Source organism: Telmatherina bonti (assembly GCF_933228915.1).
Source record: "Telmatherina bonti genome assembly, chromosome: 3".
Taxonomy (NCBI): Eukaryota; Metazoa; Chordata; class Actinopteri; order Atheriniformes; family Telmatherinidae; genus Telmatherina; species Telmatherina bonti.
In genome coordinates this window covers 45,566,799-45,638,887 of record NC_136621.1, presented here as the reverse complement: position 1 = coordinate 45,638,887, position 72,089 = coordinate 45,566,799, and the positions used below count along the sequence as shown (strand labels likewise).

Genomic DNA, 72,089 nt, shown 5'->3' with positions numbered 1-72,089 from the left:
TCTAGCAATGGAAAAAGAACATGAAAACAGACAAAATACTCACCCAAAACAACAAAACTCACCTTATACTGGCCAAAATACTAAATATTGCACTCCTTTAAAACAACAAAAGAAAGGTCCGACACAATCATAATATGCTCCTTGTTGAACCACACAGAGAAATGGAGCCCAGAGTGACAAGCGACGGCCCGTGCATTGCCTTTGGCTCCCTACTCAAACTGTTTCGGTTAATAAACTGACTCAGGGGGAGTCATCGAGAAATACTCCAATCCCTAACCAGCCTGAGCCTTTCGGACTACCAAGTTCCTTTTACTCTAAGGTGGTTCAATATTCCAAACTGATAGAACACCTCCTCCAACCCCTTGTTTCTTCAGAATCGAGGGGATGGTAGAATACAGGGTATGCCTAATCCGGCACGGTGATGGTTGATAGATGTAACCACATCTCCCACCACTGATCCCTGTCTCTGCTTGAACAACCTCGACTTCAACTCTTCTCTCACTTTTTCCCCTCTACACCTCCTCCAACCCCTTGTTTCTTCACAGAGTCGAGGGGATGGCAGGATGCAGGGTATGCCTAATCCGGCACGGTGATGGTTGATAGATGTAACCACATCTCCCACCACTGATCCCTGTCTCTGCTTGAACAACCTCGACTTCAACTCTTCTCTCACTTTTTCCCCTCTACACCTCCTCCAACCCCTTGTTTCTTCACAGAGTCGAGGGGATGGCAGGATGCAGGGTATGCCTAATCCGGCACGGTGATGGTTGATAGATGTAACCACATCTCCCACCACTGATCCCTGTCTCTGCTTGAACAACCTCGACTTCAACTCTTCTCTCACTTTTTCCCCTCTACACCTCCTCCAACCCCTTGTTTCTTCACAGAGTCGAGGGGATGGCAGGATGCAGGGTATGCCTAATCCGGCACGGTGATGGTTGATAGATGTAACCACATCTCCCACCACTGATCCCTGTCTCTGCTTGAACACCTCGACCTCAACACTTCTCACACTTTCTCCTCTCTGCTCCCCATTCCAGATTAACAATCCCAAAAACATCATCTGTGAAGAAAGGCAGAACCAATATCTTCAGCCCTGCTTGGGCAGATCGGAGTAACCTTACGGTGTCAACAACCGATCTGTTTACTGAAGGGTTCCGAGCAGGGAGTAAGTATGCGGCCCCCCTGGGTTCCGACTCCAGGAACAGCACGCAGGGTGTGGTGGTCCAGGGCATCAGGACCTGAAACGTAGCCCAGTCTTCTATGAGGTTTAGCCTCACCCATACACAGCCCATTTACACCACACACGACACCCATTTGACCCTTTCCCTAAACCCCTAAGGGCACGGGGGGCCGTAACGACCTGAGGGCACACGGAAGGCAACAGCTTGCTGGGGCTGGTCCAAACTGCTTTTCGGGGGGGCCCCTCAATCCCCAAAAGGGCAAAAACTAATTGGACTCCTTCAAATTGTCAAACTCCCCCTAAAATGGCCATCCCCTAGCTCGTCACCCTAAAATTTACTATCCTGCCCAATAAGGTTTTCCTAACCCTAACCAATTCCACCCTCATAACTCACCTTTTAGAACTTACCCAATAATGTTTTCCTAACCCTAACCCTAGCTCACCTTTTTAGAACTTACTACCTTGCCGATAATGTTTTCCTAACCCTAACCAATTCAACCCTCATAGCTCAACCTTTTAGAACTAACTACCTTGCCCAATAATTCTTTCCTAACCCTAACCAACTCCACCCTCATAACTCACCTTTTTTGAACTAACTACCTGGCCCGATAAACCTTTCCTAACCCTAACCAACTCCACCCTAATAAACTTTTCTAGAACTTACAACCTTACCCTGCAATACTTTCCTAAACCTAACCAACTTTCATCAATTAGTTACCTTAGTAACGTTTGCATAACCCTAAGTACTCATCCTTGTGCAAACTAAGAAAAAGACACATAGAATGTGTATTTGAAAGCAACACAAGAAGATGTGTAACTTTAAAACAACTCTAACCCCAATTGGCGATTGGACACACTCCGGGGCTTGATCAACCTCGGCAGGGCCTTCCTTGGGGGAGGGTGTCTAGTGATAATGGCCGAAACACCCTGTGATCCCGAGGTCCACTACTGATGATGTGTCCTAAAACTAAGGTAGTAGAAATCCAATTTTAATAACTAGAAACTAAACCAAGAGACAAAAAATACTTACCAATGTCTAGCAATGGAAAAAGAACATGAAAACAGACAAAATACTCACCCAAAACAACAAAACTCACCTTATACTGGCCAAAATACTAAATATTGCACTCCTTTAAAACAACAAAAGAAAGGTCCGACACAATCATAATATGCTCCTTGTTGAACCACACAGAGAAATGGAGCCCAGAGTGACAAGCGACGGCCCGTGCATTGCCTTTGGCTCCCTACTCAAACTGTTTCGGTTAATAAACTGACTCAGGGGGAGTCATCGAGAAATACTCCAATCCCTAACCAGCCTGAGCCTTTCGGACTACCAAGTTCCTTTTACTCTAAGGTGGTTCAATATTCCAAACTGATAGAACACCTCCTCCAACCCCTTGTTTCTTCAGAATCGAGGGGATGGTAGAATACAGGGTATGCCTAATCCGGCACGGTGATGGTTGATAGATGTAACCACATCTCCCACCACTGATCCCTGTCTCTGCTTGAACAACCTCGACTTCAACTCTTCTCTCACTTTTTCCCCTCTACACCTCCTCCAACCCCTTGTTTCTTCACAGAGTCGAGGGGATGGCAGGATGCAGGGTATGCCTAATCCGGCACGGTGATGGTTGATAGATGTAACCACATCTCCCACCACTGATCCCTGTCTCTGCTTGAACAACCTCGACTTCAACTCTTCTCTCACTTTTTCCCCTCTACACCTCCTCCAACCCCTTGTTTCTTCACAGAGTCGAGGGGATGGCAGGATGCAGGGTATGCCTAATCCGGCACGGTGATGGTTGATAGATGTAACCACATCTCCCACCACTGATCCCTGTCTCTGCTTGAACAACCTCGACTTCAACTCTTCTCTCACTTTTTCCCCTCTACACCTCCTCCAACCCCTTGTTTCTTCACAGAGTCGAGGGGATGGCAGGATGCAGGGTATGCCTAATCCGGCACGGTGATGGTTGATAGATGTAACCACATCTCCCACCACTGTTCCCTGTCTCTGCTTGAACAACCTCGACTTCAACTCTTCTCTCACTTTTTCCCCTCTACACCTCCTCCAACCCCTTGTTTCTTCACAGAGTCGAGGGGATGGCAGGATGCAGGGTATGCCTAATCCGGCACGGTGATGGTTGATAGATGTAACCACATCTCCCACCACTGATCCCTGTCTCTGCTTGAACACCTCGACCTCAACACTTCTCACACTTTCTCCTCTCTGCTCCCCATTCCAGATTAACGATCCCAAAAACATCATCTGTGAAGAAAGGCAGAACCAATATCTTCAGCCCTGCTTGGGCAGATCGGAGTAACCTTACGGTGTCAACAACCGATCTGTTTACTGAAGGGTTCCGAGCAGGGAGTAAGTATGCGGCCCCCCTGGGTTCCGACTCCAGGAACAGCACGCAGGGTGTGGTGGTCCAGGGCATCAGGACCTGAAACGTAGCCCAGTCTTCTATGAGGTTTAGCCTCACCCATACACAGCCCATTTACACCACACACGACACCCATTTGACCCTTTCCCTAAACCCCTATGGGCACGGGGGGCCGTAACGACCTGAGGGCACACGGAAGGCAACAGCTTGCTGGGGCTGGTCCAAACTGCTTTTCGGGGGGGCCCCTCAATCCCCAAAAGGGCAAAAACTAATTGGACTCCTTCAAATTGTCAAACTCCCCCTAAAATGGCCATCCCCTAGCTCGTCACCCTAAAATTTACTATCTTGCCCAATAAGGTTTTCCTAACCCTAACCAATTCCACCCTCATAACTCACCTTTTAGAACTTACCCAATAATGTTTTCCTAACCCTAACCCTAGCTCACCTTTTTAGAACTTACTACCTTGCCGATAATGTTTTCCTAACCCTAACCAATTCAACCCTCATAGCCCAACCTTTTAGAACTAACTACCTTGCCCAATAATTCTTTCCTAACCCTAACCAACTCCACCCTCATAACTCACCTCTTTAGAACTAACTACCTGGCCCGATAAACCTTTCCTAACCCTAACCAACTCCACCCTAATAAACTTTTCTAGAACTTACAACCTTACCCTGCAATACTTTCCTAAACCTAACAAACTTTCATCAGTTAGTTACCTTAGTAATGTTTGCTTAACCCTAAGTACTCATCCTTGTGCAAACTAAGAAAAAGACACATAGAATGTGTATTTGAAAGACTTTAAAGCAACACAAGAAGATGTGTAACTTTAAAACAACTCTAACCCCAATTGGCGATTGGACACACTCCGGGGCTTGATCAACCTCGGCAGGGCCTTCCTTGGGGGAGGGTGTCTAGTGATAATGGCCGAAACACCCTGTGATCCCGAGGTCCACTACTGATGATGTGTCCTAAAACTAAGGTAAAAGAAAACCAATTTTAATAGCTAGAAACTGAACCAAGAGACCAAAAAATACTTAACCAATGTTGAGCAATGGAAAAAGAACCTGAAAAAAGAAAAGATACTCACCCAAAACAACAAAACTTACCTTATACTGACCAAAATAATAAACAATATGCTCCTTGTTGAACCACACAGAGTGATAATGGCCGAAACACCCTGTGATCTCGAGGTCCACTACTGAGGATGTGTCCTAAAACTAAGGTAAAAGAAAACCAATTTTAATAACTAGAAACTGAACCAAGAGACCAAAAAATACTTACCAATGTTGAGCAATGGAAAAAGAACCTGAAAAAAGAGAAAATTCTCACCCAAAACAACAAAACTCACCTTATACTGACCAAAATAATAAATATTGCACTTCCTAAAAACAAAAAAAAGCAAATCCATCACAATCATAATATGCTCCTTGTTGAACCACACAGAGAAATGGAGCCCAGAGTGACAAGCGACGGCCCGTGCATTGCCTTTGGCTCCCTACTCAAACTGTTTCGGTTAATAAACTGACTCAGGGGGAGTCATCGAGAAATACTCCAACCCCTAACCCTAACCCTAACCCTAACCCTAACCCCTAACCCTAACCCTAACCCTAACCCTAACCCCTAACCCTAACCCTAACCCTAACCCTAACCCTAACCAACATAATCATAAAACCGGCAGATAAAGGTTCTAAAATTGTTATTTTAGATAGACAACAATACCTTTTCGAAGCCAATAGACAACTCACGGATTCAAAATACTATAAACCCATCACAGAAACCGTACAATTACACGCCCAGTCACAAATCAGAAGCATCATTCATTCCCTCTATCAGCGCAAACTCATCACAGCCAAACAGAGGGATTATCTATTTGGACCGGATCAACCACGCCCCCGACAGTTTTACCTTCTACCAAAAATCCATAAAGACCCCTCCACTTGGACCATTCCCTCTGAGGTTCCTCCCGGCCGTCCCATTGTCTCGGACTGTGGTAGCTCCACTTACAACATCTCTCAGTACATAGACCACTTTTTAGGCCCCCTCTCCACAAAACATCCCAGTTATATAAAGGACACCTATCATTTTCTCAACATAATCAGACCCATGGCGGTCCCAAATAAGGCCTTCTTGTTTACCCTGGATATTGATAGCCTTTACACAAACATAAATACTCAACACGGCCTACAAACCATTCATTCTATTTTCCACAGATACCCAGACCACAATAGACCAGACAGACATATTTTGGACCTCCTCAAAATTTGTCTTACCAACAACGACTTCACGTTCAATAATAAACTATACTTACAGATTCATGGGACCGCCATGGGCCAAAGATTTGCACCTTCATATGCAAACATCTACATGAGTGAGTGGGAGCGAGGAGCCCTCGCCAAGTGTCCCCATAAACCTCTGCTCTTTCTTAGATTTCTAGATGATATCATAGGTATATGGCATCATGACATTTCTCTCTTCCAACAGTTTTTGGACATCCTCAATAACCATCATCCATCCATCAAACTCAAATCCACCATTGATCCCCACCAAGTTAATTTTCTTGACACTACAGTATATTTCGAACCCTCCAATAATTCATACAATCGCCTATTTACAAAAGTTTTCTTCAAGGCTACGGACACACATGCACTTCTCCATAAATCCAGTTATCATCCCAAACACACCTTCCGGGGTATCATCAAATCTCAGATCATCCGTTTTCACCGCATCTGTTCCAAACCCTCGGATTTCTCACACGCCACTCAAACTCTCTTCAAAGCCCTCAGACACAGAGGCTATTCCAAACGCTTTCTGCGAAAAATAAAAAACGCCACTTTGGCAGCACTCGCTCCCACTCACTCTCCCAACTCTTCACAACACTCATACCCCCCCAGGGGGAGGCAACCACTACCCAACGATTCCACACCCTTTTCCACTAACCCCAACCATTTCCCATCCCTTTTCTCCGTCCCTAACCCTAAGCCCCTCCCTCTCTTTTCCACTCCCACACACTCTGCTGACCCATCGTCCCTCTTCCCCAACCCCAACCCCAACCTCCCGCCTTCCTTCCCTTTCTCTTCCACCCCCACACACTCTCTTGACCTACCGCCCCCCTTCTCTAACCCTAACCCTAACCCACCCCTTCCATCCATCCCCAACCCCAACCTCCCGCCTTCCTTCCCTTTCTCTTCCACCCCCACACACTCTCTTGACCTACCGCCCCCCTTCTCTAACCCTAACCCTAACCCACCCCTTCCATCCATCCCTAACCCCAACCTCCCACCTTCCTTCCCTTTCTCCTCCACCCCCACACACTCTCTTGACCTACCACCCCCCTTCTCTAACCCTAACCATTCCCCACCCCTTCAATCCATCCCTGACCCCAACCCCCTCCCTTTCCTCCCTCTCTTTTCCATCCCCACACACTCCCCTGACCTACCTTCCCCCTTTTCTAACCCTAACCACTCCCCACCCCCTTCTGGCTCCCCTAACCCCCTCCCGTCCCTACCTCTCCTTTCCATGCCCCAACACTCCCCTGACCTGCCTCCCTCTTCAAACCTTAACCATCCCCCACCCCCTTCTTCCTCCCCTAACCCTAACCCTTCCCTACCTTTTCTTTCCATCCCCCAACACTCCCCTGACCTGCCCCCCTCTTCTAACCCTAACCACCCCCCACCCCTTTCTTCCTCTCCTAACCCCGTGCCTTCCTTACCTCTCCTTTCCATCCCCCAACACTCCCCTGATCAGGCCCCCTCTTCTAGTCCTAACCATTCCTCGCTCCCTCTTTCCTCCCCCAACCCCAATTATTCCCCTCCTTTACCTTCTCTATCTGTGCACCTTACCACTGACCCCTTCCTTGCAGAACCTGACCTGGACCCATCCCACTCCCCAACACAACCTACCCCTATTGCCCTCACCCTTACTAGCTGCTCCCCAGCACAAGGGATCGGCCCCATTCCTCAGCACTCCACCTCCCCGCTCAAACTTCTTCCGTTTGTCAGCACCTTCTCTCACAGATTCACAACCCTTCACAAAACTATTAAGTCCCACTTCCAGGACCTGAGACTCCAATATCCACCAGTCCATAATTATAGATTCATCACAGCCTATAGGAAAAACTCAAATCTCCAAAACATTCTGGTTCACTCAGCTTTCACTGAAAATAGAAAAACGGCCCCCACACAATATGAGCACTTATACATTTCTCGTAAATTTATTTCCAACCCCCATAGTGGCAAAAGTCTACCCGTATCTCTCACCCATTCCTTGCAATCTAGAAATACAGTCTATGCCATCATCTGCACAGTCTGCAATAAACTTTACATAGGGGAAACCCGACATTCCATCCTCACCCGTCTCAAACAGCACCTGTACAACATTGGGGAAGGTAGACTATCCACCCCCTTAGTCAATCATTTTCAGCTACACCCAGTTCACAATCTCAGAATCTCCGGCTTGGAATCTAATGACAGATGGTCTACATACCAACGGAAAAGAGCAGAAAAACACTGGATCCACACACTAGCAACACTCACCCCACATGGACTGAACCTAGCATCATAACATCCTCTGATATCTCCATTACTTCAACAGTGCCTTCCTTTGGTCATTCCTTTCTCCTCTCAGCATTTCTTTCTCCTCCACTTTGCCCCTCCCCTCAGGGGTGGACATCTCCCGCTGCGCCGGGGGACCAAAACATCCCCTCTGGTGCACCTGGGAGAGGTCCACCCCACATTCTCCCCCCCTTTTTTTTTTTTTTTTTTTTTTTTTTTTTTTTTTATTTCAGTACAGCTCTCTGGGGCAGGTGTCCTCCACTGTGCCAGGGGATTGAACCAGGTCCCTCTGGCTCACCTGGTGGGCACCTGCCCCATTTGGCCAACAACATTGCTCCCTTACCACAATCACTCACATTATAATTCCTCTCCCCTTCTTTACAGATAAAACATTGTTTATTTCTTTTTGATGCAGTGCCCCCCCCTTTTCTTTCGGTGCGGCTCTCTGGGGCGGGCTTCCGCCACGGTGCCGGGGGATCGAACCAGGTCCCTCTGGCTCTCTTGGCGGGCGCCCGCCCCATTCTGCCACCAACATGGTCAACAGCTCCACCTATTAAATATCAACCACTACACAACTACTACAACCCTTGCAATAATTTCCAAGTCAGTAGGCCAGTGCCATAAACCATAAACATGGTAACCCTGAACCCCAACCCCAACCCTAACCCTAACCCTAACCCTTAACCCTAACCCTTAACCCTAACCCTTAACCCTAAACCCTAAACCCTAAACCCTAAACCCTAACCCAATGATAGATGGACTACCAGACAGCGTAAAAGAGCAGAAAGACACTGGATTCACACATTACTAACACTCACTCCATATGGCCTCAACATAGCCCCATAATTTTTTTTTTTTTTTTTTTCTCCCAGAAAGTCCCCCCCCTTCTTTTCTAAGTAGCAATTTTCCCCTTCATGGACAGTTAAAAGCATTCCTTGTCCCAACATCCCTCACGAGCATTCCCTGGGGTTGGCATCGCTCGCCGCGCTGAGGAATCGAACTGTTCCCTGTTGCGTGGCGGGCAGATGTCAACCCCATTTTGCCAATCACACTGTTGACCTCCACACACCTAATTTGGTATTCATTGTTCCCCTCGCCTTTTATCTATTTTTTTTTTTTTTTCTTTTTTTTTCAAAAATATTCATCCTCTCCAACTCTCTGGGGCTGGCATTGCCCGCCGCACTGGGGAGTCGAACCGCTCCTGCCGGTGCGGCGGGCAGATGTCGGCCCTACTTTGCCATTAACATTGTTGATTCACATACACCCAAACTGGTATTCATTGTTTCCCTCCTATCCTCCTTTTTTTTTTTTTTTTTTTTTTTTTTTTTCCAATAAACAATTCACCCTACTTTTACTCAATTTTCCCTCCCAGAACTCAATTTTTGTTCCATAAGATGATTTCTTATTCACTGCCATCACATACCTTACAATATCTCCCAAGTCAGTAGGCCAGTGCATTGAACCATAGTTATGGTAACCCCAAACCCCAACCCTAACCCCAACCCTAACCCTGCCCGTGCCACTGACTGGGACCTGGTTTTCTTCATTATTTATCAATCTGTTCTCTAAATAAATGGAAAATGAATTCCTTCCCTCAGGGAGAGTTCTGGGTCCTTTTAATTTCCCCCCCCTTTTTTTATTTTTTTGATGCCCTTGGCAGATGGTTTTTGTTTGTCCTTGGAGACTTGTTTGGTCACCCTGGGACAGCCATATTTTGCCATACCCAGGGAATTGAACCACCCCTGCCTACTTGGCAGGTAAATGTCCAACCTGTGGTGCCACCAACACAGATGACAAGCTGACACATACGCAGTTTTTTTCCTTTTTCTTTCCCCCCCCCCTTTTTTTTTTTTTTTTTTTTTTTTTTCTTTTTTCCTCCCAACCAATCCCTACTCTCTCTCAAATTTGAAATCTAGCAATTATCCTATAGCCTTCCAACTCTGATCTTAGCCCCACCCTGGAATTCCTCCTCCTCCAGTCATTCCAGTTTGGGGATGGTGACATCACCACTACCCATCCCCTGACTATATATATCAGTTGCTGAGGCCAGCGCCCCCCTTTATACCTCTGATGAAGCAGCATCCCTGCGAAACGTCAGGTTTTACACTGCTCTACTGGACCCTCACCCTTGGTATTTTTTTAAAAAAGTTTTTAGTGTGCCTAGTCACACACTTGTTTTAAATGTTTTTATAGCCCTTGTTGGTTTTATTCGGTTTTTATTGTTTTTGACTAATAAAGCTAGTTTTTAATCGTTGGTGGGGCCTGGCCTCTGGGCCCTCTCAGCCTCCCATAAATTTTTTTTTTTTTTTTTTCCCCCCCATAAACAAATTTCCCCTTTATAGTCAGTTAACAGCATTCCATGTCTCAATATCTCTCACAAACACTCCCTGGGGTTGGCATTGCTTGCCACACTGGGGAATAGAACTGTTCCTTGTTGTGTGGCAGGCAGATGTCAACCCCATTTTGCCAATCACACGGTTGACTTACACACACCTAACCTGGTAATTATTGTTCCCCCCGCTTTTTTTATTTTTTATTTTTATTTTTATTTTTTTTCTTAAAAACATTCATCGTCCAACTTTCTGGGGCTGGCGTTTCCTGCCACACTGGGGAGTTGAACCACTCCCATCTATGTGGCTGGCGGATGCCTGCCCCACTTTGCCATCAACATCGTTGACTTCTTTATACCCAAATTGGTATACATTGTTTCCTTCTTTTCCCCTTTTTTTTTTTTTTTTTTTTTTTTTCATATAAACAATCCACCTTACTTTTACTCAATTTTCCCTCCCAGAACTCAACTTCCGTTCCACAAGCCAACCTTTTATTCACTGTCATCACATACTTCAGGATATCTCCCAAGTCAGTAGGCCAGTGCCTTGAGCCATATTCATGGTAACCCCAAACCCCAACCCTAACCCTAAACCTAACCCTTAGAGCAGTAATCAGTACCCTCATACTCATAATCCAACTTTTGGATTTAATTATTCACATTGAGTGGATGTGATAATTTTGAAACTGCCTTCAAGTTCCTGTTTATATCTAGAAAAGAATAAATTGGCAACATTGTTTATGATTTATTCTAATTTCCCTTTGGAGATTAATAAAGTATTTTTCTGTTAATTTAACTTCATTTCAGGATGATTATGACAGTTTCACAGATCAGTTGATTATTTGTTTGCTTCATTGATTAAATTCCAACATGTTCTAATCTTTATAAGTGCAATAAAATGAAACCATTAACTGAAAAAGTGGTCTGTTATCACATCCTGTTATTTACACTGATCCAAAGTCCACAGAACAAACTCATATCACTGGCCAGAGGTCAAAGGTTACTGTTGCAGAAGAACTGATTCTGCTGAGATTGCAGAACATGCAGAAATATCTCCAGAGCAGAAATGTGAAAAAGGAGGAAGGAAGATTTCACAATGAGCTGCAGAGACGACTCGCCCAGAATTTACTGAGAACACTCAAATAACTCAACATGGAGATAAGCTGACAGTTTTATCAAAAAAAAACAAAAAAACAAAAACATCTGGAGAGAGCAAATACCTGGAGAAGTAAACATCTGGAGACAGCAAATACCTGGAGAAGTAAACTTCTGGAGAGAATAAATACCTGGAGAAATAAACATCTGGAGAGAGCAAATACCTGGAGAAGTAAACTTCTGGAGAGAGCAAATACCTGGAGAAATAAACATCTGGAGAGAGTAAATACCTGGAGAAGTAAACTTCTGGAGAGAGTAAATACCTGGAGAGACATATAAAAGGATATTTATTTTTCACAGAAACATAATAGATTCTAAGCATTTCAAAGAAAACATCTGTAGAGCCAAACATTTGTTGTAAATACACATGCTGATGAAGTAACCATGAGCAGAATCAAATGTTTGGAATAAATAAATATCTGGACTCAAGGAAATCTGGAGACTGAAATATTTGGAACAAATGAACATCTGGAGAAAACCCACATCACAAAAGTGAAGGTAAAACCTGAAACTGTTTTCTGTTTCTATAGCGTCTTTTTTTTTTCTTCACTTCTAGAATAAATAATTTCTCTAGACCCCTAAGTGAACCGTAGCATACTGAAAAAAGGTTTTTACATTTTGACATTAGATAGTGTTTCCAGCTGTGTTAAAAACTGAAGCTATCAGGTTTAAGTTTCAGATGATCCTTGAATGTCTGACAGAGGATTATGCTGCTTCATGATCTTCATGCCATTTTCACATCATACATGTGCTTAAAGGAGGTTCCCATCCTTACAGGGTCCTCTTGACCATTGTGGAATTGTGTTTTACACTGTGATGTCACAGCTTTTCTGCATTTAATGAATTCAATAATACCAAAAGACTTACATTCATTACAATAAAAAAAAAGGCATTTCAAGACCAAAGTCCAGTTCTTAGTTTAATATTAATGTTTTAAATAACAAACAGTAGATAAGAGATTATAGATTGTTTAAAAATATTTTTGAGTCTCTGTTAATATTTAGTCTTTCTTGTTCTCATATTTCTTGCTTTTATTTAAATGGTACCCATGATTTTAACAAAAGCGGACTTAAATGCATATATTTCATTTCCTGGTTGAGCTGTTCAGAAACTCTGAACTCTTCTTATCTCAGAAACTGAAGTTTTCAACTGTCTTTCTGGACTCCTCCTTTAGTCAACGGCACATTCTGATCATCACACCAACACCTCTTCACTACTTCTCAGCTGAAAATGGCCACCGGCTCACCAAAAGACAAGTAAGAAAAATTCAACTGATCATTAATTAAATGCTTAGATCAATTGATCAATACATTAAAGTTTGGTTAATGATTATTGGAACTCTTTTTTTAAGGTTAAAGATTTTATACACACTTAAGTACACAAGCTGAAACTGCTGACATTTTTCTATCTTTTGATTGATATATTGATTAATTGCTTGATTAAATCAATATTTGAACACATTTTTTGGTCATGTGGACTAAATGTTTCAGCTGAAAGTTTTGTTTCTGCAGTATGAAGATAAATGGTTGACTGCAACTCACAGATAAACTGATAACACACACACACACACACACACCCGTCGAACACTTTAATGAAAAACAACCAGAATAAGGTTATCTGCTGCACCAGATAGCACAGTATGTTTGGCTCAAATGTGGCCTTGACTTACAGTGTTGACTAAACATGAATGTAGCTGGATAACTTGGTCACATGACCACCACATGTGGTACAAAGGAAACTTCCACAAGGAAGGCCTCCTCTATTTAGACCACAAAACTTGACTCAGTGACATAACTGTCTCCAAAAAGAGCCTGGATTCAGTCCAAACATGTCTGTTACTGGTTGTTGAGCTCCTCCTGATCACCACATGAACTCATTTTGATCTTCTTACAAACTAATTGTATTATAATATTATTGTATTATTATATTAATATTATTGTATTATTGTTGTATTATAATATTAATATATTATATTGAATTTCCCATTGTGGATTAATAAAGTATTTTTCATTCTTTCATTTCATTCATTCAAACTACTTATCAACTCCTTGTGATCTCCTCCAACCAGGTACTTTGGTGTTTGGTTGATATTCTTCATGCTTGGTCTGGGAACGCTGCTGCCATGGAACTTCTTTATGACAGCTACCACGGTCTGACATCACTTCCTGTTAAGGATTTTAAAAATAAATATTTGAAATTGTTTACATATTAAATGTTTATTTCATACATGGAAAAAAAAAGAACAAAATAAAGCAAACAAGCAGTAGACAGGCATGCAAAAAATCGAATTCACCCCATATGTTATAGCCCCTCCCACAGTGACTCATGTTTTTTATGTTGAATTTTTTATTTTAACATTACTTGCACAGATGTAAATGTAAATAAACCCATTAACCTTTTATGGGGCACTTACTGAAATAACTTGAAATTAGAAATTTTAACCTAAAATTGTCCTTCTGGTATGTAACATGACCTCTGTTCTGTTGTTTCCTTTTTTTAAAAATTTGTTTTATGCTTGAAATGAAAGAAAACTAAGTGATCAAAAATAGTCACTTACCAGATAAAGGGTTCATTTTAGCTGGAGTAATAAACTGCTATGAAGCAGATATGTATATTTTTCTTGTGAAAAATAATCCCTCAAATCCAAATGTTCTTGATAATTACTAAGTAAATTAACACAAAGTTGTTCTTGTTCAGTTACATGAGTTCTTGATTGAAAACCATATTTTAGAGAAATAGTCTGGTTTTAGGAAAACCCAAAGTACTGAAACATCCTTTAAAAATATACAGTAGATACAGTAGACCATCAGATTTTATTTAATAGACTCAGAAGTCAGGTGGGTCTCCCAGGTATTGTTTTGAAATGGGTTTTACTCCGTTTATGGCCGAGTTTTTAGTGAGTATGGATACATGCTGCACAAGGTCCCATGAAATTCAATTCAATTCATCTTTATTTAAATAGAGCTACTTCACAAAAATGTCATCTCAGGACTTTACATACACATCATTTCAAGGCAATCCGTAATAGAAACCTACTGATTGCATCAAATCATGACATCGATCCAATCCCCCATCCTGAGCTGCACGAGGCGACAGTGGGAAGGAAAAATCTCCCCTTTAACAGGAAGAAAACCTCCGGCAGAACCCGGCTCAGGGAGGACAGCCATCTGCCTCGACTGGTTGGGGTGGAGAGGACAGGAAAGACAGATCAACATGTACAACTGCACTTATTCAGGAAGACCTGCGGAAAAAAGGAGAAATAAGTTAGAGACGGCCATATTGGCATATATTTATACATTAATATATTAGAGAAATAGAGCGAGGTACTTCTCAGTGCATCAGGTAACATCCCCATTGCTACATAAGTAATGGATGGCTAGACTACCCATAACTATAAGAGCAATGAGCAGAACCTGGACAGTTGGGTCCCGTACATGCAGACTCCAACTCAGGAGATGCTCATATCCTAACTATAAGAATCATGGAAAAGGAAGGTTTTCAGCTCCATCTTAAAGGTGTGGAGGGAGTCTGCCTCCTGAACCCACGGTGGGAGCTGGTTCCATAAGAGAGGAGCCTGATAGCTAAAGGCCCTTCCTCCCATAGGACTCTTTGAGACTCTGGGAACCACCAGTAAACCTGCAGTCTGAGAGCAAAGTGCTCTATTTGGAATATATGGAACTATAAGATCTTTTATGTACAATGGAGCTTGGTCATGGAGAGCTTTATATGTGAGGAGAAGAATTTTAAACTTTATCCTGGATTTAACAGGGAGCCAGTGTAGAGAGGCTAAAACTGGTGAAATATGATCTCTCCTGCTAGTCCTCATCAGAACCCTCGCTGCAGCATTTTGGATCAGATGGAGACTTTTCAGGGCATATTTGGGACAACCCATAAATAAGGAATTGCAGTAATCCAGTCTGGAAGTAATAAAGGCATGGACTAATTTTTCAGCATCTGTCTGAGACAAGTTTCCCCTAATTTCTGCAATATTACGCAGGTGGAAGAAGGCGTTCTAGAAGCCTGTTTTACATGTGAGCTAAAAGACAAGTCCTGATCAATAATGACTCCAAGATTTCTCACAGTGGTACTGGAGGCCAGATTAATGCCATCCAGATTAATTACATAACTGGATGATTTTGTTCTAAGTTTTTCAGACCTGAAGATAACAACCTCTGTCTTGTCTGAGTTTAAAAGGAGAAAATTCAGAGTCATCCAGGTCTTGATGTCTGTAAGACATCTTTGTAATCTAAGAAACTGATTGGTTTCATCTGGCTTCATGGAAAGGTAGATCTGAGTGTCATCCGCATGGCAATGAACATTTATACCATGCTGCCTGGTGATATTTCCTAAGGGAAGCATGTATAATGTGAAAAGTATTGGTCCAAGTACAGAACCCTGAGGAACTCCATGACTTACCCTGGTGTGTGAGGAAGACTCATCATTTACATTTACAAACTGAAATCTATCAGATAAATATGACTGGAACCAGTCTAATGCGGTCCCTTTAATCCCAATAACATGTTCCAGCCTCTGTAGCAGAATATTGTGATCAATAGTGTCGAATGCAGCACTGAGATCTAAAAGAATGAGTCCAGACAGAAGTCCTTTATCTGAGGCCATGAGAAGATCATTAGACTTTCACCAGTGCTGTCTCTGTGCTATGATGAGCTCTAAATCCTGACTGGAACTCTTCAGATTGTTTCTGCTCAGATAGGAACATAGTTGGGTTGAAACTGAGAATTTTAGACCAGAAGGGGAGATTAGATATTGGTCTATAATTAGCTAAAACTCCTGGATCCAGAGTTGGTTTTGACGCAAGCTTTCTTAAAATAGTGAGGTATATATCCTATTAATAAAGATTAATTCATCAGGCTCAATATAAATGAATTGATTAAGAAACATATTTCCTTGAATAATCTGGTTGGGATGGGGTCTAAAACACAGGTTGAAGGTTTAGATGAAGCTATTATGTTGGTTAACTCGGAGAGCTGTACAGGCAAGAAACGGTCCAAATGACAATCAGCTTCTAAAGACGTCTGTAAGGCTGCTGCAGATGAAATAGCATTAGTAGTGTTCAGGTTATTACTGATTTCCTTCCTGATAGAAACTATTTTGTTTACAAAGAAACTCATAAAGTCGTCACAGCTGAGGTTGAAAGGAATAGATGGCTCAACGGCACTATGGCTCTTAGTCAGTCTGGTTCCAGTGCTGAAGAGAAACCTGGGGTTGTTCTTCTTCTCCTCTATCAATGATGAATAATAAGCTGTTCTAGCCACACGCAAGGCTTTTTATACACTATTAAACTTTCTTTCCAGACTATGTGACACTCTTCTAAGCCAGATGAACGCCATTTTCTTTCCAAACGTCTTGATGTCTGTTTTAAAGCTTGAAGCTGGGAATTAAACCGCCGGGCCCGCTTCTTCTGACTGGTTCTCTTCTTCTTTAGAGGAGCAACATTATCTAGTATTATACGCATTAAAGCTGTCATTCTAGCAACACATTCATGGACCTGTGTTGGAGTAAAGCTCGGATGGGTGTTTCCTGTCAGGTTAACACATGGTGTTGGAGGAAATACTGCTGAAATAGACTTCTTATATTTGTTAACAACACTATCTGACAAACATCGACTGTAATGAATTTTCTTCTCAGCCCTTGTGTAGTCAAGTATAGTAAACTCTAAAGTTATTAAAAAATGATCAGACAGAACAGGGTTATGAGGAAAAACTGTCAGTTGATCACTTCTGATGCCACATGTCAGAAGAAGATCCAGAGTGTGACGATGAGAATGAGTCGGTCTGTGGACATTTTGGGAAAATCCAATTGAACTTAATATAGAGTTAAAGGCAATGTTTAAACTGTCATGTTCATCATCAAGATGAATGTTAAAATCCCCCAGAACAATAACTTTATCAGTATTCAGCACTAAGTCTGATAAGAGGTCTGAGAAGTCAGTTAGGAACTGTGAGGAAGATCCAGGTGGACGGTAGACTACTACTAGGAGAAGTGGCTTCTCTGATTTCCATCTTGGGTGGGAGAGACTAAGAGTCAGGTGTTCAACGCTATTGGAACTATTTTTATGTTTAGGACTAATCAATAGTTCTGATTTAAAGATAGCTGCCAGACCTCCTCCTCGTCCTGTAGTTCTGGGAACATGAACATTTAGACAATCTGGTGGAGTCGATTCATTAATACTAACATGATCCTCCTGCTGCAGCAGGTTTCCGTAAGACAGAATAGATCAATATGATGATCAGTAATCAGGTCATTGATTAACAGAGACTTCGACACAAGAGATCTGATATTCAATAAACCGCATTTAATGGTTTTATTATTATGTCTGATTGGATTCATTGTTTTGATATTAATGAGGTTTTTATGATTTACTCCCCCTGTGCTGTTTTATTCTTTCTGGGTGGTGGGGGGGCAGATACCATCATTATGGGTTTTGGGGAGGGTGGTGACAGCGGTGAGATTACAGAAAAGCATGTGAAACTACAACTCTGCTTCCTAGTCTCAGTCCTGAACAGTCATGGGTTTAACTGACTAATAAAATGATCCATGTTCCTAGAAACGAGAGCTGCTCCATCCACTGTGGGATGAATCCCGTCTCTCCTAATAAGACCAGGTTTTCCCCAGAAGCTTTTCCAGTTATCTATAAAGCCCACATTTTGTTCTGGGCACCACATAGACAGCCAGCGGTTAAAGGATGACAAACAGCTAAACATGTCATCGCTGGTCAGGTCTGGCAGGGGTCCGGAGAAAACTACGGAGTCTGACATGGTTTTAGCAAAGTCACACACTGAGGCAACATTTACTTTGGTGATCTCTGATTGGTGTAACCGGGTGTCATTTACCCCAACATGAATAATAATCTTGCTGTATTTACATTTATCTTTAGCCAGCAGTTTTAAGTAAGATTCAATGTGGCCTGCTGTGGAACCTGGAATGTATTGACTACGATCCCTGGAGTATCTATCGCCACGATTCTAACTATGGAACGAAATCTTACATTTCTCACAACTGAGTCTCCACTTATCAAAGTCGTTGGAGAGGAGTGTGACAGAGGCTTTACCTGAGGTGGTGATGTAGCGGGACGGGCAGCACTGCGGATGGAGGTTCGTTTTGTAGCCAGGGTAAAGGACGGCTTGGACCTGCAAGCCTTACTGCAGCGCTCGGGCACAGGGAGAGGAAAGCACCATGGTGCCCGTGAGCTGCTGGTCGTCGCTTAAGGGGGGGGGAATCCGCCAGACTGAGGACGTCAAACCTTTTGTAACAGGGGATGTCGATTGGTGGAAGTGTGCTGCCGTGAAGCAACATGGAACCAGGGCTCTTGTTGGCTCGTTGTGGAGCTGACCGGGATCTTTGGTTTAACTCCAAGATGCAACCAGGTCTCTGGATCGGTGAACTGTGGAAGGGTCTTAACAGGGGGATGGCCATCAATATTAGGCTAGTTGGGGAACGCTGCTCCAACATCCACAGCTGCACGGCAGGGAGCGGTGGCATCAGGATCTTGGGAATCCATTTTTGGATCACGGATGATAATGGTGTCCATCATGATCTCAACTTCTCGAAAATGATGCAGATTTGATGTCCATGACTTCAGTTCGGCTATTTTTTTCAGCCAGGTGTAAACAACCGATACAACCAGAGGGGGACAGAGAGGTTAGCAGAGCCATTTTGAGTGTCCTGTAAACATTAGCAACTAGCTAACATCCACCAGGCCTGGTTGACAGGATCTCAGCAGAGAGATGTCCATGCTCTGGTGAGTCTGTTGTTGATTTAAGTTTTATCTTGTCCAGAGGTTGAGATAAAACTCAGACTACTGGAATGAATTTGAGGTCAAATCTGGGCTGGGTTAGGCAGAGATTGTCCTCAAGGAAACTACGGTCAGAGGACTTGGGTAAGTGTTGTCAAGCGGAAGTGGAAAAGAGTGTGGGGTTCCCCAAGGATAAATTTTTGGCCCAGTAGGCCAGAGACCTGGTATTGCTTTTCACAGCTATGATGATACACAGCTCCATATCACCATATCTCCTGGTGACCTAGAGCCAGTCAATACTCTTCTAAACTGTATTTCAGATATTCGTTCATGGATGGCAGAGAATTTCTTACAACTCAACCAGGACAAAATTGAGGTTTTAATTATCAGTCCTGAAGACAAGAGATCATTTTACACAGACTGCGCGAAGACGGTTTCCATCCCTCTCAGTGTGAGAAATCTGCGTGTTTTATTTGACTCTGAGCTGAATTTTATTCCACACATCAGAAATGTCACAAAAACAGGATTTTATCATCCAAAAATGTTGCCAGACCCATTTCTCTCTCTTGCCAGCACAGAAATGATGATGCATTTACCTAGTTGAATTGATTGCTGCAGCTCCCTGCTCTCTGGTCTTCCTAAGAAAAGAACTTCCAGTTTGCAGTTACTCCAGAACTCAGTGGCACGAGTTTTGATGAAGAAGGTGGGAACACATTATACCAGTTTTAAAACTGTTGCATTGGCTCCCTGTGTGTTTCAGGGTTGATTTTTAGATTCTTTTAGTCATTTATAAATGTCTTAATGGTCTTGGACCTTCCTATTTATCTGACCTCTGTTTAAGATGTGAGCCTAAAGTCCTCTGACCTTTTACTTGTTCCTAAAGTAGGAATCAAAACTTATGGCAAGGCCTTGTTCCCTCATCATGGTCCCATCTGGGGAATCGCCTGCCGGAGAACCTCAGGGCTACAGAGACTACCGATGTTTTTAAAAAAGACCTTTTTAGTTTGGCTTTTAGATTATCTTATCCAGTTTTTAGTCTACGTAGGCATTGCTTATTTAAAGTTGTTCTATTTTTATTCACTTGTTTATTTTTATCTTATTTTATCACTTTATTGTTTCAATATTTAATTACTTTGATATTTTTTTATTCTTATATTTGATTGTTTTCAGCTCTTCTTTGTTGGTCTTCGCCTTGTTTGATTTCTTTAAGCTTTGTTATTCCAGCGTTTCATATTGTTTCTTCATGCTGTGCTAAGCCACATGTTTATTCTTTTTTATGAGTAAAGAGACAAGATTACTTTATACTCTATTGTCATTTATTTCAGGGGTCCAACACATTTTATTGAGTAGAATCACCCCAAGAATTTCATTAACTGTATCTGCATTTTTAACCATCTAATAAACTTTCAACTCTCCAGTTACCAACATTATTTATATCTCTCGTGTTCCATTATCATTTTTATAATCACAAGCATCAATAAAACAAAGAGTTGTATAATGAGCAAATAACACTAAATTCAATACTTTTCATACCTTACATGCACAGAAGGAATGATTAATCTCAACACCTACCCCTGGGGGGACCCACAAGTAATGTTCAAGCAATCAAAAAAGCCCTCTCCAAACTTGACTAACTGCTTTCTGTCACTCACTTCTGTAAAACTGATCCCCTGACAACATATCATCTTAGCTTAATCAATTTCAATGTTTATTCATTCGATTTTTTATTTTTAAAAGTATATATTGTTTCTGTTCAAATAATAGTTACAAAAACAGAAACATGACAATATCTGAAAAAGTGAAGAGTTTGTTCTACTCTGCAGGAAGAATTTCAACTGGCAAAAATAATTACTACAGCAGATATATGTTTCTTTACAGTACTTCACCAGCCGCCTGAAAGACTCGTCATCTCATGATGTCTCAATCAATCAGACGAAGGCAACAGATGACCGTCGAAATGTCCTCGAGGCCAAATTCAACAATGTTATGACACTTTGTGCAATGGTGCCATTGCTGCTCTGCACCTGCCTTAACTCCTTACTGCACTCTCTGTAAGTACTCAAAGATACTAAATGTGACTGACATTAACCAATCAAAAGGCAAGTTTATTTGTACATCAAAATTCATGTGCAATACAATTCCAAGTGCTTAAAGCATTTGACACATCACAGTGGGGTGCAGGAAGAATTAAAATCAAACTAAAAAGAAATTAAATTAAAAAAAAAAAAAAAAAGCTCTTGTATGATGAGTTAACAGCTGTTTTAGTTATAAATAAATACAGTTTTCAAACAGATTTAAATAAAAAGCTTAAATAAAGTTTTAACAAAGTTTCAGCAAACCTGCAGACTTCTAGGTTTGTTCTGCAATGAGGAGCATAAAACCTGAACGCTGCCTCTCCATGTTTGGTTCTGATGCAGGAAGCAGAAAGCCTGATGACCTGCGGGATCTGGTTGGTTCATAACAAACCATGACATCCTAAATATATTTAGGCCTGGAACCATTTAGTGCTATATAAACTAAAAACAGATTTTACAAGTCAATGTAAAGATCTGATGACTGGACTGTATGATCCAGGTTCCTGGTCTTAGTGAAGACTGGATCAGCAGCATTCTGCAATTACATCTGTCTGGTGGGCTTGAGGAAGACCACTAAGAACTGTGGTACAGTACTATAGTTCACGAAAGAGAAAGCGGAAAAATCCTGCTAAGTCATCAGACCTAGATTTCTGGCTATGTTGTTGGTTTTGAACTTAACTGTTTAAAGCTGATTTATAATCCATTCTATTTTATTCTACAGTCATTTAGACGCTTTTCTCCAAAGCGACTTCCATATGAGTGAGAACAACACAAGCAGGGAATCACACAGTAGAGGACGTCGTAGGAAGGTGCTGGTGGACTGTCCTGTTGGACGCAGGTCCTTCCATGAAGTGCTACAGGCTTTTTTGTTTGTTTGTTTTTTTTTTTTTTTGTTTTGTTTTCACCCTTCACAACCCATAATATCACTGATGTTATAATACAAAGAACACCATAAAGTTTGTTACAAAGAACTGGGCTAAGTTCTCTAACTTTCCAACAAATACAGCTATACTAAGTGTTGAAATTCTCCTTGAAGAGCTGAGTCTTCAGCTGGGTCTTAAAAGTAGACAGGGACTCTGCAGAGCGGACAGAGTTTGGGAGATCATTCCACCATCGTGGCACAACAGAGGAAAAGAGTCTGGCTGGTGATTTAGTCCCACGTATTGGTGGTAACATGAGGCGTCTTTCACTCGTGGAACGTAGCTGTGGAGAGGGAGTGTAGGTCTGTGTAGGTTAGGGTTAAAAAGTATATTTTCAGTTTAGTCTTCATTTGACAAACGGAAGTTCTGGAATATTCATTCTTTAACCTGATCAATGCATTTGATCAGTTTGGTTTGGACTTTAATCTCTTTGTAAGATGTTTGTTTGTGTGCATTTCACATAACTATGGCCACATATTTTGTTATTTTTTATCATTTAAGCAAGTGGGTGCATGTAGATGTTGAACAACAGTGGCCCCAAAATGGAGCCTTGGAGAAATCCACAGCTTATTTTAGCTAACTTAGATTTATAGTTACAGTTGCTGTCATAATCATTCAACCCACACTGCAAATTAGGCTGACTTGTAAAATCTACAAACAAGCAGATGTTTCCAATAAACAATCAACCGTTGACGAGCTCAACACAACTGATATAACAAGTTGACATTCCACAGGCCCCTAAAGTTTCAGTTTACTTTCATTGCTCCAAAATGTTTTAGGCTCCTTTTTGTTGTGCTGAACAAGTTTGAGAGGATGTTTCCTGTGCTTTTGGGTCTGTAGTGATGTACACCTTGGAGTTGGGCATGGAAACTGGAAATTGAAATCGCATTGCCTGCAGCCACCAACTCTTACTGCAGGTCTTCTGCAGTCAGTCGAGGGTTTTTAACCACAGATCTCTTTAGGAATGTTGTAGCAGCCATTAGGTATGTTTCCATTACACACTGAGTTGTGCAAAAACTAAATATTGCAATAAAAAAGATGCTAATGAGAACACCCACAATTTAAAAGAAAAAGTCTCATCGCTAAAAAGTTTTTACACATTTCAATATAGAAATATATTGCAAAAGTGTATTGGAAACTCTTTTTTTTTTGCATTTACGTGTCCCAGGACGTGAGATGGGGGTGTCATGAGACCAGTTCATTTCCAGTAAAGATGGCGTGATGTGGAACAAACAACAGCAAATTTCGGAGTTTTAGAAAAGAAAATGAGGGTTAAAAGCTTAAAAAAATTGCAGTAAATTCTCCCCAGCTAGTAGAAAGTATAATAATGCTATCTGGCTACCTTGCATAAGCTGCAATTCTTGTAAAAACTTATGAGAGCAATGAGATTTTACAAGACTTGAGGCTAATGCGCTAAAAACTGTTCAATGGAAACACCCGCAAATCACAATTGTTTCTTGAAACTTAGAAATATCACTGCCATGTCCAGGTAGTGCAGTCACTCTTCCTTCAGTGAGGGACTTGTTGACTGTGCTGGGAATGATCCAGGCAGGCAGACAGGACTGGCTGGGAGATGGTCCGAGCTGGCAAGGCAGGGCTGTGGATTGTCTCAGGTGAGGTTTACACCTAGAAGAGGCAACGATCCAGCGTCGACTGGTGAACAGCTTGGGGCTTATAAGCAGGTGAAGAGCATGATCCTGATTCTGCTCAGCTGTGCAGCCTTAACCACAGGCCACGCCTCCGCCAGACACCACAGAGAGCTACACCCAGGTTGGAAATCCATGACAGTCTGCCCTGGGGGGCCGGTGCCCGGCGGGGCCGGTCCTCGCTGGTCCGGGCCTGCTGGGGCCTGTTCCCCCTGACTGCGGGGGACTCTGGCTGGGACCCCCCTCTGCCGCCTCCTGGGTCGGTGCATGGCTGGCTCCGGGGTGGGGCGGTTAGGGTCTGCGCCTGGGGATGGCTGCCGATGGCCCTGGTCTCCGGGGTACTCCTGGCGTGCCTCTTGCCTTTGTGTGGGAGGGGTCACACTGGCATGGTCTTCTCTGAACACGTTCCACTCTGCATGTTCTGCATGTGACACAGTCACCGAGTCGTCTGCAGGTTTATTCACTAACAGCAGCTAGTTTTCTCATTTCTGTTTGTTTCTCATTTATGTTTAACTTTTTAGATTCATAGTTTAGTTACTATGATCTAAAACTGGCTTGTATGTGTATGTATATGTGTTAATACTGGCGAGTGTGTACATGTTTGTACGTATGTATGTGTGTGTGTGTGCATAGAGGTGTGTGTGTGTATATATATATATATATATATATATCTATCTATCTATCCATCTATATATATATATATATATATATATATATATATATATATATATACATATATATATATATATATATATATATATATATATATATATATATATATATATATATATACCAGGCACGTGCTGTGAGTTCTAGGCTTAGGTAGGCAGTGGCAAATTGCAGGGGGCAATTTTTATTTTTTTTTTTAATGAATTGATCATTTATAAAAAGTTCCCTACTTAATCTAACAAAACGTTTGATTCTCACAGTAATTTTACGTCACAACAACGAGTAGGACAAATAACATTATGGTTATATGCCTTTGTGAATATATTTTTGTGTGCACCATCCCGCTCTAAACTCGTGGACATGCTCGTTCGCACAGCAGCGTGCACGCATGAGCCTGGACATACATACACACAGCCATTTGTGACTGGCCATCTACCCATCCAGCAAACCAGCCTTTCCGCACCAAGTGCAGCAGCCAAAGCTTCGTATCATCACTAGAACTATAACAGCACTTAAAACTATTATTCCTGACAAATTCCCAGTTTATTAGAACATTTCCTCTACACGGCCATCTAAGGGAAATCTAATTTAATCAACCTGACACAGAATACAGAGCAGAAATGCTCAATTTTCCGACATACAAGTTACAAGTTGCCACATCCCCAAAATTCCCGTAAGTCATAACGGAGAATCTTAATGCACATCCAGCTGAGCCATATGGACCGTCCACGTTTACGCAACTCACAGCTCAGCCTGGTTGTTTCCCAAATGCAATAAGTAGAGAGACTGACAACTCGGAGCTGTCTGCGGCGCTGAAACGTCGGTATCTCCAGGGTCCACACCCCAGATAGACATTTAATGTAAAGATACCTGAACGCAACACCAACAAGAATACTCTACTGCACCCATGTGCAGCTCCTCGTGCCGTTGTTATGCAATTTACACAGTTATTAAGGTTTAAGAATTTTTAAAAAAAAATATTTATGTCAGTCTTAAAGCATTTTAGATCCATAAAACAACAAGGTGATGTTGGACCATAATCACCACATGGCTTACACGTGAACACCGCCATAACAACAGAGAGGGAGGGAGATTGTTATGCTGACGTAAGTGCGTGGCATTCACAGTGTTTCTGGTCATCTGTGAGCTGTACAGGCCAATAAGGTCGGCCTTTAGCCTCACAAAATCAAAATGTTCCCATATTTAGCAAGGCTGTGCAGTTTTGCATCATCAAATTTGGCTGATAATCCATCAAAATGTCGATGATTGATTAAAGTCAGAAAATCCAGCTCTCCCAAGTTCTTGAATCTGGCCTCCATGTGCAAGTTGATGTTATCCAGGATGCGGTAAAACAGCTGACATGGCTCCATCCAGCCGCTGGCTGCGTGTCGCTGTGCACCAAGCTCAGCACGTTGCACCGCTGCTGAAACTGCTCAGAAAATGAGTCAAAGGACTCGCGCTGGTTCCTCAAGACTTTCATCGTGTCTCTGACCCGTAGAGATCAGAATCCTATGTCCATCACCTTGGCCTGAAGAACACGGAATAATGTGTCTTTCTCTGTGAAAACCGCGCCGTACACCATGAGGAGGAAGCAGGTCGACGCTTTGGAGAGCCAGATGCTGAAACCAGAGGCCAAAGTCAGAGCTGGTCCGTCCCAGTCATCAGGGTTTTCCTGAATGAGCCTGAACACCTCAAGAAGTTCTGCATAGTGGGACAAGACGGTCTGAACAAGCCTGGAGGTCCACCGGGTCGCTGCTGCACGTGGAACGAGTCTTCTGACCACTTCATCCAGCAGATTACTGCTGAAAGAAGCAGCAAGGCCTTCCAGAGGCTTGAAAAAGACTTTACAGTCTGGGATCACCTGTGCAGACTGCGAGAGGACGAGGTTCGGTTTGTTCCGTAACAGTCAGTAAACAATGCCTCGGGTACTTTTTCTCTGATCTTTGCCTGCACTCCGTTTAGCTGCGATGCCAGAACTGATGCACCATCATATGTCTGTGCGACCAGCTTGTCTAACTGGTCCAGGACACCCATGATATAGCTGCCGATTGCTGTTGCTCTCCTGTCATCATTGACATCATCAAAGCCCAGAAAAGCCTCCTTCACCTCACTGCCAGACACGTATCTTAAAATAATGGAGAGTTGGGCCTTATTTGTGATGTCTGTGGTTTCGTCTACCTCCACAGCAACAAACGGTGCCACACCCACTTCTTCTGTTATATTGTCCCTAAGAACATCTGCAGTCGCCTCAATCAGGTCCTTCTGAATCCTGTTGGAAGTTCCAGAAAACACCGTGGATGAAGCCAAGTGGGCGGAGAGACTAGCATCCTTGCTAGCTAGCAGGTGCAGCACCTCAATGTAATTTACCCGGTTTGAGGAGTTTCCAGTTTCATCGTTCCCACGGAAAGCCAGCTCTTGTTTTCCGAGGAAACACACAACATCTATGACACTTTTGAGGATTACTCTGTTCTTCCTCACGGTTTCATTATGCGTGCTAATGCCCAGCCGCCTTTGCTCATCCAAAGCCAGGTCAGTTCTGCGGGGACCAAATGTTTTCAGAGCAATCTGGCTCTGAATGTGGACCAGCGGTTTTTCATGTGTGGCTATGGCACAGGGCAAGTTGTTTAAATCATCCAGCATTAGTCCAGACATTGTCAGAGGCGCCGCCAAAAAGCAAACATGGAAAACAGAACAGCCGGTTCAACTTAGGACATCCACACAGTCAATCCTTCCTTTTGTACCATTCACTCTGAAAAGTATGGACAATTTTATGACCCTGAAGATCAGGAAGCTCAGGTGTCAGTCTCCGATCATTCAAAACTTTTTCCTCAAAAGAAAGACGTGAAAACTGTTTCAGCCTCTCAAGAGAAGTCATTTTGCCGGTGAGCCCACCAGCAAACTTCAGACCAGAGGATCAATTCACAAATTCCCTCTTAACGTACATAGATTATTTAGTATAGTATTTAGTATAGATCTTAGATCATCATAGTACAGTAACGTAAAAAGGCAGATCACTACGCTGCCTAGCGTAAAAAGGCAGCATAGTGATCTGCCTTTTGACGTACATAATCTTTATATTAGAAACTAACTGCACATGCGCGAACACACCCCGCTGGGATAATATGGGAGGTAAAGGCAGAGAAGCGCTGTGCCTTCAATAGAAGGCGTGGCCTATATCATATTAACGCAGTGAGTCACTTATGAAGCTTCATTTCATGGCCATGAGGGGGCGCTGTTGATGTTTTTATTTTTATTGAACTATGAGGAGCACTAAATGCCAGCACTTTCAAGCATTACAAGCATTAAGAAATTATAATTAGAAAATGTATATGAAAGATCAGTAATTATAAAATAAAAGCTTTTTAAAAAAAATGTTTTAAAAAATGAAATCACTACTGTTAAATTATTTAATTTGATCCCTTTTGTCTTGGCTAGGTACTGCCGACCCTGACTGCACACCACTGATGTATACGTATGTGTGTATGTATGTGTGTATAAATGTACACATCTGTAGGTTGGGTTTTTTTTTGTTTTGTTTTGTTTTTGGGGTTTTTTTCAGGTTTTTTTTATGGTTCTTTTTTTTCTTTCCTTTCCCTTTATCTCTTTCACTTTTCCGATGAGGTGTTTCTCTTCTTTCTCTTTCTGTCTTTCTTCTGCCCTCTCCGGTCCAGCAGTACAAACTCTACAATTCAAATAATAATGCAAAATAAATATAGAAATAAAATAAAAATTCAGAAAGTCAAGGGGATCATTATATCTATAAAGTTTCCCTTCTGCTCAGCAGAACAGCATCCAGACCATCATTCTGCTTGCCTAAATGCTGGACAAGACACAAAAAAAGAAAGAAAAAAAAAACCTCTGCAGATGATCCAGAACCAGCAGCACGTCTGGTCTTCAACCAGTCCAAACGGGTTCATGTCACTCCGCTGCTAATCGCTCTTCACTGGCTTCCAGTTGCAGGGCATCAGATTCAAAGCTTTGCTTCTGGTTTACAAAACAATAAGTCAAACGTCTCCTGTCTACCTTCACTCCTCCATCCAGAGCTACACTCCCTCTCCACAGCTATGCTCCACCAGTGGAAGATGCCTAGCGTTACCATGACTACTTGGGACTAAATCACCACCAGACTCTTTTACTCTGTTGTTCCACGATGGTGGAACGACCTGCAGAACTCTGATCTGCACAGTCCTGATCTGCTTTTAAGAGCAAGCTGAAGATTCAGCTGTTTGAGGAATATTTCTGCACTTAGTTTACCTCTTCTGCTTGTCAAAATGAGTTAGAGAGATTTGTTCATCTCTTCGATAGTGCTATATACACTGTGCAGTTACACCAACAAGTACTGTATGATAAACGGTTTCTTGTAATTAATAGAAAAGAATAGAATAGTTAATTATCTAATCAGTGACTGACTTTGTAACCCTTTCAACTGATTTATCTGTGATGTTTTTGCTGCTGTGAAGCACTTGGCCAGCAGAGATTGTTCTAATCATCTACATAAACTTCATTGATTCTACGTTGTATCCATTAATTATCTGTGCTTTTTTTGGAAGTGAAACATGTCTAAATGTTTTGCAGTTATTATTTACATGATAAAAAGTTCTGGCCTCCTTTTTTTTTTTTTTTTTTATCATTTCCTTAATCTTTCATAAGAATTCCTCAGCGTCTCCGTGTGATGGGTAGCCTCCTCGTCATCATGCTCATCTTCATCATAACTGCTATCCTTGTCAAAGTTCCTCTGGAGCCGCTGCCCTTCTTCTCTGTTACCATGGTGAAGATTGTGGTCATCAACTGTGAGTTTTAGCTTGTTTGTTTGTTTACAGCCTTTGGGGCAGTGCTGCAGGGCAGTTTATCTGTTTGTTTGTTTGTTTGTTTACAGCCTTTGGGGCAGTGCTGCAGGGCAGTTTGTTTGGGATGGCCGGCTTGCTGCCTGCTTCATACACGACTCCCATCATGAGCGGTCAGGGACTCGCTGGAACCTTTGCAGCCTCGGCCATGATCTGCGCAATCGCAAGTCTGATAAATAACATGTCAATAAGTCACTATTTATGTGAATGATATTTATTGTACTTCTTTGACTATTTAATATTTGTTCTGTTAACTCCAGGGACTGGGGAAACATAGCCAAAGATTACAAAAAGCTGGACTTATCCGATTATCTTGTTTAAAATCGCTGTCCAATTTAAAACCCAAATTAGAAAGGTTTTAAAAACCAATATAAAAAAAGAAAAAACCCAAATCAACTGGGAGAAGGGTCACTGGACCCATTTAACCCCAAACGCAAAAACCTCAATTTTCTTTTTGTTAAAGTTTCAGACACTTCAGCTTGGTACACACATAAGGATTTTCTTAAATCTGAAGAGATTTTTTTATCTGCTGGAGGCCCCACACAGACATAAAATTCAGGAATTTAACCGCTTTGAATGTCTTGGGGTGTGCTCTGATCATTTTCGCACACCACAAACACTAAATTATTATCTCACACAAGTCCTCTATCTCATCCTCCAAGACAGAAAACTAGCATGAGAAAACATAACAAAAAGAAATATGACCAGACAACAAAGCACCCACAATGGAAGTCAAAGGAATAGTGGTGGTCTTGGGACCACTGATGACAGAAAAATCCCAAACTTAAACAAACAACAAAAAAAAAGGACTTTGGAAAACAAAACTCTGCACACACCCCTCCCTCCTTCATAGAAAACATAACTAAACAAAACTATATTTCTGGCTTCGGACTGTCAACATTTTATTTAATGTTTTGGTTTTTTTTTTACTTAAAGCTTATGTTTAATTAACTTACATTTTTTCTTAAACTGATGTTAATTTCCTTTAATATGTCTGTTTAGCTATTGCATATGTGACAGTAACAGCAGCACTCCACACCACTGTGGGTTCATACACAAGATGACGAGGAGGATTACAAGGATGTTTATTTATCCTGCAACACAGCAGGTAACATGGAAAGGGTTAGCAGTCTCGATACAACATGAATCAAAGCAAGAGGCTCTCCTCTGTTCTAACTCTGACCCTCTGCAAACATAAGAAAATTTAACCCACTTGTGGTTATAAAAAAAAAAAAACCCATAACAAAGAAACATATTGGTAATCACAGTTCATTCATTCATTCATTTCTAAACCACTTATTCCAATTCAGGGTGGTGGGGAAGCTGGAGCCTATCCCAGCTGGCTTTGGGCAACAGGCAGGGTACACCCTGGACAGCTCGCCGCTCCATCGCAGGGACACACAGAGACACACAACCACTCACTCCTAGGGGCAGTTTAGAGTAACCAATTAACCCAACATGCATGTCTTTGGATGGTGGGAGGAAGCCGGAGAACCCAGAGAGAACCCACGCATACACGGGGAGAACATGCAGACTCCACACAGAAAGGCCACCAAACCTTGCCCCAGCCAAGGATCGAACCAGTGACCTTCTTGCTGTGAGACCACCGTGCAACCCATAGTATACAATAAATTGTATTAAATGCAATTAAACCTCCCAAATAATCCATTACGAGGCTTTAAACTGAAAAACACATTCACCATGATTTGAACAAAAAAGTAGAATTCACATGGAAAACACAGTAATTCCACGCTAAAGAATTACTTAATTGGTCATATATAGAAAGCCAGTTCATGCAAACACAAAATGCAGGTAAAAATGTCATGAAAATAATATTTAAAGATGCAAAGTACATCATCTGTAACACAGAATGGCATGGGTTTGCACCAGTGGTGTGCAGTCAGGGTAGGCTTTGTCTACCCAAGGCTGAAAAGAAGTAAATGGAATAATTTCACTTTAATTACTTTACATATTTTTTGATCTTATAAATTATTATCTTTAATATAACCTTTCAGATGATAATCTGATATCGCCTGTAGAACCTATTGATCTAAAACTGATGGCATTTATTCCCAATAATGACTCAACAGCACCTCCTCCTGGCCAGGCAGAGAAGCTGCACAACGATCCGCCGAGGCCGTAGACGGTAGCCTGCTCTGCCTTTTCCTCTCATATCATCACAACATGTGTTCGCGCATGCGCCGTCCGCTCCTCCATAGAAAATTATTTACGTAAAAAAGCAGATCACTACACTGCCTTTTTACATTACTGTGCGATGCTGATGGTCTACGTACGTTCACAAAGAATCAGTGAATTGATGCTTCACTCTCAACAATGGGTGACGTTCTCACCGGAGGGATGATGCTGCTACAGATGCCCAAACAATGTTCACGTCTTTCTTTTGAGGAAAAACATCCGCATACGCTCCTGGTTGCCATGACAAACAAAGTTAAATAGTCTGTGGACTGCGACTGAATCTTTTAGCTTTGCAGGTTTTTGATGGTGTCTTATGATCCTGGTAGGGTTAGATTAAGCAGGCTCTTACCTACCTGCACATTTAAACAATGTCTGTGTGTCCAGCTCAGTTTATGACTGTCTGCCTAACAAACCCTAGAGTTCATGGCACGTGCGTGGTGAGCCCCAGCCTCAGGACAACATGAATCTTAACACATGAAATGAGATGAAGCTAAGTTAACTTCATTAACAAAGACTCCAGCAACTTGTTTTGGGCTATAAAATCACAGTAAATGCCCAACTCAGATGGCATCAAAGAAAACAAAAATTAAACAATAAAATATTAAATGTAAATATAAAAGAGTCCAGAAAACCAATAATTGTCTCAGACTATGTGAGAGCATGTCTTACCACAGAAAGATGGTTGCTCCTCTTTGCAATGCACATGCCCTGTGCTACGTCAGTAGATGGCGGTGTTGCATCTACTCTCTAACATATAACACACTATTACCTAACACAATACACAATAGACAGTTCTTAAAGTTGTTTTAACATGCTGCATTTTTAAATTCACCTTTCCTCTTAAGTATTAACCACCTTGTTATGAAAAAGGGAAGCAGGAAAGCAGGGAAGGTACTAAGAATATTAATTAATGAAATGACTATGACTAACAAACATAACAAAGCAGCAAGTACAAACTGAAACTGAGAGGCATAAATACACAGAAAAAACATAACAAGACACGGGTGAAATGCACGAGCTAAATGAACCCAGGTGAACTAACAAAAAAGAGAACAAAGCTGAACAGGAAACACAAGGAAAACTACAAAATAAGAGGGTAAACCAGAACTTAGACAACCTACAAAACAACCATAACTCCTTTCCATTCCTGAAAACAAATTCACTATATGATTTGTAAGTAAATTATTTCTTGCTCTGAATATTATTTGTGCTTTTTTAAACTAAATCAAATCTGTAAATTTTAGAACTTGTATTTCTAAACAGTTAATCTGCATTTGCCATCCTTGGTTGGGAAGAGGCATATATAGGCGGCTGAAATGGGTTTCCTCCGCAGGGTGGCCGGACTCTCCCTTAGAGATAGGGTGAGGAGCTCGGTCATCCGGGAGGAGATCAGAGTAGAGCCGCTGCTCCTCCGCATCGAGAGGAACCAGTTGAGGTGGCTCGGGCATCTGGTCAGGATGCCTCCTGGACCTCCCTGGTGAGGTGCTCCAGGCACGTCCCTCTGGGAGGAGACCCCGGGGAAGACCCAGGACACGCTGGAGGGATTATATCTCTCGGCTGGCCTGGGAACGCCTCGGGATCCCCCCCGCAGAGTTGGCAAATGTGGCTGGGGAGAGGGAAGTCTGGGCTTCCCTGCTTCGGCTGCTGCCCCCGCGACCCGACCCCAGATAAGCGGTATGAAGATGGATGGATGGATGGGAAGAATTTATACAAAAACATCTTTATAATCCTTATGTGTGCACCAAGCAGCAACCTCTGGTGGTTAAAAGTGAAGCCTATGCAGAAGTGTATAAAACGGCAGTTCCCCCTTCATCCACTAGGGGCTCCAAAACAGAGCAAATCCCCATTGACTCCCATGTTAAAAAGACCAACTTCACAGCAGGAATAAACATGTTTACAGCAGGAATAAAAATGTTTACAACCTGGTTCAAAAATCCAATCGGTTTAATAGGTCCGGTTTAACTTCATGACAACTGTGTGGAAAGTGTGGGGGAATTTTTTTTTCTAACTTTAGCTTACCTCCGTTAGCTGGTTAGCTCCTGTTATCTCCGGGATAGCTCAGTTAGCTCTTAGCTACAGAAAGAGTTGGCTCGATGTCAATCATCCACCATGACGCTCACAGCCCCCCTCTCAGCTCCACCTCTTTGCCCATATTTGTATTTTCTGGGCGAGAAGACACACATGCCCCTGCCAAGATGGTGATGGTAGGAACCGCCCACCGAGCTTCAATTCAGCTCTTCAGAAACCTACGGGTGACGTCACGGAGGCTACTTCCATCTTAATATACCGTCTATGGTGTGTACCCAGCTTTAGGGCCATCCACTCCTTAATATGATGGGGACATGACATAAGTAACTCAGTAAAGAAAACAACCTTCTTTTGAAGGGACAGATAAATCTGGCTGTCATCAGTGTACAGACAAAAGGAGATGCCATATTTCTCAACATGAACCCTAAAGGAAGAAGATACAAAGGAAACAAGAGAGGCCTTTAAACTGATATCTGCAGAACCCCATAGGACAGTGGATGGCATTATCATACACTGGCTTCTCCAAGACGCAGAGATGGGCTTAAACCTAACCAAAATGGTGCTGTGAGGGGTTAGGGTTAGCAGGATTGAACAATCACATGTTTAAAAGTAGCAGGAGCAAAACTAGCAGCCATGCTGCTGGTAATGATGGTGAGGATCATCAGAGCTAAAAGCTTTTGGTCCTCAGCAAGAAAACAGACTATTTACAATTTTCTGGAAAAATAAATGTCTCATTATTTGGTTGTGTAAAGATCTTTTCTGCCACCAGGGGTTAGGGTTAAGATTGAATGATAAATAATGTATGTATATGTATATATATATATATATATATATATATATATATGTATTTTTTTTTTTTTTTTTTTTTAACTTATACTGTAAAGAAACAAACTGTTAAACTCTGGTCTTGTTTTCTGGGGATTTCATTAATCTCTTCTTGTTTTCTGTACTGTAGGTGGTTCTGACATCCGGGATGCAGCGTTTGGTTATTTCATAACAGCCTGTGTTGTTATTTTTCTCTCCATCCTCTCCTACATCCTGTTGCCAAAACTGGTAACTTTACAATCACTAGATGCTTTTTTTAATCTAATTCTTTTTATCATCCAGTAGCAACTCTAAATATGTATTTGTGTGAAAGGAAATATTGTAAAAACATGAAATGTGTTGATGTGAACAGTTGGCCTAACAGCTGTTTGCAGATGCTCTCCCAAAGCGTCTAAACAGTCCAAATATGACTAAATACAGTAAAAAATCTAATATTGCATAAAGGCAGTTCTATTGGTGGCTCTAGTGGTCCTTTCAGGTTTCAGTCTGGTATGTTCTTTGTACACCTGATATCGACCTCATATAGACCATAAGTCCTATGTACTATAAAGCGAGATTAACATCCTCGAATATCTCTGTTATCTGGTTGGCTTACTTAGACATTCAGGATCTGGATAAGCGGTACTAAGATACTGTTTATCAACCCAGCTATCCAACCAGGTTTTTTCATATGAAGATTAGATCATACATAAAAAGGTGGAGTTTGCAGCCACTGACCAATCAGAACATGAAGAAATCCTGCAGAACTGCTACATGAGCATTAATATTCAGGAATGTTGACATTCTGAAATTTTAGTTTTTTAACACATGATCCAGGCCAAAGCAACACTGTTACCATAGCAACAGCCAGGCGTGATTCTGGCAAAACATCACCGACTAAGTTCATGCATAAATTATGCAGATTATAGAATATTAATTTATCAGACAGCGTAAATAGAAAGTATTCTGATTACTTTGTTACAGCCCAGACATATTGGGAAGAGCTTCCTCAGTTTTTTCCTTATATATTTAATTTTATGCCCCCCCCCCCCCCCACTTCTCCACATGTTACCACATTTTGTGTTGGAAAATTTTTTCCTAGCTGTGAGGACACAGGTAGCTAGTTGATCTATAAATTAATAAATTCATGGTTCTGCACTTATGCAATATGTGTCTTTTAGCTTTTAGTAACATCAGTTTTCAGGTGCAACCCTGGTGGAGCTAAACAGATTTGGGGACATAAACATACTTTAAAGCACTCAGTGACTTTATTTCTTCATTAAAAGGATATATCCGTCCCTAAAACCTCTGTCTCCTAAGCTCCTGTTCACCAGCTGTTCAAGAATGTTGTCAGAATGGACGGGTAGTTCTCCAAGAGATATGATTAGTCAGCAGGTGGACTCAGGTTAATCTTGTATCAAGAACATAACCTGTTCTAGAGCAGGTTTCCTGTCCAGCATAAGTTACTATGGTGACTTACCCTGGTAAGATGTGAACCAGCTTCTCACCACAGATCTTTGGTGTAGACATGATATAGATCTATTGTAGACCTGATGGAGATCTAGGTTGTGTCTGAATGTCCAACCGTTCCCTACACATTCCTCACACCATTTTCTAGGGCTGTCCAAATGTCCAGCAAGAAAAAGCAGTGCACTTAAAATTACCCACAATGCATCTTAAAAAGCATCGATGGTCACTAGACGGTACAATATGGACCACAATGCATTGCAGCAGGCGCTGAATATGACATTGACGTCAACGCAGGTTAAAAATACAATTTGAATAGTTCATTTATATCCTTATTTGTTGAATAAATATACAACAAAGAAAGAATAAAGTACAATATAAGAAAATATTTTCACAAGTTTGGATTGGATTTGGAACGACACATGGTGGTTGCAGTGGTGACAGTGGGTAGTCATGTGATCTGCATGACTACAGTAGATCCTGTGTGTCCCTCTAGTAAATGGGGGTTAAGGACAAGTGCAGATATTCAGACACAATTCTGGTTTACAACAGGTGTGCCAGGTGCATCAGGATCATGTGATCAACATGTGTTTTCAGGAGTTCTTCCAGTTTTATCAGGAGAGAAACAACAAGCAGAAATCAGATGATGAGCAGAACTCCATGGGTCTGATGAGCTCAGGTAATCTTCCGTTATAACAAGATCATTATGATCAACTAATTGATAAACTGTGCTGTTGTTGTCATTTTAGAGATTAACGATTCGGCAGCTGATCAGAGCGAACAGCAGAACATCTCCATGATCAAAATCTTTAAGAAGGTTCAACAATGAGACTTTTTGTAGGGTTATCCCATCATGTTTGTACAGTAACTCTGAAGGGACAAACTAAACCCTGACTTCTTGTTTAACCCCTGGCTGTTTGTGACCTTTGACCCTCAGATCTGGGTCTTGGCTTTGTCGGTCTGTTTCGCCTTCACAGTCACCATTGGCACATTTCCCGCCATTACTGCTGACACCAAGTCGACCCTGGCTGCGAGTGGTTCCTGGGGTCAGTCTAACTTCTGTGGTGCTGTCGTGACATCACATAATCCACCGGCTGGTGGAGTTTCTTCTACACAAACAGAAAGTCTCAGTACACAAGATGTTTTGTTGATAAAGTTTTGATGTGTTTGATTCACAGACTTGTATTTCATCCCTGTCAGCTGCTTTTTGCTCTTTAACTTGTGTGACTGGAGTGGGCGAAGCTTAACAGCTGTCTGTATGTGGGTAAGTGTCTGAGGATGTGTGGTTAATCAATAATCAGTTGCTGCACTGATGACTGCTTGTGTTTCCAGCCGGGAAAAGACAGTCTGATACTTCCTGTGTCCATTGTCTGCCGCCTGGTCTTCATCCCTCTCTTCATGATGTGTAATGTTCAACCTCGTTTCCACCTGCCCGTCTTCTTCCACCACGATGGCTTCTTCATCTTCTTCATGATCCTCTTCGCCTTCAGCAATGGATACCTGGCGAGTCTCTGCATGTGCTACGGACCAAAGTGAGAACACAACCATTGATTATATTGATTAATTATCACATTTAATCAGTTTAGCTCAGCACTTCTGGTGCCGGGCTCTGTCGTTAACTCGTTTCTCTAAGATCAACAACAGCTGAGTCCATGACACGTGTCACACTTCCTGTTCACTTCTCGGGCAAGCAGAAAGACGCGGTTTCAGCCAACTGCAAAACCAAGCTGAATAGACTCAACTGTGTGAATCGTCAGCCACTGTGTCCCATGTCGGGTTCAGACCACCAAAGGGTGAAGACCTGCGAGTCTACCTGCGCCAGTCCACCGAGACACGAGCAGCTAAGCTCACATTACCACGTGTCTCCAACCATCCCCGTCTGATACGGGGACAGACCAAGGCCTGTCTCCCGCAGACAAGGCAGTCCTCTAGACCTCTCTGGACCACCGTCTCCCACACTGTCCTCATCCTCTGTCACCTCCCGTCTCTGGAACTGTCAGTCCGTAGTAAATAAAACAGAATTCATCAGTTCTCTGATGTCAGTCTCAGACGTTCAGGTCCTGGTCCTGACTGAGACCTGGATCCGTCCAGAAAACACAGCGACTCCTGCTGTCCTCTCCCTTAACGCAGATTTCACCCAGACACCTCGCTCTGCTGGACGAGGAGGTGGAACGGACGTCCTGCTTCCTAAAACATGGAGCTTTACCTCTCTGTGTCCCATGGCTTCCTGCTCATCATGTAATCCAGGTCTCTGCTCCGACCGATACATACATTCTGGTCATATATGGCCTCCAGGAGGCAACATGAACCACTTTATCTCTGAGATGGATATGTTACTCTCTGACACACCTGATGATGTCACACCGCTGGTTGTCATGGAGACCGAAACATTCACACTGGCAAAACTCAGATCAATGACTTTATGAACCTCATCACCTCCTTCAGTCTCAGACCGGTCCAGACTCCTCTGACACACTAAGCCGGCAATGCTCTTTATCTGGTCCTGATCAAAAACTGGTCCACAGCTGATCTGTTTGTCATGGTTTGTGTTTATCTTAGGTCTTTAGTTCTAGTTTCCTGTTTTTATTTTGGCCAGCAGAAAGAAAGTGGCGCAAATCTAATAAACTCACCAACTTGTCAGAGTGCTGGCAAAAACTAAGCAGAGACTTGACTATCCGATGGACCCTCCTCTCCAGGACTCCTGAATAGACCTTACCAGGGAGGCTGAGGAGTTTGATTCCCCTGTAGATGGAACACAAACTCACCACCCCAGTCTGCCAGTCCAGAGGCACTGTCCCCGATGTATCAGCCACAACAACCCCACAGCATCCAGAGCCTTAAGGAACTCTGGGCGGATCTCATCCACCCCCGGGGCCTTGCCACCAAGGAGCTTTTTAACCACCTCAGTGACTTCAGCCCCAGAGATAGGAGAGTCCACCCCTGAGTCCACCAGCTCTGCTCCCTCATCGGAAGACGTGTTGGTAGGATTGAGGAGGTCTTCGAAGTATTCCTTGCACCGACCCACAACGTCCCAAGTTGAGGTCAGCAGCTCCCCACCTCCACTGTACACAGTGTTGATGGAGCACTGCTTCCCAGATTCTACTCAATGCTGGCTGGAAGTCATTCTCCATAGCCTCGCCAAACTGCTCCAATGCTTGAGTTTTTGCCTTGGCAACAGCCGAAGCTGCATGCCTGGGTTAGGTTTAGGGGTTAGGGGCTAAGTTTCGTCTGTCGGTACCCATCAGCTGCCTCCCGAGTCCCACAGGTCAAGAAGGCCCGATAGGACTCCTTCTTCCCCTTGACAGCATCCCTCACTGCTGGTGTCCACCAACGAATCCTGGGATTACCGCCACGACAGGCACCAACGACCTTACAGCCACAGGTCCGGCTGGCCGCCTCAGCAATAGAGGCACAGCTCACTGGGACCTAACCCCTAACCCCAGCTCTGCTGGAAGTGGGAGTTGAACTTCACTCTGACAGGGGACTTTGCCAGACATTCCCAGCAGGGTCTGCTGGGAATGTCTGGGAATGTCTTTTGACCTTTTTGTCAATCTATCTGAGGCTCTTTCTCCATTTTCTTCTAAATTTAAATCATAGATCTGGTCAGCTGATCTTTCCATTCACTTGATAAAATCTTTTTTTCTGGAAGAACAGGCGAAGGGGAGCCCGCAGGTCCTGATGGAGTGCATGCTTCTGGATATGTGATGAAGGTCAACTCAACTTGATTTATAAAGCCCTTTAAAACAACCAGAGTCGAAACAAAGAGCAGCAACACTGTCTGTCACTTCTTTCTGTGGAGGATTTATACACAATTGGATTTATGATAACTGGGTTTCTATTGTTGGTGTGTGCGGTTTCCAGGTGTGTTACAAATTTTGGAAAATCTGTGATGGACTATGCTGAGCAACTAGCAGCACTTGAACTCATGTGGTGACAGAGCTGGACCATAAACTGGATGCCAGTCTGGCCCAAACTGGCAGGCTTGTTGGTGTTCCCGAGCTCACCCATGGGTTAGGGATGTCCTGGTGAAGCCCTTAGCTTGGTTTAGAGAAAACTGTTTTGGAGTCCAACTGAGACCACTAAGGACTTAAGGATGAGTCAAACAACAGTCAGCCTGACCCAAAACAAAGCTGTTATCTGATTCTGGTTCCCTGCAATGGCCTTGGGGAGGCCTGTTATCAAGTCTTCTGGAATGTTATGCTGTCTGACACTCGGTTCCCTCGACCTTACCAAACTGTGGAACTAAACTGAACTCAGTTCTCAGGGACACATTTACATCAACTGGTGGCTGAATGGAGATTAACTGGGGGATAGTTCACAGACTCACTCACTGAACACACACATTCATGCACACTGTTACAAACACACTTCCCTATCTTTCACCGCCTTCTCCGGACCTTGCCCCTCCGCTCCGCTCATGGACGGTGAGATGGATGGAAGCGCCGGTTGGCTGCGACCTCATTTGGCTGCTAAGACATCCTACCTCCCCATGTTATCTCTTATGTTGTAACTGTCTGAATATGTGCTTTTTTTGTTTAGAGGTGGGAGGTGTTTTTTTTTTTTTTTTTGTTGCATCTTTATCCTTCTTTTAGGTGAAGTGTTAGGTGAAGTGTAGAGAATCTTAATCTTTTCCTGATTCTGCATAAAAAGGTGCACGGCTCTCGTGGCTACTGCCTCAGTCTGCCTGATTCTGTTTATGTCACATGTATGTTGTTTTTGTCTAAATCTTGGACAGGTTGTACTGGAATAATTTCCTTATGCAAGGACACTGGCTCAATGACCAATGAAGCTGATTCTGATTCTTGGGCCTGCCAGATCTGACCGGCTTCCTATCCCACCATCTGAGCCAACTCAACACCAGGTGGTGATCAAATTAAATCAAAGAAATTTTATTCATCCCCAGAAATTCAAAGTTCAAGACAGCTCGTCCAAGAATTGACAGACAGACATTTAACATTTATGACAAACAAATTAGTCCGAACTGAGCTTAGGCCTGTTTTACCGGTGCCGCATAACAATAGGTAAGAACTGAGATACATTAGAATCATAAAGGTCGAGGGGAAACAAACATGTGCCTCCAGACTGTGCCTCTAGGTGGCGTAGTCTGGAGAGACAAAAACAAATCTCACATCCACTTAAGCACAATCAGTTGACAGTTCCACCCCCTCTTCACCCGAGTGTCCAAGGCATGTGGCCGCAGGTCCGACGATACGACTACAAAATCCATCATTGAACTGCGGCCCAGGGAATCCTGATGCCAGGTGTACATATGGACACTCTTATGCTGGAACATGGTGTTTGTTATGGACAATCCATGACGAGCACAGAAGTCCAATAACAAAACACCATTTGGGTTCAGAGGGGGGGGACCATGCCTCCCAATCACTCCCCTCCAGGTCTCACTGTCATTGCCCACGTGAGCATTGAAGTCCCCCATCAGAACAATGGAGTCCCCAGAAGGAGCACCCTCCAGCACTCCCTCCAAGGACTCCAGAAAGGGTGGGTACTCTGAACTGCTGTTCGGTGCATAAGCACAGACAACAGTCAGGACCCGTCCCCCCACCCGGAGGCGGAGGGAAACTACCCTTTCATCCACCGGGGTAAACCCCAACGTGCAGGCACCAAGCTGGGGGCTGATGAGAATGCCCACACCTGCTCGGCGCCTCTCACCATGAGCAACTCCAGAGTGGAAGAAGGTCCAGCCCCTCTCGAGGGTACTGGTTCCAGAGCCCAAGCCATGCGTCGAGGTGAGTCCAACTATATCTAGTTGGAACCGCTCAACCTCGCGCACAAGCTCAGGCTCCTTCCCCACCAGAGAGGTGACGTTCCACGTCCCTAGAGCCAGCTTCTGCAGCCGGGGATCGGACCTCCACCAGATGTCCGGTCTTGTGCTCCACTCCCAGGAGTGGCTCCACAGGGGTGCCATGGTTACCCACATCTGGACAAGGGAACATTTTTGCCAATGATCATCATCGTCATAGGGGTTTCTGAGCCAATGTCTTGTCCAATGTCAAGTAAAATTTACATTTCTTCCTGATAGGGAGATGTAAAGGACTGTTTCACCGTCCAGCTCCCCTTCAAAGTTTCAAAGCTGAGACAACCCAGCAGAATAGTCAGAGTGGATAAATCAGAAGAAAAACCAGAATGGATCTATCAGAGAATCAAAACTTGGAAGAGCTGTTGTGAAACTGATGAAAAGTTGTCTTCATAATTATTTTCATAGTTTAGTCCCGAGATGTTTTTTTTTTTTCATATTTCATGTTGATTGTGACGTGTTGTTTATTAGCTGTTATTCCAAGGACACCAACAACTAGGATGAATTGTAGCTTTCATCTTTTCCCAAATTTGACACTCTCCTCCATAGACCATTGGACAATGGGGGCGTGGCCAGTCTGGTGGGTCCATAAGGTTGGTCATGCCTAGAAATGACACTTGATAAAGGACTCATTACAGCAGTCACAGGATACCATAAAGATGCCCAATCAGATTAAATAATTTCATCATAAATGTTTTTATTCATTTTCTTAAAATGTTGTTTTCAACAGAAAAGTTCTCCCCCATGAAGCCGAAACCGCTGGCGCCATCATGGCCTTCTTCTTGTCACTGGGTTTGGCTTTTGGAGCTGCTGTGTCCTTCCTCTTCAGATCACTCGTGTAACTGCTGGTTCCACTGGAAAAGTTTCGTTTTGTTGCTGAAAACATCTTAGAAGGAGATCCTCCTTCAACTTTACATCAAACTGACTTTGTGTTTTCATGTATTTCCTGATGGTGGCATTGTAGAAAATCTTAAATGACAGATATTCACTCAACATGTTTAAATGACAGACAAACAGGAGTAGCCTGTCAACATTTTACAACAGGTGAGACAGGAAGTTCAGATGTTTCATTTTTGAGGACATAATAAAATGTAAAGTAATCTGGCTTTCCAATGAAGAACTCTGAGTTTGGATGTTGATAGGTGCTCTGAGGAAATTTTTTGATTTATCAGATTAACTTATTTATTCTGAGTGAGTGAAGATCTCACATGAAGTTAGGGCTCCCTGAAACCTAATAAATGCAATATTTACTCAAAGTTTGTTTAATTATTTCCATTTAACTAAATTAGAAAAATGTTTGTTTGAACTTAGACAGCTTTTTGGAAGATAAATTAATTAATGGATGAATATTATGGAACATAATGGAATAAAAGTGAAATTTAAACACAAAATGGACAAGCTCAGGTTAGATCAACCGAATGATCCTGGTAGATCCAGACCATCCACTACTCCTGGAGTTCACATTGCAGATATCGCCCTATGACATTCAGGGATAACAGATTAATCTTTCACTACAACCAGGATTGTTGGGCAGAATTGGTCAGATGGGGCAGGAATCTTTGGTTTGTTTTCACTTATCTTTCCTGAACCAGACCAGACTGCCTGGACAACATCACACCGTTACCACGGCTGGCCATTCTGAGGCGGCGTCCCCAGAAGACCACTCAACAAGAAAAAATAAAATCCAGTTTATGTATTGGTCAGGACAAAAAATATCTTCCTCACTGCATGAATAAATCCTGCTTTCCTAATTTTGGTTTTACTTTGGATTTAAGACCTGATCTGGTTTTCATCAAACTAGTCTAGTATGAGCAGCAAGATGTCCACCATGTTGGCTTATATCAGTGTTTCTCAATTCCAGTCCTCAGCCGCCCCCACCCTGTGTGTTTTATGCACATTTCTACTCCAAAGCACCTGAGTCAGATTATTGAACTTCCTCATCAAGTTCTTTGCAACCTGTTAATGAACCTTTATTTCATTCAGTTGTGTGAAAGTTGGGCTGCCTATAAAGAATGCAGGGCAGGGGGTCCTGAGAACTGGAACTGAGAAACACTGGCATATATCAAGCGTTGCTCCAGGGATGTCTCTGTTTGGACTCTAAGGACTTGTTATGAGTTTCCATGGCAACAGAAAAGCTATTTATGAACAGTCAAGTGATGAAGCTATCGAAACGCAAGATAATCATAGAAATAATCGTAGAAATACTCTGATTACTCTGCAGCTGTAGGACAGATCAGTAGAAATACTCTGATTACTCTGCAACTAAGCAGACCAGTAGCTCAGGACAGAGAACTGGTCATTCAGTGTATGAGATGCTGCAGAAACCAATAAAATTAAACTAAAGAGATGACTGTTGACTTTAGGAGGAAACAAAACCCTGTTTCCTTACTGGGAGAAGAGCAGGAGGTGATGAAAGAATAGGAGAACCTCCCAGTTCAGCTGGACAACAGACTGGGCAGGAAATGAAGAACCAGAACCAGATCAAAGACCAGAAGCATCAAGGAAAACGCTGATTGTACGTCTAAAGGAAGCAGAAAATTCAACATCTGAACCAAAATGGTACAGATCTTCAGTCTGTTTTAGAAAGTTCAATTAGCTCTGCAGCATCTTATTGGAGCACCAGAACCAGAACCGCAGTCTGCAAGAGACTGGAAAAACGAATCAAGAAGGCTGGTTCTGTGACATGGTCAATCTAGTTTCGAGTCCAGCACTGGGGATGACTCTGGTTCTGGTCTGGTACTAAGGATGATCCTGGTTCTGGTCCGGTACTAAGGATGACTCTGGTTCTGGTCCGGTACTGAGAAGGCCTGGTTCTGCTCCGGTACTAAGGATGATCCTGGTTCTGGTCCGGTACTAAGGATGATCCTGGTTCTGGTCCGGTACTAAGGATGACCCTGGTTCTGGTCCGGTACTGGGGATGATCCTGGTTCTCGTCCGGTACTAAGGATGACTCTGGTTCTGGTCCGGTGCTAAGGATGATCCTGGTTCTGGTCCGGTACTAAGGATGACTCTGGTTCTGGTCCGGTGCTAAGGATGACTCTGGTTCTGGTCCGGTGCTAAGGATGATCCTGGTTCTGGTCCGGTACTAATGATGATCCTGGTTCTGGTCCGGTACTAAGGATGACTATGGTTCTGGTCCGGTACTAAGGATGATCGTGGTTCTGGTTCAGTACTAAGGATGACTGGTTCTGGTCCGGTACTAAGGATGATCCTGGTTCTGGTCCGGTACTAAGGATGACTGGTTCTGGTCCGGTACTAAGGATGATCCTGGTTCTGGTCCGGTACTAAGGATGACTGGTTCTGGTCCGGTACTAAGGATGACTGGTTCTGGTCCGGTACTAAGGATGACTGGTTCTGGTCCGGTACTAAGGATGATCCTGGTTCTGGTCCGGTACTAAGGATGACTGGTTCTGGTCCGGTACTAAGGATGACTGGTTCTGGTCCGGTACTAAGGATGATCCTGGTTCTGGTCCGGTACTAAGGATGATCCTGGTTCTGGTCTGGTACTAAGGGTGACTGGTTCTGGTCCGGTACTAAGGATGACTGGTTCTGGTCCGGTACTGAGAATGACTGGTTCTGGTCCGGTACTAAGGATGACTGGTTCTCGTCCGGTACTGGGGATGATCCTGGTTCTGGTCCGGTACTAAGGATGACTGGTTCTGGTCCGGTACTAAGGATGATCCTGGTTCTGGTCCGGTACTAAGGATGATCCTGGTTCTGGTCCGGTACTAAGGATGACTGGTTCTGGTCCGGTACTAAGGATGACTGGTTCTGGTCCGGTACTAAGGATGATCCTGGTTCTGGTCCGGTACTAAGGATGATCCTGGTTCTGGTCTGGTACTAAGGGTGACTGGTTCTGGTCCGGTACTAAGGATGACTGGTTCTGGTCCGGTACTGAGAATGACTGGTTCTGGTCCGGTACTAAGGATGACTGGTTCTCGTCCGGTACTGGGGATGATCCTGGTTCTGGTCCGGTACTAAGGATGACTGGTTCTGGTCCGGTACTAAGGATGATCCTGGTTCTGGTCCGGTACTAAGGATGACTGGTTCTGGTCCGGTACTAAGGATGACTGGTTCTGGTCCGGTACTAAGGATGATCCTGGTTCTGGTCCGGTACTAAGGATGATCCTGGTTCTGGTCTGGTACTAAGGGTGACTGGTTCTGGTCCGGTACTAAGGATGACTGGTTCTGGTCCGGTACTGAGAATGACTGGTTCTGGTCCGGTACTAAGGATGACTGGTTCTCGTCCGGTACTGGGGATGATCCTGGTTCTGGTCCGGTACTAAGGATGACTGGTTCTTGTCCGGTACTAAGGATGATCGTGGTTCTGGTTCAGTACTAAGGATGACTCTGGTTCTGGTCCGGTACTAAGGATGATCCTGGTTCTGGTCCGGTACTAAGGATGATCCTGGTTCTGGTCCGGTACTAAGGATGACTCTGGTTCTGGTCCGGTACTAAGGATGATCCTGGTTCTGGTCCGGTACTAAGGATGACTCTGGTTCTGGTCCGGTACTAAGAATGACTGGTTCTGGTCCGGTACTAAGGATGACCCTGGTTCTGGTCCGGTACTAAGGGTGACTGGTTCTGGTCCGGTACTAAGGATGACTCTGGTTCTGGTCCGGTACTAAGGATGATCCTGGTTCTGGTCCGGTACTAAGGATGACTCTGGTTCTGGTCCGGTACTAAGGATGATCCTGGTTCTGGTCCGGTACTAAGGATGACTGGTTCTGGTCCGGTACTAAGGATGACCCTGGTTCTGGTCCGGTACTAATGATGACTCTTGTTCTGATCCGGTACTAAGGACGATCCTGGTTCTGCTCCGGCACTAAGGATGACTGGTTCTGGTCCGGTACTAAGGATGACTGGTTCTGGTCCGGTACTAATGATGACTGGTTCTGGTCCGGTACTGGGGATGACTCTGGTTCTGGTCCGGTACTAAGGAAGATCGTGGTTCTGGTTCAGTACTAAGGATGACTCTGGTTCTGGTCCGGTACTAAGGATGATCCTGGTTCTGGTCCGGTACTAAGGATGACTCTGGTTCTGGTCCGGTACTAAGGATGATCCTGGTTCTGGTCCGGTACTAAGGATGATCCTGGTTCTGGTCAGGTACTAAGGATGACTCTGGTTCTGGTCCGGTACTAAGGATGATCCTGGTTCTGGGCCGGTACTAAGGATGAGTCTGGTTCTGGTCCGGTACTAAGAATGACTGGTTCTGGTCCGGTACTAAGGATGACCCTGGTTCTGGTCCGGTACTGGGGATGATCCTGGTTCTGGTCCGGTACTAAGTGTGACTGGTTCTGGTCCGGTACTAAGGATGACTCTGGTTCTGGTCCGGTACTAAGGATGATCCTGGTTCTGGTCCGGCACTAAGGATGACTGGTTCTGGTCCGGTACTAAGGATGACTGGTTCTGGTCCGGTACTAAGGATGACTCTGGTTCTGATCCGGTACTAAGGATGATCCTGGTTCTGCTCCGGTACTAAGGATGACTGGTTCTGGTCCGGTACTAAGGATGACTGGTTCTGGTCCGGTACTAATAATGACTGGTTCTGGTCCGGTACTGGGGATGACTGGTTCTGGTCCGGTACTAAGGATGACCCTGGTTCTGGTCCGGTACTGGGGATGATCCTGGTTCTGGTCCGGTACTAAGGGTGACTGGTTCTGGTCCGGTACTAAGGATGACTCTGGTTCTGGTCCGGTACTAAGGATGACTCTGGTTCTGGTCCGGTACTAAGGATGATCCTGGTTCTGGTCCGGTACTAAGGATGACTCTGGTTCTGGTCCGGTACTAAGGATGACTGGATGTGGTCCGGTACTAAGGATGACCCTGGTTCTGGTCCGGTACTAATGATGACTCTGGTTCTGATCCGGTACTAAGGACGATCCTGGTTCTGCTCCGGCACTAAGGATGACTGGTTCTGGTCCGGTACTAAGGATGACTGGTTCTGGTCCGGTACTAATGATGACTGGTTCTGGTCCGGTACTGGGGATGACTCTGGTTCTGGTCCGGTACTAAGGAAGATCGTGGTTCTGGTTCAGTACTAAGGATGACTCTGGTTCTGGTCCGGTACTAAGGATGATCCTGGTTCTGGTCCGGTACTAAGGATGACTCTGGTTCTGGTCCGGTACTAAGGATGATCCTGGTTCTGGTCCGGTACTAAGGATGATCCTGGTTCTGGTCCGGTACTAAGGATGACTCTGGTTCTGGTCCGGTACTAAGGATGATCCTGGTTCTGGGCCGGTACTAAGGATGAGTCTGGTTCTGGTCCGGTACTAAGAATGACTGGTTCTGGTCCGGTACTAAGGATGACCCTGGTTCTGGTCCGGTACTGGGGATGATCCTGGTTCTGGTCCGGTACTAAGTGTGACTGGTTCTGGTCCGGTACTAAGGATGACTCTGGTTCTGGTCCGGTACTAAGGATGATCCTGGTTCTGGTCCGGCACTAAGGATGACTGGTTCTGGTCCGGTACTAAGGATGACTGGTTCTGGTCCGGTACTAAGGATGACTCTGGTTCTGATCCGGTACTAAGGATGATCCTGGTTCTGCTCCGGTACTAAGGATGACTGGTTCTGGTCCGGTACTAAGGATGACTGGTTCTGGTCCGGTACTAATAATGACTGGTTCTGGTCCGGTACTGGGGATGACTCTGGTTCTGGTCCAGTACTAAGGATGATCCTGGTTCTGGTTCAGTACTAAGGATGATCCTGGTTCTGGTCCGGTACTAAGGATGATCCTGGTTCTGGTCTGGTACTAAGGGTGACTGGTTCTGGTCCGGTACTAATGATGACTCTGGTTCTGGTCCGGTACTGAGAATGACTGGTTCTGGTCCGGTACTAAGGACCATCCTGGTTCTGGTCCGGTACTAAGGATGATCCTGGTTCTCGTCCGGTACTAAGGATAACCCTGGTTCTGGTCCGGTACTAAGGATGATCCTGGTTCTCGTCCGGTACTAAGGATGAGTCTGGTTCTGGTCCGGTACTAAGGATGAGTCTGGTTCTGGTCCGGTACTAAGGATGATCCTGGTTCTGGGCCGGTACTAAGGATGAGTCTGGTTCTGGTCCGGTACTAAGAATGACTGGTTCTGGTCCGGTACTAAGGATGACTGGTTCTGGTCCGGTACTAAGGATGACTCTGGTTCTGATCCGGTACTAAGGATGATCCTGGTTCTGCTCCGGTACTAAGGATGACTGGTTCTGGTCCGGTACTAAGGATGACTGGTTCTGGTCCGGTACTAAGAATGACTGGTTCTGGTCCGGTACTAAGGATGATCCTGGTTCTGGTCTGGTACTAAGGGTGACTGGTTCTGGTCCGGTACTAATGATGACTCTGGTTCTGGTCCGGTACTAAGGATGACTGGTTCTGGTCCGGTACTGAGAATGACTGGTTCTGGTCCGGTACTAAGGATGACTGGTTCTCGTCCGGTACTGGGGATGATCCTGGTTCTGGTCCGGTACTAAGGATGACTGGTTCTTGTCCGGTACTAAGGATGATCGTGGTTCTGGTTCAGTACTAAGGATGACTCTGGTTCTGGTCCGGTACTAAGGATGATCCTGGTTCTGGTCCGGTACTAAGGATGATCCTGGTTCTGGTCCGGTACTAAGGATGACTCTGGTTCTGGTCCGGTACTAAGGATGATCCTGGTTCTGGTCCGGTACTAAGGATGACTCTGGTTCTGGTCCGGTACTAAGAATGACTGGTTCTGGTCCGGTACTAAGGATGACCCTGGTTCTGGTCCGGTACTGGGGATGATCCTGGTTCTGGTCCGGTACTAAGGGTGACTGGTTCTGGTCCGGTACTAAGGATGACTCTGGTTCTGGTCCGGTACTAAGGATGACTCTGGTTCTGGTCCGGTACTAAGGATGATCCTGGTTCTGGTCCGGTACTAAGGATGACTCTGGTTCTGGTCCGGTACTAAGGATGACTGGATGTGGTCCGGTACTAAGGATGACCCTGGTTCTGGTCCGGTACTAATGATGACTCTGGTTCTGATCCGGTACTAAGGACGATCCTGGTTCTGCTCCGGCACTAAGGATGACTGGTTCTGGTCCGGTACTAAGGATGACTGGTTCTGGTCCGGTACTAATGATGACTGGTTCTGGTCCGGTACTGGGGATGACTCTGGTTCTGGTCCGGTACTAAGGAAGATCGTGGTTCTGGTTCAGTACTAAGGATGACTCTGGTTCTGGTCCGGTACTAAGGATGACTGGATGTGGTCCGGTACTAAGGATGACCCTGGTTCTGGTCCGGTACTAATGATGACTCTGGTTCTGGTCCGGTACTAAGGATGATCCTGGTTCTGGTCCGGTACTAAGGATGACTCTGGTTCTGGTCCGGTACTAAGGATGATCCTGGTTCTGGGCCGGTACTAAGGATGAGTCTGGTTCTGGTCCGGTACTAAGAATGACTGGTTCTGGTCCGGTACTAAGGATGACCCTGGTTCTGGTCCGGTACTGGGGATGATCCTGGTTCTGGTCCGGTACTAAGTGTGACTGGTTCTGGTCCGGTACTAAGGATGACTCTGGTTCTGGTCCGGTACTAAGGATGATCCTGGTTCTGGTCCGGCACTAAGGATGACTGGTTCTGGTCCGGTACTAAGGATGACTGGTTCTGGTCCGGTACTAAGGATGACTCTGGTTCTGATCCGGTACTAAGGATGATCCTGGTTCTGCTCCGGTACTAAGGATGACTGGTTCTGGTCCGGTACTAAGGATGACTGGTTCTGGTCCGGTACTAATAATGACTGGTTCTGGTCCGGTACTGGGGATGACTCTGGTTCTGGTCCAGTACTAAGGATGATCCTGGTTCTGGTTCAGTACTAAGGATGATCCTGGTTCTGGTCCGGTACTAAGGATGATCCTGGTTCTGGTCTGGTACTAAGGGTGACTGGTTCTGGTCCGGTACTAATGATGACTCTGGTTCTGGTCCGGTACTGAGAATGACTGGTTCTGGTCCGGTACTAAGGACCATCCTGGTTCTGGTCCGGTACTAAGGATGATCCTGGTTCTCGTCCGGTACTAAGGATAACCCTGGTTCTGGTCCGGTACTAAGGATGATCCTGGTTCTCGTCCGGTACTAAGGATGAGTCTGGTTCTGGTCCGGTACTAAGGATGAGTCTGGTTCTGGTCCGGTACTAAGGATGATCCTGGTTCTGGGCCGGTACTAAGGATGAGTCTGGTTCTGGTCCGGTACTAAGAATGACTGGTTCTGGTCCGGTACTAAGGATGACTGGTTCTGGTCCGGTACTAAGGATGACTCTGGTTCTGATCCGGTACTAAGGATGATCCTGGTTCTGCTCCGGTACTAAGGATGACTGGTTCTGGTCCGGTACTAAGGATGACTGGTTCTGGTCCGGTACTAAGAATGACTGGTTCTGGTCCGGTACTAAGGATGATCCTGGTTCTGGTCTGGTACTAAGGGTGACTGGTTCTGGTCCGGTACTAATGATGACTCTGGTTCTGGTCCGGTACTAAGGATGACTGGTTCTGGTCCGGTACTGAGAATGACTGGTTCTGGTCCGGTACTAAGGATGACTGGTTCTCGTCCGGTACTGGGGATGATCCTGGTTCTGGTCCGGTACTAAGGATGACTGGTTCTTGTCCGGTACTAAGGATGATCGTGGTTCTGGTTCAGTACTAAGGATGACTCTGGTTCTGGTCCGGTACTAAGGATGATCCTGGTTCTGGTCCGGTACTAAGGATGATCCTGGTTCTGGTCCGGTACTAAGGATGACTCTGGTTCTGGTCCGGTACTAAGGATGATCCTGGTTCTGGTCCGGTACTAAGGATGACTCTGGTTCTGGTCCGGTACTAAGAATGACTGGTTCTGGTCCGGTACTAAGGATGACCCTGGTTCTGGTCCGGTACTGGGGATGATCCTGGTTCTGGTCCGGTACTAAGGGTGACTGGTTCTGGTCCGGTACTAAGGATGACTCTGGTTCTGGTCCGGTACTAAGGATGACTCTGGTTCTGGTCCGGTACTAAGGATGATCCTGGTTCTGGTCCGGTACTAAGGATGACTCTGGTTCTGGTCCGGTACTAAGGATGACTGGATGTGGTCCGGTACTAAGGATGACCCTGGTTCTGGTCCGGTACTAATGATGACTCTGGTTCTGATCCGGTACTAAGGACGATCCTGGTTCTGCTCCGGCACTAAGGATGACTGGTTCTGGTCCGGTACTAAGGATGACTGGTTCTGGTCCGGTACTAATGATGACTGGTTCTGGTCCGGTACTGGGGATGACTCTGGTTCTGGTCCGGTACTAAGGAAGATCGTGGTTCTGGTTCAGTACTAAGGATGACTCTGGTTCTGGTCCGGTACTAAGGATGACTGGATGTGGTCCGGTACTAAGGATGACCCTGGTTCTGGTCCGGTACTAATGATGACTCTGGTTCTGATCCGGTACTAAGGACGATCCTGGTTCTGCTCCGGCACTAAGGATGACTGGTTCTGGTCCGGTACTAAGGATGACTGGTTCTGGTCCGGTACTAATGATGACTGGTTCTGGTCCGGTACTGGGGATGACTCTGGTTCTGGTCCGGTACTAAGGAAGATCGTGGTTCTGGTTCAGTACTAAGGATGACTCTGGTTCTGGTCCGGTACTAAGGATGATCCTGGTTCTGGTCCGGTACTAAGGATGACTCTGGTTCTGGTCCGGTACTAAGGATGATCCTGGTTCTGGTCCGGTACTAAGGATGATCCTGGTTCTGGTCCGGTACTAAGGATGACTCTGGTTCTGGTCCGGTACTAAGGATGATCCTGGTTCTGGGCCGGTACTAAGGATGAGTCTGGTTCTGGTCCGGTACTAAGAATGACTGGTTCTGGTCCGGTACTAAGGATGACCCTGGTTCTGGTCCGGTACTGGGGATGATCCTGGTTCTGGTCCGGTACTAAGTGTGACTGGTTCTGGTCCGGTACTAAGGATGACTCTGGTTCTGGTCCGGTACTAAGGATGATCCTGGTTCTGTTCCGGCACTAAGGATGACTGGTTCTGGTCCGGTACTAAGGATGACTGGTTCTGGTCCGGTACTAAGGATGACTCTGGTTCTGATCCGGTACTAAGGATGATCCTGGTTCTGCTCCGGTACTAAGGATGACTGGTTCTGGTCCGGTACTAAGGATGACTGGTTCTGGTCCGGTACTAATAATGACTGGTTCTGGTCCGGTACTGGGGATGACTCTGGTTCTGGTCCAGTACTAAGGATGATCCTGGTTCTGGTTCAGTACTAAGGATGATCCTGGTTCTGGTCCGGTACTAAGGATGATCCTGGTTCTGGTCTGGTACTAAGGGTGACTGGTTCTGGTCCGGTACTAATGATGACTCTGGTTCTGGTCCGGTACTGAGAATGACTGGTTCTGGTCCGGTACTAAGGACCATCCTGGTTCTGGTCCGGTACTAAGGATGATCCTGGTTCTCGTCCGGTACTAAGGATAACCCTGGTTCTGGTCCGGTACTAAGGATGATCCTGGTTCTCGTCCGGTACTAAGGATGAGTCTGGTTCTGGTCCGGTACTAAGAATGACTGGTTCTGGTCCGGTACTAAGGATGACTCTGGTTCTGGTCCGGTACTAAGGATGATCCTGGTTCTGGGCCGGTACTAAGGATGAGTCTGGTTCTGGTCCGGTACTAAGAATGACTGGTTCTGGTCCGGTACTAAGGATGACTGGTTCTGGTCCGGTACTAAGGATGACTCTGGTTCTGATCCGGTACTAAGGATGATCCTGGTTCTGCTCCGGTACTAAGGATGACTGGTTCTGGTCCGGTACTAAGAATGACTGGTTCTGGTCCGGTACTAAGGATGATCCTGGTTCTGGTCTGGTACTAAGGGTGACTGGTTCTGGTCCGGTACTAAGGATGACTCTGGTTCTGGTCCGGTACTAAGGATGACTGGTTCTGGTCCGGTACTGAGAATGACTGGTTCTGGTCCGGTACTAAGGATGACTGGTTCTCGTCCGGTACTGGGGATGATCCTGGTTCTGGTCCGGTACTAAGGATGACTGGTTCTTGTCCGGTACTAAGGATGATCGTGGTTCTGGTTCAGTACTAAGGATGACTCTGGTTCTGGTCCGGTACTAAGGATGATCCTGGTTCTGGTCCGGTACTAAGGATGACTCTGGTTCTGGTCCGGTACTAAGGATGATCCTGGTTCTGGTCCGGTACTAAGGATGACTCTGGTTCTGGTCCGGTACTAAGAATGACTGGTTCTGGTCCGGTACTAAGGATGACCCTGGTTCTGGTCCGGTACTGGGGATGATCCTGGTTCTGGTCCGGTACTAAGGGTGACTGGTTCTGGTCCGGTACTAAGGATGACTCTGGTTCTGGTCCGGTACTAAGGATGACTCTGGTTCTGGTCCGGTACTAAGGATGATCCTGGTTCTGGTCCGGTACTAAGGATGACTCTGGTTCTGGTCCGGTACTAAGGATGACTGGATGTGGTCCGGTACTAAGGATGACCCTGGTTCTGGTCCGGTACTAATGATGACTCTGGTTCTGATCCGGTACTAAGGACGATCCTGGTTCTGCTCCGGCACTAAGGATGACTGGTTCTGGTCCGGTACTAAGGATGACTGGTTCTGGTCCGGTACTAATGATGACTGGTTCTGGTCCGGTACTGGGGATGACTCTGGTTCTGGTCCGGTACTAAGGAAGATCGTGGTTCTGGTTCAGTACTAAGGATGACTCTGGTTCTGGTCCGGTACTAAGGATGATCCTGGTTCTGGTCCGGTACTAAGGATGACTCTGGTTCTGGTCCGGTACTAAGGATGATCCTGGTTCTGGTCCGGTACTAAGGATGATCCTGGTTCTGGTCCGGTACTAAGGATGACTCTGGTTCTGGTCCGGTACTAAGGATGATCCTGGTTCTGGGCCGGTACTAAGGATGAGTCTGGTTCTGGTCCGGTACTAAGAATGACTGGTTCTGGTCCGGTACTAAGGATGACCCTGGTTCTGGTCCGGTACTGGGGATGATCCTGGTTCTGGTCCGGTACTAAGTGTGACTGGTTCTGGTCCGGTACTAAGGATGACTCTGGTTCTGGTCCGGTACTAAGGATGATCCTGGTTCTGGTCCTGCACTAAGGATGACTGGTTCTGGTCCGGTACTAAGGATGACTGGTTCTGGTCCGGTACTAAGGATGACTCTGGTTCTGATCCGGTACTAAGGATGATCCTGGTTCTGCTCCGGTACTAAGGATGACTGGTTCTGGTCCGGTACTAAGGATGACTGGTTCTGGTCCGGTACTAATAATGACTGGTTCTGGTCCGGTACTGGGGATGACTCTGGTTCTGGTCCAGTACTAAGGATGATCCTGGTTCTGGTTCAGTACTAAGGATGATCCTGGTTCTGGTCCGGTACTAAGGATGATCCTGGTTCTGGTCTGGTACTAAGGGTGACTGGTTCTGGTCCGGTACTAATGATGACTCTGGTTCTGGTCCGGTACTGAGAATGACTGGTTCTGGTCCGGTACTAAGGACCATCCTGGTTCTGGTCCGGTACTAAGGATGATCCTGGTTCTCGTCCGGTACTAAGGATAACCCTGGTTCTGGTCCGGTACTAAGGATGATCCTGGTTCTCGTCCGGTACTAAGGATGACTCTGGTTCTGGTCCGGTACTAATGATGACTGGTTCTGGTCCGGTACTGGGGATGATCCTGGTTCTGGTCCGGTACTAAGGATGATCCTGGTTCTGGTCCGGTACTAAGGATGACCCTGGTTCTGGTCCAGTACTAAGGATGATCCTGGTTCTGGTCCGGTACTAAGGATGACTGGTTCTCGTCCGGTACTAAGGATGACTCTGGTTCTGGTCCGGTACTAAGGATGACTGGATGTGGTCCGGTACTAATGATGACTGGTTCTGGTCCGGTACTGGGGATGATCCTGGTTCTGGTCCGGTACTAAGGATGACTGGTTCTGATCCGTTACTAAGGATGACTGGTTCTGGTCCGGTACTGGGGATGATCCTGGTTCTGGTCCGGTACTAAGGATGACTGGATGTGGTCCGGTACTGGGGATGATCCTGGTTCTCTTCCGGTACTAAGGATGACTCTGGTTCTGGTCCGGTACTAAGGATGATCCTGGTTCTGGTCCGGTACTAAGGATGACTGGTTCTGATCCGTTACTAAGGATGACTGGTTCTGGTCCGGTACTGGGGATGATCCTGGTTCTCGTCCGGTACTAAGGATGACTCTGGTTCTGGTCCGGTACTAAGGATGATCCTGGTTCTGGTCCGGTACTGGGGATGACCCTGGTTCTGGTCCAGTACTAAGGATGATCCTGGTTCTGCTCCGGCACTAAGGATGACTGGTTCTGCTCTGGTACTAAGGATGACTGGTTCTGGTCCGGTACTAATGATGACTGGTTCTGGTCCGGTACTGGGGATGACTCTGGTTCTGGTCCGGTACTAAGGATGATCGTGGTTCTGGTTCAGTACTAAGGATGATCCTGGTTCTGGGCCGGTACTAAGGATGAGTCTGGTTCTGGTCCGGTACTAAGAATGACTGGTTCTGGTCCGGTACTAAGGATGACCCTGGTTCTGGTCCGGTACTGGGGATGATCCTGGTTCTGGTCCGGTACTAAGTGTGACTGGTTCTGGTCCGGTACTAAGGATGACTCTGGTTCTGGTCCGGTACTAAGGATGATCCTGGTTCTGGTCCTGCACTAAGGATGACTGGTTCTGGTCCGGTACTAAGGATGACTGGTTCTGGTCCGGTACTAAGGATGACTCTGGTTCTGATCCGGTACTAAGGATGATCCTGGTTCTGCTCCGGTACTAAGGATGACTGGTTCTGGTCCGGTACTAAGGATGACTGGTTCTGGTCCGGTACTAATAATGACTGGTTCTGGTCCGGTACTGGGGATGACTCTGGTTCTGGTCCAGTACTAAGGATGATCCTGGTTCTGGTTCAGTACTAAGGATGATCCTGGTTCTGGTCCGGTACTAAGGATGATCCTGGTTCTGGTCTGGTACTAAGGGTGACTGGTTCTGGTCCGGTACTAATGATGACTCTGGTTCTGGTCCGGTACTGAGAATGACTGGTTCTGGTCCGGTACTAAGGACCATCCTGGTTCTGGTCCGGTACTAAGGATGATCCTGGTTCTCGTCCGGTACTAAGGATGACCCTGGTTCTGGTCCAGTACTAAGGATGATCCTGGTTCTGGTCCGGTACTAAGGATGACTGGTTCTCGTCCGGTACTAAGGATGACTCTGGTTCTGGTCCGGTACTAAGGATGACTGGATGTGGTCCGGTACTAATGATGACTGGTTCTGGTCCGGTACTGGGGATGATCCTGGTTCTGGTCCGGTACTAAGGATGACTGGTTCTGATCCGTTACTAAGGATGACTGGTTCTGGTCCGGTACTGGGGATGATCCTGGTTCTGGTCCGGTACTAAGGATGACTGGATGTGGTCCGGTACTGGGGATGATCCTGGTTCTCTTCCGGTACTAAGGATGACTCTGGTTCTGGTCCGGTACTAAGGATGATCCTGGTTCTGGTCCGGTACTAAGGATGACTGGTTCTGATCCGTTACTAAGGATGACTGGTTCTGGTCCGGTACTGGGGATGATCCTGGTTCTCGTCCGGTACTAAGGATGACTCTGGTTCTGGTCCGGTACTAAGGATGATCCTGGTTCTGGTCCGGTACTGGGGATGACCCTGGTTCTGGTCCAGTACTAAGGATGATCCTGGTTCTGCTCCGGCACTAAGGATGACTGGTTCTGCTCTGGTACTAAGGATGACTGGTTCTGGTCCGGTACTAATGATGACTGGTTCTGGTCCGGTACTGGGGATGACTCTGGTTCTGGTCCGGTACTAAGGATGATCGTGGTTCTGGTTCAGTACTAAGGATGACTCTGGTTCTGGTCCGGTACTAAGGATGATCCTGGTTCTGGGCCGGTACTAAGGATGAGTCTGGTTCTGGTCCGGTACTAAGAATGACTGGTTCTGGTCCGGTACTAAGGATGACCCTGGTTCTGGTCCGGTACTGGGGATGATCCTGGTTCTGGTCCGGTACTAAGTGTGACTGGTTCTGGTCCGGTACTAAGGATGACTCTGGTTCTGGTCCGGTACTAAGGATGATCCTGGTTCTGGTCCTGCACTAAGGATGACTGGTTCTGGTCCGGTACTAAGGATGACTGGTTCTGGTCCGGTACTAAGGATGACTCTGGTTCTGATCCGGTACTAAGGATGATCCTGGTTCTGCTCCGGTACTAAGGATGACTGGTTCTGGTCCGGTACTAAGGATGACTGGTTCTGGTCCGGTACTAATAATGACTGGTTCTGGTCCGGTACTGGGGATGACTCTGGTTCTGGTCCAGTACTAAGGATGATCCTGGTTCTGGTTCAGTACTAAGGATGATCCTGGTTCTGGTCCGGTACTAAGGATGATCCTGGTTCTGGTCTGGTACTAAGGGTGACTGGTTCTGGTCCGGTACTAATGATGACTCTGGTTCTGGTCCGGTACTGAGAATGACTGGTTCTGGTCCGGTACTAAGGACCATCCTGGTTCTGGTCCGGTACTAAGGATGATCCTGGTTCTCGTCCGGTACTAAGGATAACCCTGGTTCTGGTCCGGTACTAAGGATGATCCTGGTTCTCGTCCGGTACTAAGGATGACTCTGGTTCTGGTCCGGTACTAATGATGACTGGTTCTGGTCCGGTACTGGGGATGATCCTGGTTCTGGTCCGGTACTAAGGATGATCCTGGTTCTGGTCCGGTACTAAGGATGACCCTGGTTCTGGTCCAGTACTAAGGATGATCCTGGTTCTGGTCCGGTACTAAGGATGACTGGTTCTCGTCCGGTACTAAGGATGACTCTGGTTCTGGTCCGGTACTAAGGATGACTGGATGTGGTCCGGTACTAATGATGACTGGTTCTGGTCCGGTACTGGGGATGATCCTGGTTCTGGTCCGGTACTAAGGATGACTGGTTCTGATCCGTTACTAAGGATGACTGGTTCTGGTCCGGTACTGGGGATGATCCTGGTTCTGGTCCGGTACTAAGGATGACTGGATGTGGTCCGGTACTGGGGATGATCCTGGTTCTCTTCCGGTACTAAGGATGACTCTGGTTCTGGTCCGGTACTAAGGATGATCCTGGTTCTGGTCCGGTACTAAGGATGACTGGTTCTGATCCGTTACTAAGGATGACTGGTTCTGGTCCGGTACTGGGGATGATCCTGGTTCTCGTCCGGTACTAAGGATGACTCTGGTTCTGGTCCGGTACTAAGGATGATCCTGGTTCTGGTCCGGTACTGGGGATGACCCTGGTTCTGGTCCAGTACTAAGGATGATCCTGGTTCTGCTCCGGCACTAAGGATGACTGGTTCTGCTCTGGTACTAAGGATGACTGGTTCTGGTCCGGTACTAATGATGACTGGTTCTGGTCCGGTACTGGGGATGACTCTGGTTCTGGTCCGGTACTAAGGATGATCGTGGTTCTGGTTCAGTACTAAGGATGACTCTGGTTCTGGTCCGGTACTAAGGATGATCCTGGTTCTGGTCCGGTACTAAGGATGACTCTGGTTCTGGTCCGGTACTAAGGATGACTGGTTCTGGTTCAGTACTAAGGATGACTCTGGTTCTGGTCCGGTACTAAGGATGATCCTGGTTCTGGTCCGGTACTAAGAATGACTGGGTCTGGTCCGGTACTGGGGATGATCCTGGTTCTGGTCCGGTACTAAGTGTGACTGGTTCTGGTCCGGTACTAAGGATGATCCTCGTTCTGGTCCGGTACTAAGGATGACTCTGGTTCTGGTCCGGTACTAAGGATGACTGGATGTGGTCCGGTACTAATGATGACTGGTTCTGGTCCGGTACTGGGGATGATCCTGGTTCTGGTCCGGTACTAAGGGTGACTGGTTCTGGTCCGGTACAAAGGATGACTCTGGTTCTGGTCCGGTACTAAGGATGATCCTGGTTCTGGTCCGGTACTAAGGATGACTGGTTCTGGTCCGGTACTAAGGATGACTGGTTCTGGTCCGGTACTAATGATGACTGGTTCTGGTCCGGTACTGGGGATGATCCTGGTTCTGGTCTGGTACTAAGGATGATCCTGGTTTTGGTCCGGTACTAAGGATGACTGGTTCTGGTCCGGTACTAAGGATGATCCTGGTTCTGGTCCGGTACTAAGGATGACTCTGGTTGTGGTCCGGTACAAAGGATGACTGGTTCTGGTCCGGTACTAAGGACCATCCTGGTTCTGGTCCGGTACTAAGGATGATCCTGGTTCTGGTCCGGTAATAAGGATGACTGGTTCTGGTCCGGTACTGGGGATGATCCTGGTTCTCGTCCGGTACTAAGGATGACTCTCGTTCTGGTCCGGTACTAAGGATGACCCTGGTTCTGGTCCGGTACTAAGGATGATTGGATGTGGTCCGGTACTAAGGATGATCCTGGTTCTGGTCTGGTACTAAGGGTGACTGGTTCTGGTCCGGTACTAAGGATGATCGTGGTTCTGGTTCAGTACTAAGGATGACTGGTTCTGGTCCGGTACTAAGGATGACTGGTTCTGGTCCGGTACTAAGGATGATCCTGGTTCTGGTCCGGTACTAAGGATGATCCTGGTTCTGGTCCGGCATTAAGGATGACTGGTTCTGGTCCGGTACTAAGGATGATCCTGGTTCTGGTCCGGTACTAATGATGACTGGTTCTGGTCCGGTACTAAGGATGATCCTGGTTCTGGTCCGGTACTAAGGATGATCCTGGTTCTGATCTGGTACTAAGGGTGACTGGTTCTGGTCCGGTACTAAGGATGATCGTGGTTCTGGTTCAGTACTAAGGATGACTGGTTCTGGTCCGGTACTAAGGATGACTGGTTCTGGTCCGGTACTAAGGATGATCCTGGTTCTGGTCCGGTACTAAGGATGATCCTGGTTCTGGTCCGGTACTAAGGATGACTGGTTCTGGTCCGGTACTGAGAATGACTGGTTCTTGTCCGGTACTAAGGACAATCCTGGTTCTGGTCCGGTACTAAGGATGATCCTGGTTCTGGTCCGGTACTAAGGATGACCCTGGTTCTGATCCGGTACTAAGGATGATCCTGGTTCTGGTCCGGTACTAAGGATGATCGTGGTTCTGGTTCAGTACTAAGGATAAATCTGGTTCTGGTCCGGTACTAAGCATGATCCTGGTTCTGGTCCGGTACTAAGGATGACTGGTTCTGGTCCGGTACTAAGGATGACTCTGGTTCTGGTCCGGTACTAAGGATGATCCTGGTTCTGGTCCGGTACTAAGGATGACTCTGGTTCTGGTCCGGTACTAAGAATGACTGGTTCTGGTCCGGTACTAAGGATGACCCTGGTTCTGGTCCGGTACTGGGGATGATCCTGGTTCTGGTCCGGTACTAAGGGTGACTGGTTCTGGTCCGGTACTAAGGATGACTGGTTCTGGTCCGGTACTAAGGATGACTGGTTCTCGTCCGGTACTGAGGATGACCCTGGTTCTGGTCCGGTACTAAGGATGATCCTGGTTCTGGTCCGGTACTAAGGATGATCCTGGTTCTGGTCCGGTACTAAGGATGACTCTGGTTCTGGTCCGGTACTAAGGATGATCCTGGTTCTGGTCCGGTACTGGGGATGATCCTGGTTCTCGTCCGGTACTAAGGATGACTCTGGTACTGGTCCGGTACTAAGGATGATCCTGGTTCTGGTCCGGTACTAAGGATGATCCTGGTTCTTGTCCGGTACTAAGGATGATCCTGGTTCTGGTCCAGTACTAAGGATGACTGTTTCTGATCCGGTACTAAGGATGATCCTGGTTCTGCTCCGGTACTAAGGATGACTGGTTCTGGTCCGGTACTAAGGATGATCCTGGTTCTGATCCGGTACTAAGGATGATCCTGGTTCTGCTCCGGCACTAATGATGACTGGTTCTTGTCCGGTACTAATGATGATCCTGGTTCTGGTCCGGTACTAAGGATGATTGGTGCTGGTCCAGTACTAAGGATGACTGGTTCTGGTCCGGTACTAAGGATGACTGGTTCTCGTCCGGTACTGAGGATGACCCTGGTTCTTGTCCGGTACTAAGGATGATCCTGGTTCTGGTCCGGTACTAAGGATGATCCTGGTTCTGGTCCGGTACTAAGGATGATCCTGGTTCTGGTCCGGTACTAAGGATGACTCTGGTTCTGGTCCGGTACTAAGGATGATCCTGGTTCTGGTCCGGTACTGGGGATGATCCTGGTTCTCGTCCGGTACTAAGGATGACTCTGGTACTGGTCCGGTACTGGGGATGATCCTGGTTCTGGTCCGGTACTAAGGATGATCCTGGTTCTGGTCCGGTACTAAGGATGATTGGTTCTGGTCCGGTACTAATGATGACTGGTTCTGGTCCGGTACTAAGGATGATCCTGGTTCTGGTCCGGTACTAAGGATGACTGGTTCTGGTCCGGTACTAAGGATGATCCTGGTTCTGGTCCGGTACTAAGGGTGACTGGTTCTGGTCCGGTACTAAGGATGATCCTGGTTCTGGTCCGGTACTAAGGGTGACTGGTTCTTGTCCGGTACTAAGGATGACTGGTTCTCGTCCGGTACTGAGGATGACCCTGGTTCTGGTCCGGTACTAAGGATGATCCTGGTTCTGGTCCGGTACTAAGGATGATCCTGGTTCTGGTCCGGTACTAAGGATGACTCTGGTTCTGGTCCGGTACTAAGGATGATCCTGGTTCTGGTCCGGTACTGGGGATGATCCTGGTTCTCGTCCGGTACTAAGGATGACTCTGGTACTGGTCCGGTACTAAGGATGATCCTGGTTCTGGTCCGGTACTAAGGATGATCCTGGTTCTTGTCCGGTACTAAGGATGATCCTGGTTCTGGTCCAGTACTAAGGATGACTGTTTCTGATCCGGTACTAAGGATGATCCTGGTTCTGCTCCGGTACTAAGGATGACTGGTTCTGGTCCGGTACTAAGGATGATCCTGGTTCTGATCCGGTACTAAGGATGATCCTGATTCTGCTCCGGCACTAATGATGACTGGTTCTTGTCCGGTACTAATGATGATCCTGGTTCTGGTCCGGTACTAAGGATGATTGGTGCTGGTCCAGTACTAAGGATGACTGGTTCTGGTCCGGTACTAAGGATGACTGGTTCTCGTCCGGTACTGAGGATGACCCTGGTTCTTGTCCGGTACTAAGGATGATCCTGGTTCTGGTCCGGTACTAAGGATGATCCTGGTTCTGGTCCGGTACTAAGGATGATCCTGGTTCTGGTCCGGTACTAAGGATGACTCTGGTTCTGGTCCGGTACTAAGGATGATCCTGGTTCTGGTCCGGTACTGGGGATGATCCTGGTTCTCGTCCGGTACTAAGGGTGACTCTGGTACTGGTCCGGTACTGGGGATGATCCTGGTTCTGGTCCGGTACTAAGGATGATCCTGGTTCTGGTCCGGTACTAAGGATGATTGGTTCTGGTCCGGTACTAATGATGACTGGTTCTGGTCCGGTACTAAGGATGATCCTGGTTCTGGTCCGGTACTAAGGATGACTGGTTCTGGTCCGGTACTAAGGATGATCCTGGTTCTTGTCCGGTACTAAGGATGATCCTGGTTCTGGTCCAGTACTAAGGATGACTGGTTCTGATCCAGTACTAAGGATGATCATGGTTCTGCTCCGGCACTAAGGATGACTGGTTCTGGTCCGGTACTAAGGATGATCCTGGTTCTGATCCGGTACTAAGGATGATCCTGGTTCTGCTCCGGCACTAATGATGACTGGTACTCGTCCGGTACTAATGATGTTCCTGGTTCTGGTCCGGTACTGAGGATGACTGGTTCTGGTCCGGTACTAAGGATGATGCTGGTTCTGGTCCGGTACTAAGGATGACTGGTTCTGGTCCGGTACTAAATATGACTCTGGTTCTGGTCCGGTACTAATGATGATGCTGGTTCTGGTCCGGTACTAAGGATGATGCTGGTTCGGGTCCGGTACTAAGGATGATTGGTTCTGGTCCGGTACTAAGGATGACTGGTTGTGGTCCGGTACTAAGGATGATTGGTTCTGGTCCGGTACTGGGGATGATCCTGGTTCTAGTCCGGAACTAAGGATGAGTCTGGTTCTGGTCCGGTACTGAGGATGATTAGTTCTGGTCCAGTCCTAAGAATAATCCTGGTTCTGGTCCGGTACTAAGGATGAAAGGTTGTGGTCCGGTACTAAGGATGACTCTGGTTCTGGTCCGGTACTAAGGATGATCCTGGTTCTGGTCCGGTACTGGGGATGATCCTGGTTCTCGTCCGGTCCTAAGGATGACTCTGGTTCTGGTCCGGTACAAAGGATGATCCTGGTTCTGGTCCGGTACTAAGGGTGACCCTGGTTCTGGTCCGGTAATAAGGATGATCCTGGTTCTTGTCCGGTACCACGGATGACTGGTTCTGGTCCGGTACTAAGGATGATCCTGGTTCTGGTCCAGTACTAAGGATGACTGGTTCTGGTCCGGTACTGGGGATGATCCTGGTTCTGGTCCGGTACTGGGGATGATCCTGGTTCTGGTCCGGTACTAAGGATGATCCTGGTTCTGATCCGGTACTAAGGATGACTCTGGTTCTGGTCCGGTACTAAGGATGACTGGTTCTGGTCCGGTACTAAGGATGACCCTGGTTCTGGTCCGGTACTAAGGATGATCCTGGTTCTGGTCCGGTACTAAGGATGACTGGTTCTGGTCCGGTACTAAGGATGATCCTGGTTCTGGTCCAGTACTAAGGATGACTGGTTCTTATCCGGTACTAAGGATGATCCTGGTTCTGCTCCGGCACTAAGGATGACTGGTTCTGGTCCGGTACTAAGGATGTTCCTGGTTCTGGTCCGGTACTAGGGATGATCCTGGTTCTAGTCCGGTACTAGGGATGAGTGGTTCTGGTCCGGTACTAATCATGACTGGTTCTGGTCCGGTACTAAGGATGATCCTGGTTCTTGTCCGGTACTAAGGATGATCCTGGTTCTGCTCCGGCACTAATGATGACTGGTACTCGTCCGGTACTAATGATGATGCTGGTTCTGGTCCGGTACTAAGGATGATGCTGGTTCTGGGCCGGTACTAAGGATGATTGGTTCTGGTCCGGTACTAAGGATGACTGGTTGTGGTCCGGTACTAAGGATGATTGGTTCTGGTCCGGTACTGGGGATGATCCTGGTTCTAGTCCGGAACTAAGGATGACTGGTTCTGGTCCAGTATTAAGGATGATCCTGGTTCTGGTCCGGAACTAAGGATGAGTCTGGTTCTGGTCCGGTACTGAGGATGATTAGTTCTGGTCCAGTCCTAAGAATAATCCTGGTTCTGGTCCGGTACTAAGGATGAAAGGTTGTGGTCCGGTACTAAGGATGACTCTGGTTCTGGTCCGGTACTAAGGATGATCCTGGTTCTGGTCCGGTACTGGGGATGATCCTGGTTCTCGTCCGGTCCTAAGGATGACTCTGGTTCTGGTCCGGTACAAAGGATGATCCTGGTTCTGGTCCGGTACTAAGGGTGACCCTGGTTCTGGTCCGGTAATAAGGATGATCCTGGTTCTTGTCCGGTACCACGGATGACTGGTTCTGGTCCGGTACTAAGGATGATCCTGGTTCTGGTCCAGTACTAAGGATGACTGGTTCTGGTCCGGTACTGGGGATGATCCTGGTTCTGGTCCGGTACTGGGGATGATCCTGGTTCTGGTCCGGTACTAAGGATGATCCTGGTTCTGATCCGGTACTAAGGATGACTCTGGTTCTGGTCCGGTACTAAGGATGACTGGTTCTGGTCCGGTACTAAGGATGACCCTGGTTCTGGTCCGGTACTAAGGATGATCCTGGTTCTGGTCCGGTACTAAGAATGATTGGTTCTGGTCCGGTACTAAGGATGATCCTGGTTCTGGTCCGGTACTAAGGATGACTGGTTCTGGTCCGGTACTAAGGATGATGCGTTCTGGTCCGGTACTAATGGTGACTGGTTCTGGTCCGGTACTAAGGATGATCCTGGTTCTTGTCCGGTACTAAGGATGATCCTGGTTCTGGTCCAGTACTAAGGATGACTGGTTCTGGTCCGGTACTAAGGATGATCCTGGTTCTGGTCCAGTACTAAGGATGACTGGTTCTTATCCGGTACTAAGGATGATCCTGGTTCTGCTCCGGCACTAAGGATGACTGGTTCTGGTCCGGTACTAAGGATGTTCCTGGTTCTGGTCCGGTACTAGGGATGATCCTGGTTCTAGTCCGGTACTAGGGATGAGTGGTTCTGGTCCGGTACTAATCATGACTGGTTCTGGTCCGGTACTAAGGATGATCCTGGTTCTTGTCCGGTACTAAGGATGATCCTGGTTCTGGTCCAGTACTAAGGATGATCCTGGTTCTGCTCCGGCACTAATGATGACTGGTTCTCGTCCGGTACTAATGATGATCCTGGTTCTGCTCCGGCACTAAGGATGACTGGTTCTGGTCCAGTACTAAGGATGACTGGTTCTGGTCCGGTACTAAGGATGACTGGTTCTCGTCCGGTACTGAGGATGACCCTGGTTCTGGTCCGGTACTAAGTATGATCCTGGTTCTGGTCCGGTACTGGGGATGATCCTGGTTCTGGTCCGGTACTAAGTATGATCCTGGTTCTGGTCCGGTACTAAAGATGACTCTGGTTCTGGTCCGGTACTAAGGATGATCCTGGTTCTGGTCCGGTACTGGGGATGATCCTGGTTCTCGTCCGGTACTAAGGATGACTCTGGTACTGGTCCGGTACTAAGGATGATCCTGGTTCTGGTCCGGTACTAAGGATGATCCTGGTTCTGGTCCGGTACTAGGGATGATCCTGGTTCTGGTCCGGTACTAAGGATGATTGGTTCTGGTCCGGTACTAATGATGACTGGTTCTGGTCCGGTACTAAGGATGATCCTGGTTCTGGTCCGGTACTAAGGATGACTGGTTCTGGTCCGGTACTAAGGATGATCCTGGTTCTGGTCCGGTACTAGGGATGATCCTGGTTCTAGTCCGGTACTAGGGATGAGTGGTTCTGGTCCGGTACTAAGGATGATCCTGGTTCTTTTCCGGTACTAAGGATGATCCTGGTTCTGGTCCAGTACTAAGGATGACTCGTTCTGATCCGGTACTAAGGATGATCCTGGTTCTTTTCCGGTACTAAGGGTGATCCTGGTTCTGGTCCAGTACTAAGGATGACTCGTTCTGATCCGGTACTAAGGATGATCCTGGTTCTGCTCCGGCACTAAGGATGACTGGTTCTGGTCCGGTACTAAGGATGATCCTGGTTCTGATCCGGTACAAAGGATGATCCTGGTTCTGCTCCGGCACTAATGATGACTGGTTCTCGTCCGGTACTAATGATGATCCTGGTTCTGGTCCGGCACTAATGATGACTGGTTCTCGTCCGGTACTAATGATGATCCTGGTTCTGGTCCGGTACTAAGGATGATTGGTGCTGGTCCAGTACTAAGGATGACTGGTTCTGGTCCGTTACTAAGGATGATCCTGGTTCTGGTCCAGTACTAAGGATGATCCTGGTTCTGGTCCGGTACTAAGGATGATCCTGGTTCTGATCCGGTACAAAGGATGATCCTGGTTCTGCTCCGGCACTAATGATGACTGGTTCTCGTCCGGTACTAATGATGATCCTGGTTCTGGTCCGGTACTAAGGATGACTGGTTCTGGTCCAGTACTAAGGATGACTGGTTCTGGTCCGGTACTAAGGATGACTGGTTCTCGTCCGGTACTGAGGATGACCCTGGTTCTGGTCCGGTACTAAGGATGATCCTGGTTCTGGTCCGGTACTGGGGATGATCCTGGTTCTGGTCCGGTACTAAGGATGATCCTGGTTCTGGTCCGGTACTAAAGATGACTCTGGTTCTGGTCCGGTACTAAGGATGATCCTGGTTCTGGTCCGGTACTGGGGATGATCCTGGTTCTCGTCCGGTACTAAGGATGACTCTGGTACTGGTCCGGTACTAAGGATGATCCTGGTTCTGGTCCGGTACTAGGCATGATCCTGGTTCTGGTCCGGTACTAAGGATGATTGGTTCTGGTCCGGTACTAATGATGACTGGTTCTGGTCCGGTACTAAGGATGATCCTGGTTCTGGTCCGGTACTGGGGATGATCCTGGTTCTCGTCCGGTACTAAGGATGACTCTGGTACTGGTCCGGTACTAAGGGTGATCCTGGTTCTGGTCCGGTACTAGGGATGATCCTGGTTCTGGTCCGGTACTAAGGATGATTGGTTCTGGTCCGGTACTAATGATGACTGGTTCTGGTCCGGTACTAAGGATGATCCTGGTTCTGGTCCGGTACTAAGGATGACTGGTTCTGGTCCGGTACTAAGGATGATCCTGGTTCTGGTCCGGTACTAGGGATGATCCTGGTTCTAGTCCGGTACTAGGGATGAGTGGTTCTGGTCCGGTACTAAGGATGATCCTGGTTCTTTTCCGGTACTAAGGATGATCCTGGTTCTGGTCCAGTACTAAGGATGACTCGTTCTGATCCGGTACTAAGGATGATCCTGGTTCTGCTCCGGCACTAAGGATGACTGGTTCTGGTCCGGTACTAAGGATGATCCTGGTTCTGGTCCAGTACTAAGGATGACTGGTTCTGATCCGGTACTAAGTATGACTCCCGTTCTGGTCCGGTACTAGGGATGATCCTGGTTCTAGTCCGGTACTAATGATGACTGGTTCTGGTCCGGTCCTCAGGATGATCCTGGTTCTGGTCCAGTACTAAGGATGACTGGTTCTGATCCGGTACTAAGGATGATCCTGGTTCTGCTCCGGCACTAAGGATGACTGGTTCTGGTCCGGTACTAAGGATGATCCTGGTTCTGATCCGGTACTAAGGATGATCCTGGTTCTGCTCCGGCACTAATGATGACTGGTACTCGTCCGGTACTAATGATGTTCCTGGTTCTGGTCCGGTACTGAGCATGACTGGTTCTGGTCCGGTACTAAGGATGATGCTGGTTCTGGTCCGGTACTAAGGATGACTGGTTCTGGTCCGGTACTAAGGATGACGCTGGTTCTGGTCCGGTACTAAGGATGATTGGTTCTGGTCCGGTACTAAGGATGACTGGTTGTGGTCCGGTACTAAGGATGATTGGTTCTGGTCCGGTACTGGGGATGATCCTGGTTCTAGTCCGGAACTAAGGATGACTGGTTCTGGTCCAGTATTAAGGATGATCCTGGTTCTGGTCCGGAACTAAGGATGAGTCTGGTTGTGGTCCGGTACTAAGGATGACTGGTTCTGGTCCAGTACTAAAGATTATCCTGGTTCTGGTCCGGTACTGAGGATGATTAGTTCTGGTCCAGTCCTAAGAATGATCCTGGTTCTGGTCCGGTACTAAGGATGAAAGGTTCTGGTCCGGTACTAATTATTACTCTGGTTCTGGTCCGGTACTTATGATGATTCTGGTTCTGGTCGGGTACTAAGGATGACTGGTTCTGGTCCGGTACTAAGGATGATCCTGGTTCTGGTCCGGTACTAGGGATGATCCTGGTTGTAGTCCGGTACTAGGGATGAGTGGTTCTGGTCCGGTACTAATCATGACTGGTTCTGGTCCGGTACTAAGGATGATCCTGGTTCTGGTCCAGTACTAAGGAGGACTGGTTCTGGTCCAGTACTAAGGATGACTGGTTCTGGTCCGTTACTAAGGATGATCCTGGTTCTGGTCCAGTACTAAGGATGACTGGTTCTGATCCGGTACTAAGGATGATCCGGGTTCTGCTCCGGCACTAAGGATGATCCTGGTTCTGCTCCGGCACTAATGATGACTGGTTCTCGTCCGGTACTAATGATGATCCTGGTTCTGGTCCGGTACTAAGGATGACTGGTTCTGGTCCGGTACTAAGGATGATCCTGGTTCTGATCCGGTACTAAGGATGATCCTGGTTCTGCTCCGGCACTAATGATGACTGGTTCTCGTCCGGTACTAATGATGATCCTGGTTCTGGTCCGGTACTAAGGATGACTGGTTCTGGTCCAGTACTAAGGATGACTGGTTCTGGTCCGGTACTGAGGATGACCCTGGTTCTGGTCCGGTACTAATGATGATCCTGGTTCTGGTCCGGTACTAAGGATGACTGGTTCTGGTCCAGTACTAAGGATGACTGGTTCTCGTCCGGTACTAAGGATGATCCTGGTTCTGGTCCGGTACTGGGGATGATCCTGGTTCTGGTCCGCTACTACGGATGATCCTGGTTCTGGTCCGGTACTAAGGATGACTCTGGTTCTGGTCCGGTACTAAGGATGATCCTGGTTCTGGTCCGGTACTGGGGATGATCCTGGTTCTCGTCCGGTACTAAGGATGACTCTGGTACTGGTCCGGTACTAAGGATGATCCTGGTTCTGGTCCGGTACTAAGGATGATCCTGGTTCTGGTCCGGTACTAGGGATTATCCTGGTTCTAGTCCGGTACTAGGGATGAGTGGTTCTGGTCCGGTACTAATCATGACTGGTTCTGGTCCAGTACTAAGGATGACTGGTTCTGGTCCGGTACTAAGGATGATCCTGGTTCTAGTCCGGTACTAAGGATGATCCTGGTTCTGGTCCAGTACTAAGGATGATCCTGGTTCTTTTCCGGTACTAAGGATGATCCTGGTTCTGGTCCAGTACTAAGGATGACTCGTTCTGATCCGGTACTAAGGATGATCCTGGTTCTTTTCCGGTACTAAGGATGATCCTGGTTCTGGTCCAGTACTAAGGATGACTCGTTCTGATCCGGTACTAAGGATGATCCTGGTTCTGCTCCGGCACTAAGGATGACTGGTTCTGGTCCGGTACTAAGGATGATCCTGGTTCTTTTCCGGTACTAAGGATGATCCTGGTTCTGGTCCAGTACTAAGGATGACTCGTTCTGATCCGGTACTAAGGATGATCCTGGTTCTTTTCCGGTACTAAGGATGATCCTGGTTCTGGTCCAGTACTAAGGATGACTCGTTCTGATCCGGTACTAAGGATGATCCTGGTTCTGCTCCGGCACTAAGGATGACTGGTTCTGGTCCGGTACTAAGGATGATCCTGGTTCTGGTCCAGTACTAAGGATGACTGGTTCTGATCCGGTACTAAGTATGACTCCCGTTCTGGTCCGGTACTAGGGATGATCCTGGTTCTAGTCCGGTACTAGGGATGAGTGGTTCTGGTCCGGTACTAATGATGACTGGTTCTGGTCCGGTCCTCAGGATGATCCTGGTTCTGGTCCAGTACTAAGGATGACTGGTTCTGATCCGGTACTAAGGATGATCCTGGTTCTGCTCCGGCACTAAGGATGACTGGTTCTGGTCCGGTACTAAGGATGATCCTGGTTCTGATCCGGTACTAAGGATGATCCTGGTTCTGCTCCGGCACTAATGATGACTGGTACTCGTCCGGTACTAAGGATGATGCTGGTTCTGGTCCGGTACTAAGGATGACTGGTTCTGGTCCGGTACTAAGGATGATGCTGGTTCTGGTCCGGTACTAAGGATGATTGGTTCTGGTCCGGTACTAAGGATGACTGGTTGTGGTCCGGTACTAAGGATGATTGGTTCTGGTCCGGTACTGGGGATGATCCTGGTTCTAGTCCGGAACTAAGGATGACTGGTTCTGGTCCAGTATTAAGGATGATCCTGGTTCTGGTCCGGAACTAAGGATGAGTCTGGTTGTGGTCCGGTACTAAGGATGACTGGTTCTGGTCCAGTACTAAAGATTATCCTGGTTCTGGTCCGGTACTGAGGATGATTAGTTCTGGTCCAGTCCTAAGAATGATCCTGGTTCTGGTCCGGTACTAAGGATGAAAGGTTCTGGTCCGGTACTAATTATTACTCTGGTTCTGGTCCGGTACTTATGATGATTCTGGTTCTGGTCGGGTACTAAGGATGACTGGTTCTGGTCCGGTACTAAGGATGATCCTGGTTCTGGTCCGGTACTAGGGATGATCCTGGTTGTAGTCCGGTACTAGGGATGAGTGGTTCTGGTCCGGTACTAATCATGACTGGTTCTGGTCCGGTACTAAGGATGATCCTGGTTCTGGTCCAGTACTAAGGATGACTGGTTCTGATCCGGTACTAAGGATGATCCTGGTTCTGCTCCGGCACTAAGGATGACTGGTTCTGGTCCGTTACTAAGGATGATCCTGGTTCTGGTCCAGTACTAAGGATGACTGGTTCTGATCCGGTACTAAGGATGATCCGGGTTCTGCTCCGGCACTAAGGATGACTGGTTCTGGTCCGGTACTAAGGATGATCCTGGTTCTGATCCGGTACTAAGGATGATCCTGGTTCTGCTCCGGCACTAATGATGACTGGTTCTCGTCCGGTACTAATGATGAGCCTGGTTCTGGT

The 72,089-nt window shown here is 46.0% G+C and overlaps 1 protein-coding gene across 1 annotated transcript; it reads left to right on the top strand.

Annotated features, from left to right (window-relative positions):
• Positions 1–11,978: 11,978 nt before the first annotated feature.
• On the top strand, positions 11,979–42,989 carry LOC306772153 (equilibrative nucleoside transporter 1-like). Its single transcript, XM_079261567.1, has 13 exons — positions 11,979–12,106; positions 12,783–12,864; positions 13,677–13,758; positions 21,243–21,415; positions 29,325–29,464; positions 29,551–29,685; positions 34,698–34,795; positions 36,611–36,692; positions 36,763–36,830; positions 36,951–37,059; positions 37,192–37,277; positions 37,346–37,545; positions 42,559–42,989. Exons 2-13 carry the CDS (start codon positions 12,839–12,841, stop codon positions 42,668–42,670), a joined length of 1,311 nt encoding a protein of 436 aa, XP_079117693.1. The 5' UTR covers positions 11,979–12,106; positions 12,783–12,838; the 3' UTR covers positions 42,671–42,989.
• The last annotated feature ends 29,100 nt before the right edge of the window (positions 42,990–72,089 follow it).

What these genes read in the sequence shown, in the direction of transcription:
- LOC306772153 (XM_079261567.1), top strand. Translation starts at nt 12,839, where the DNA reads ATGGCCACCGGCTCACCAAAAGACAA. An exon ending in ACCGGCTCACCAAAAGACAA is followed by an intron (nt 12,865 to 13,676) that starts GTAAGAAAAATT and finishes TCCTCCAACCAG; the next exon opens with GTACTTTGGTGTTTGGTTGA. An exon ending in AACTCCTTACTGCACTCTCT is followed by an intron (nt 21,416 to 29,324) that starts GTAAGTACTCAA and finishes ATCTTTCATAAG; the next exon opens with AATTCCTCAGCGTCTCCGTG.